This window comes from Rattus norvegicus, chromosome 1, assembly GCF_021556685.1.
Source record: "Rattus norvegicus strain SHRSP/BbbUtx chromosome 1, alternate assembly SHRSP_T2T, whole genome shotgun sequence".
Classification (NCBI taxonomy): Eukaryota; Metazoa; Chordata; class Mammalia; order Rodentia; family Muridae; genus Rattus; species Rattus norvegicus.
In genome coordinates, this window is record NC_141534.1 from 210,247,393 (window position 1) to 210,319,481 (window position 72,089).

The 72,089-nt window shown below is 44.5% G+C and overlaps 1 long non-coding RNA gene across 2 annotated transcripts; it reads left to right on the forward strand.

Moving 5' to 3' along the window:
• Positions 1–37,039: 37,039 nt before the first annotated feature.
• On the forward strand, positions 37,040–46,575 carry LOC147997010 (uncharacterized). Of its 2 annotated transcripts, none has more exons than XR_015652734.1 (3): positions 37,040–37,884; positions 43,002–43,117; positions 44,685–46,575. It is a non-coding gene; the product is annotated as an uncharacterized LOC147997010 (long non-coding RNA). The 2 variants fall into 2 exon arrangements; XR_015652735.1 differs by having other exon boundaries at positions 37,655–37,884; positions 42,877–43,117; positions 44,685–46,364.
• Positions 46,576–72,089: the final 25,514 nt, after the last annotated feature.

Consider the following 72,089-nt stretch of genomic DNA (forward strand, 5'->3'; position numbering starts at 1 on the left):
TCCTAATGTGTCATAGCTTAGGATTCTCTTCTGCATGGTGTTGTCTGTTCCTATAAATTACTTCTGCTTTCCCTATGGTTTTCCCAAACAGACTGACACATCTTCCAATGAATGCTGTTCCCCAGTAAACATCAATAAGTGTCCATAGAGGAGGTCCAGTCCCTTCCTTTGAGACATTGATAAGCATTGTTCCCAACCCATGACTAGCACTTCCTGGTGTTTATGTACCTGCCTCCTGAGTGACAGGCTCCCCTTGCCCACCTCAGCATACACACTTACCAGTCTATAACACTGGTGTTTTACTGGTCAAACCTGAAGCCTGTGCCTTGCCAGGTCACCTGGTCCTCTTCTTCACATGGGATAGGCCAGGACTTGGTTTCCTTGGGATGATTTGATTAATTTCCCCACCCTGTCTTTTCAACATTGCTTTGCGCTTTTTTGGAAAATATCATCTGGTGTAAGAATATTGTTTTACAATAAACTTTACCTGGGCATGGAAATGCATGTCTCTCATCCCAGCAGCTGGGCGTCAGAGGCAGACAGATCTCTGTGAGTGGTAAACTAGCTGTGTATTTATAGAGCATTGCAGGACGGCCCGGGTTACATTGTCACAGCACAGATGTTAATCTAGAGGGCAGATTCTGAATTCCCAGGTTCTTCCACTTTTCTAAAACAAGTTGTATAAAGCCTCTGGGTGGGTAAAGGAAAGTAGAGGAATCATTACTGGGGAAGATGCCATCTTGGAAGTGCCAAGAGAATGGCGGGTTAGTAGTGGACTGGACCACACCCTGACCAGGACTGCTTACCTATATTCATCTCCTGCTCCCTTTAAATCTGAATATCATGTCAGGACCCCAAAGAGGACTGGGTCTCCTGCTTCCCCTTTTAATGTGGCCCCTGTAGTGGCTATTCCTGGTTGTCAACTTGACCATATCTGGGATGAACTACAATCCAGAATTGGAAGGCTCACCTGGGATCCTGCTCTTGAGGTTGGGAGATACAAGTTTCTGACCTGCATCTTGTCATGGAGATCTCAAGGCATAGTGGTTGTGAATCCCAGGAGACTAAGACGAGGAGATCTCTGAGTTCAAGGGCATCTGGGACAAAGCAAGTCCCAGATCCAGGCATGGTGGTACACACCATTAATCTGGGTCACACCTTCTGCTGGAGACTTATGTAAGGACGTTGGAAGAGGGAAGATTCTCTTCTTTGCTAGTTTGCCTTGTGGAACTGAGAAACTATTAGATCCTTGGAGTTCCATTCACAGTTGACCATTGTTGGGGACTTGGACTACAGACTGTAAGCCATCAACAAATTCCCTTACTATATAGAGACCACCCATAAGTTCTGTGACTCTAAAGAACTTTAACTAATACAGAAGTTGGTAGCGGGAGTTGTTCTAGAGCAACAGAAGTATGAGGATGAATCTTTTAAGAATCTGGAGTTGGTTTAATAATTCACCAGCACCTTCAACTACTGAAACCTCTCCAGATACTCTCTCTCCTGGGAACTCTCTTTCTGTTGGGGACTTTCCTCCTGTGTTTGGTCGCCACGGCCTAGAGAAAAACAGTGTTCACCGTGCCTTTTCCAGAGTATTCATACCACCGGCACACTTGTTACTAGAATACAAAATGCTTCTTATAGCTTTTCCTTCACTCACCCACCACCCTACCCCCCACCTATTCCCACTGCCCACCACTCATCCCATCCCCCACCGCCTGCCACCTGCCCCACCATGGGCTTCAGGCTGCCAAGAGGAAGGTCCTCCCCACCTGCCCTGGGTCCTTGCCATGCGCACCACAGAACCACCCCTGCAGCAGTTCCTCCCCTGTGCACCCTTACTCGCACCCCCTCGAGCCTCTCCCTGGCTCTGCAGACTAGCCATTCCCAACCTTACCATATTCAGTGTCACAGGCTTAAACCCACCCCATCGTGTCTCACACATGGCACAGGTTTCTTGTTCCTTGTCTCTATTTGTAAAACCTGTCGAAGTTATTTAAGATTTTTCATTCCCATCCTGCCTTGACATATGATCCTTACTAATAATCTACTTCCTGAGGAACGCCAGCCAGTTTGGGAGCAGATGAGATCCATCGAGGAGACGGAACACATACAATTGGATCTGAGGCGGGACCTGACCAAGATCCCCGATGGAATTATAACTCCACAGGTGACATTTAACCCAGAGATAGATTCATAGCTTGCCTCCTGGCCAGTCTCCACGGGGCAGCCTTAAAACCAGTGAATTTTGAAAAACTGCAAGAGGTCATCCAGGAAAAACTGGAAAACCAATCCCAATTTTTAAAACGCCTCACAAAGGCTTTATTGCAGTACACTAGTCTGGACCCTGAAAACTCTGAAGGTAAGCAACTTCTGATGACCTACTTCTTTTCCCAGAGCTACCCCGACATAAAACACAGACTTAAAAAGCTAGAGAGGATGCCCCTATCTCCATAGGCAGAAGTTTTGGTGCTGGCTTTTAAAGTGAAAAGTGATGAAAAGGCTCACAGACCTAAGTACCATATGTTGGCAAAGGCTGTCCAACCAGCCTCAGCCACTGCCCCAGACTCCTGGTCTTCTAAGGCTAAGAGACCTCCAGGCTCCTGCTACAAATGTGGTTAACAAGGTCTTTGGATAAGGGCTGGCAGACATTTTGGGTGTTGAGATTATTCTCAGGATCCCGGTCCAAATACTTCAATACTTGCTCCCATGGGTAACTCATTGACTTCGAACTCAAGTTCTCTTAGCTATGAGGCACACACCAGAAGACAGCACAACCTTGGCCCAGCTAATGAACTTTCTCAGATGGAAAGCAGACTGGGTTCCTAGACCTCTAACTCCTCGCCCTTTGTTACAGAGTTTGAGTACATTACTCAGTCTCATAGCTTGACTTTCCATAATTGGTTAAATGCTTCATTTTTCTTCTTCTTGCTAAACTCACCACTATATGATCCAACTGTAATCTTTTTGTTCCTTCTTCTCCACAAAAAGCTCATCTTAAAGAATGTTCATGCTGTTAACTCATGTTATTATCTCTTTTGTAAGCTTATAAGGTACAGGAAACTCACTCAGACCTACCTTTCATGGACCAAATAGACTCCACCCAGATAAGTACATCTGCTGCTTATAAAGTTCCCACTTGGGGTTGGGGATTTAGCTCAGTGGTAGAGCGCTTGCCTAGGAAGCGCAAGGCCCTGGGTTCGGTCCCCAGCTCCGAAAAAAAGAACCAAATAAAATAAAATAAAATAAAATAAAATAAAATAAAATAAAGTTCCCACTTACTACCTATTCTAGAAATTCCTCTGGGTTTCAAGTGTACACCTTAAAGATTCCTCTGGGTTTCAAATGTACATCTTTTCTCCCAAACACACTTAATCTTATTCTCAACATCTATATTTCAGCATCTTGTCAAGGGCAGCTCCAGAAAAGTACCCCCAGATGTTCCAATTTCCTCTCACAGACACAGAAGCTTCTATTAGACCTGTTCCTTCTGACTTATCCTTAGATGGTTCCACAGTCCCTGGACAACACAAAAATAGCCAACTCTCCTAAGACTGGACAAATATCCCATGCCACCTTTCTAGGTCCCCTAGGACAAATTACCCCCAAACAAGTAGGAAGCATTCAAAGATCACAAAGACCCTATTCCTGCTCCAACATCACCTTTCTAGTTTTTTTTTTAATTAAACCAAAACAAGGGAATGTTAGCATTCTGTCTAAGCTTCACCCCCTCAGTTACTTGGCAACAGTCAGGTATACCTGACACTATAAAAGGGGCTGCTTGGCCCCTCCTCACTCTCTTGATCTTGTTTCCTCTTGCTCTCTTGCCCCCTTGTCCCTCCTCTCCACATTCCCCTCACCCCTTCTCTCCATGTGCTCATGGCCAGCCTCTACTCCTTCCCTCATCTATCTTTCTTTCTTTCTTTCTTTCTTTCTTTCTTTCTTTCTTTCTTTCTTTCTCTATCTCTCACCTACTACTCTTTTAACTCCCCATGCCATGAATAAACTCTATTCTATACTATAACTTTGTGTGGCTGGTCCCCCAGGGGACAGGGATGCCTCAGCATGGACCCACAGAGGCCCGCCCTTTCCACAGACCTCCATAGAACATATCCCCCCTCTCTATCTTTTAAAACACAACACTCACAGTCTGATAAACAAGCAGTGACTTTCTCTGAAGAATATGCCAGACAATACTGATGTTTCTCAAGGCCCACCAATAGTTTCTTCTAGACCAATAATCAGACTCAAGGCAAAAGAGGCCCCTAGAGGGGAGATAGAGAGTGTAGTCCATGACGAAATGTGTTATGCTACTAAGGAGCTTAACGAGTTTGCTAATTCATTCAAGCAGAAGTCTGGGGGAAATGCATGGGAATGGATTTTAAGGGTGTAGGATAATGGTGGAAGGAACATAAAGCTAGATCAGGCTGCGTGTATTGACATGGGCCCTCTGAGTGGAGATTCTAAGTTTAATATGGAAGCTCCCACAGTTAAAAAAGGTGTCAGAAGTTTGTTTGAATGGTTGGCTGAAGCATTTATCAAAAGATGGCCTACTGAAAAGGAATTGGAGATGCCTGATAGCCCTTGTTTTAGTGTTGTCCAAGGGAACATTTGAGGCACAGGGAAATTGTAATGCTAGAGTGGTTACCTTGTATAAAACTTAATCCTCCACAATGGGAAGGCCCAGAAGCTATGCCCTTCACAGATCCTATAAGACACAAACTGCTGAGAAGGGCACCAGCACATTTGGAGAGTTCTGTTCTTGCCCTTTCCCTTGTACCAGACCTTAGGGTTGGAGATGCTGCTGCTCAATTGGATGAAATAAATGCAATGGGTTCAATTGGGCCCCGAAGTAACAAGGACCAGGTGACAGCACTGAAACACCAGAGACAAAGTGATCGTATTTATTATAATGGACAGTGTACACAGAACAACATTTATAATGAGATAGTCTGTAATGGCCAGCACAGGAGAGGTGAAGTTTATAATGGCATGACTCGTTCAGACCTTCGGTACTGGCTAATCATTCATGGTGTTTCTAGGCATGAAATAGACAGGAAGATACCTGTTTGATCTGTTTAAGCAGAACATGTCTCAAACAAATAAAGGCTACACTGGATCATGGCAAAAGGTAATCTTAGCCAGTGAATCAATTTCCAGAATTGAGCCAGTTTGCAGACATAGAACCCCTTGAATGACGGGGTGGCCAGGTTCCCCTGAGGAAGGATCTTTATAAGACCCTAAAAGTTTTGCTGTTAGCCATTCTCTAGTTCTTCCCCAGAGGAACCTATGAGCTTTATCAAGGGTAACTGTACACTGAGGGAAAGGAAATAATCAGACTTTCCAGGGCTATTGGATACTAGTTCTGAATTGAAACTGATCCAAGGAGATCCCTGAAAATATTGTGGTCCTTTAATTAAAGTAGGGGAAGATGGAGGACAGGTGATTAATGGAGTTTTGACTGATGTCTGACTCACAGTAGGTCCATTTTTTTCCTGAACATACCCTGTGGTCATATCCCCAGTTCCAGAATGTATAATTGGGATAGATATACTTAGACATTGGCAGATTTCTCACATTGGTTCCATGACCTGTGGAGTTGGGGTTATTATGGTTGGAAAATCTAAACAGAAGCCTTTAGAGTTGCCTCTGCCAAAGAAAACAATGAATCAAAAACAGTATCGTATTCCTGGAGGAATTGCAGAAATTACTGCCACCATCAAGGACTTAAAAGATGCTAGGGTGGTGGTTCCCACCACATCTCCCTTTAACTCTCCTGTCTGGCCAGGGCAGAAGACAGATGGATCATGGAGAATGAGCGTTGACTATCAAAAATGAAATCAGGTAGTAACTCCAATTGCAGCTGCTGTTCCAGATGTAGTTTCATTACTTGAGCAAATTAACACATCTCCTAGTACCTGCTATGCAGCTATTGATCTAGCAAATGCCTTCTTCTCAGTACCTGTCTATAAGGCCCACCAGAGTCAATTTGCTTTCAGTTGGCAAGGCCAGCAGTATACCTTTACAGTTTTGCCTCAAGGATATATTAACTCTCCTGCCCTGTGTCATAACATAGTTAGAAGGGATCTTAATGGTTTGTCTCTTCCACTAAATATCACATGGGTGCACAATATTGATGACATTTTGCTGATTGGACCAAGTGAGCAGGATGTAGCAAACACTTTGGACTCATTGGTAACACATATGTGTATCAGAGGATAGGAAATAAATCCAACCAATATTCAAGGACCATCTACTTCAGTGAAAGTCTTATGAGTCCAGTGGTGTGGGGCATGCAGAGATATTCATTCTTAGGTGATAAATAAGTTATAGCACCTGGCCCCTCCCACAACCAAGAAACAAGCACAACACTTAGTGGGTCTATTTGGATTCTGGAGACAGCACATTCCTCACTTGTGTGTGTTACTCAGGCCAATTTATCAAGAGGTACAAAAAGCTTCTAACTTTGTATGGGGTCTTCAACAGGAGAAGGCTCTTGAATAGATGCTGTCTGCTGTATAGGCTGCTATCACTTGGACCATATGATCCAGCAGAACCAATTCTATTTGAGGTGTCAGTTGCAGATAAAGATGCTGTTTGGAGCCTCTGGAAGGTTCCTGTAGATGAATCACAGAAGAGATCTTTGGTATTTTGGAGCAAAGCTCTACCATCATCTGCAGACAACCACTCTCCCTTTGAAAACAGCTCTTGGCCTGCTATTGGGCCTTAGTGGAAACTGAATTTTTTTTTCTTTTCTTTTCTTTTTTTTTTTTTTCCGGAGCTGGGGACCGAACCCAGGGCCTTGCGCTTACTAGGCAAGCGCTCTTCCACTGAGCCAAATCCCCAACCCGAAACTGAATGTTTGACAATAGGATACTAAGTTAACATGCAACCTGAACTACCCATCATGAGGGTCATGTTATCAGACCCTCCTGTCAGATGTGCATGGCAGCAGTCTATTATACATGATTGGCCTGGGCAGGTCCTGAAGGCACATGCAAGTTACATGAAGAAGTTACTCAAAGGACAACAGTTTCTACTCCTGTTACAATGCCATCTGCTGCCAAGCATGCGCCTATAGCCTCATGGGGTGTTCCCTATGATCAGCTGACTGAAGAAGAGTAGGACCTGGTTTACTGATGGCTCTGCACGTTATGCCAGCACCACCCAGAACAGCTGCAGTCTTACAACCCCTTTCCAGGACAGCCCTGAGAGATACAGGTGAAGGGAAATCTTCACAGTGGGCAGAACTTAGGGTAGTACAGTTTGTTTGGAGGAAGAAATAGCCAGATGTGTGATTGTTCACTGACTCATGGGCTGTAGCCAATGGATTGGCTGGATGATCAGGGTCTTGGAAAGATCACGATAGGACAATTGGTGTGAAAGACATCTAGGGAAGAAGAATGTGGATAGATCTCTCCAAATGGGCAAAGTATGTAAAGATATTTGTGTCCATGTAAATGCTCAGCAAAGGTGACTTCAGCTGAGGAGGAGTTCAATGATCAAGTGGATAAGATGACCCATTCTGTAGATAGTCACCCTCTTTCCTCAGCCATCCCTGTCATTGCTCAATGGGCACATGAACAAAGCGGCCATGGTGGCCGAGATGGAGGTTAAGCTTGGGCTCAACAACATGGACTTCCACTTGCCAAGGCTCACCTGGAAAAAACTACTGTTGAATGCTAGATCTGCCAACAAAAGAAAACAACACTGAGCCCCAGATATGGCAACATTCCTCCAGGTAACCAGCAAAAGTTTTGTTCTTACTGGAGTAGATACTTATGCTGGTTATACATTTGCCTTTCTTGCTTGTAATGCTTCTACAAGAACCACCATCTGTCAACTTACCGAATGCCTTACCCATCATCTTGGTATTCTACATAGTACTGCTTCTTACCAAGGAACTCATTTCACAGCCAGAGATGTGCAACAGTGGGCCCACGATCATGGAATCCACTGGTCTTACCATGTCCCCATCATCCTGAAGCAGCTGGTCTGGTAGAAAGATGGAATGACCTTTTGAAGACACAGTCACAGCACCAACTATGTTGCAGCAGCATGGAGGAATGGAGCAGAGTTCTTCAGAAGGCAGTTTATGCTTTGAATCAGCATCTGATATATGCTACATTTTTTTCCCATAGCCAGGATCCATTGGGTCCAGGAATCCACTCCTAGTGAGCCACTAGGAAAGTTTTTGCTTCCTGTCCCCACAACTCTTCACTGCTGGCCTAGAAGTTTTGGTTGCACATGGCAGAGTGATCCTACCAGGAGCCACAACAAACATTCCATTGAACTGGAAGCTCAGATTTCCCCTGGTCATTTTGGGCTTCTAATGCCCTTAAACCAACAGTCTAAGAAAGGTTTAACAGTGTTAGGAGGGGGGATAGATTGAGATTACCATGAGGAAATTGGATTGCTTCTCCAAAATACAGGTTAGAAGAATTATGTTTGGAGTCCGGGAGATCACTTAGGGCATCTCTTAGTACTACCCTGTCCCGTGGATTAAAGTCAATGGGAAACTACAACAGCCTGCTCCAAGCAGGATGACAAAGGACACAGACTCATTAGAAATGAAGGTATGGGTCACTCCTCCAGGAAAAGAGCAAAGACCTGCTGAGAGGCTGCAGAGGGTAAAGGAAATACAGAATGGGTAGTAGAGGAAGGTAGTTATGAATACCACCAAAGGCCACATAACCAGTTGCAGAAGTGAGGATTGTAAATTAATATGAATGCTTCTGTTATATTTTATTAAGAACACATTTGTCTTTTTTTCCAATTTCTTTAACATCAATTTGTATTTAAATTAAGATACTAAAAGAATGTTCCCAAGGGACATTGGCCCATGGTAAATTTCCAAATGCATTTGCGATTATATGAGGAATAGTTATATGATGTTAGGCAGCATATTCATGAACTTCTTATTGTTTCATGTGGACATGAGATTATATTTGTGTCAAGCTGACAAGGGGTGGATTGTAGTGTCCATTCCTGGTTGTCAATGTGACTATATCTAGGATGAACTACAATCCAGAATCAGAGTGCTCACCTATGATCCAGAACTTGAGGCTGGGAGATACAAGTGCCTGACCTAAATCTTGGCATTGAGATCTTGAGGCATAGTGGCTATGAATCCCAGGAGACTAAGGCAAAGAGATCTCCGAGTTCAAGGTCATCTGGGACAAAGCAAGTCCCAGATCCAGGTGTGGTGGTACACACCTTTAATCTGGGCCACGCCTATGGCTGGAGGCCTACACAAGCACATTGTAAGAAGGAAGCCTCCCTTCTTCAAAGGAAGACTTTCTTCTTCCTTGCCTGCTTGCCTTTGGGACTGAGCAAGTCCTAGATCCTTGGACTTCCATTCACAGCTGCTAAGTATTGTTGGGGAGTTGGACAACAGACTGTAAGCCATCCACAAATTCCCTTACTATACAGAGACTACCCATAAGTTTTTTTGACTCTAGAGAACCCTGACTAATACACCACCCCAAATAAGTCTCTTTCCTTTGACTTTTGTTATTCCTTGTCAGTTTAACTGTTCTGTGCAGGAAGGGTGGTTGGGGCTAGTTTTTTAGAGCTGTCAGGGAACAAGCACAGGACCCTAAGGATTTCTTTAAGGACTTTGGTGGATACTTAGAAGACCTTCAGAGTAAGGTGACCAGGGTAGGAGGGAGGTTGAATGGTCCCACAGTGGGGCAGAATTACTTTACCTGAGAGACCATCCTCTCTTCTTCCCCCTCAGCCAGCATCAGTTTTTTTGACCTCTACAGGGTAAAGCAGAGAAGTTGTGGTGAGTTTTTTTGAGAGCATCAGCCTTTCTGGGCCCTTGGTGAGCTTAGCTGGGAAGCTACTGTGAGGAACAAGGACCCTCATTTCACAAGGAGAGCCCTGGGGACTCAGAGCAGCAAAAGTAGATGGAGAATTTTACCACTTTGCAAAGCTGATCTTCAGCCAAGAACAGGCGGCACCATGGACCTCCTGTATAGACAACATCACAACCCTCCTCTTCCTGTTAGCTGAGTAATCAGGATGGTACACACTTACCCATCAGCTGGTCTCATCTTTCCACTGCTTTGGTTTGTTTTTTTCTCAACCAACACCATGCTTGGATTCACTCCTGCATTTCATATTCTATTTAGTTTCAAGCTTCTCAGGTTCATGACTTTACAAGGATGCTTGGATTTTACTAAGTGTTTACTATTAATGATTTGTTAGTGAGAAACTTGAGTGGTAGAATGAGTAGCCGGGGTCCTGTTTTTTCTTTTGTTTTTCTTCATCTCTATTTGAACATAGAGGGGTGGGATAAAAATACGTTTGAATGACCTGTCAAATTCTTGGGCTATAGCAAGGATGCAGGAGAATGGATGCTCGCCAAAGCACCGAATGTAAATTTATTAAGGGAAAGTGACACAGAAGTTCCAAGAATAGGAGGCGCCCAGTAAGAGTTTCTGAGCCTTATTGTGGAGACTGGAGCAATCTACACTGAGAGCAGTCACTTTTGAGAGCATCACAGGCAGAACCAATGAGGAATGTATCCTACTTCATCTGGGCAGTCCAAGAATTATTCACTCAGTCAGTGGAGGGTCCATTAGCCTAGACCATGGTCCACCAGAGTTCTCAGTATTACCCTCTAGGAGGAGTCACCATGTGTCTCAGTCCCCAAATTTGTATTTAAGCTTTGATTTTAGACTCTGGAATTTCAATCCTCAGTAAATTTCTCTCTACCTAGTATATCTTGGGTTTAACAGAAGACCAGTAGCTCAACAGATACCGAAAGACAAAGACATTTGCACTTTCCCTAGCAAATGTTAGATACCCAGATACCCAAGCCAGAACTCTGAAAGACAAAGCCTTTCAACCAATGGAAATGTTCTAAATGGTTGGGAATGAACCCTCACAGGTCACCAGAGTTCCATACCTGCTGAAGCACAAGGTTCCAGCTGTAAGAACTCGGGAGAATCATACTGAGCCACTGGGGTGAGGCAGAGTAGTGGTACTGGGGAGAGCTCTGGCGTGGTTTGTGAACTGTGCAAATGTCAACCTTCTGCAGGCTCTCTGTTCCCCAGGCAACATCCACATACTCGTCCTTGAAGACTCAACCTGTGTCACACCAAACCAGGGCCAATTGTAACCGGCTCCTGAATCTCCAAGGTGACCCGGCATTGAGGCTCCGGCTCCTTGAGGTGTAGGTGTGTGTTTCTGAACTTATTTCACAATAAAATTCCTTTAGTATCATGTCTAACATAAATTTTGTGTGGTATGTGTGTGTATGTGTGTGTGTGTGTGTGTGTGTGTGTGTGTGTGTGTGTGTGCCCTTGTGCATGTGCATGCAGTATGTGTGTGACTATGTCTGCACAGTGTGAGTGTGGGAATTAGGGACAGTTTTAAAACTATATTAATTTATATGCCAATATTATCTGTTTTTATCCATTTCTTTAAAAGGGATTTTCTAAATACAGAAATATAATACTTCACCATAACATTTGAAATAAAATTAAGAGGTTCTTTTTTTTTTTTAAGGCTGCCTTTGAACTCATGAATCTCTTCAGCTTTTATTTTTTTCATCTTTATTAACTTGGGTATTTCTTATTTACATTTTGATTGTTATAAGTGGTTCTTTTCTATGGCTTTTATTTGTAGGAGAAGTAAACAAAAAGCCAGTCCAGTGTTTCAATTCTGGGTGGAACAGTTTGTCTCTGCTGCTTCCAAACAGAAACTGAGGCTGAGAAAGCAAATCTCACCACAGGACTATGAACAGATAACCTGTCCTGTACAGCGAGCATCTAAGAGAAGGAGAAGCATCTAAGACAGTTAAACGAGTGTACACATGGGAAAAAAACATGCTGATGAAATCATAAGAAGAAGGTTATGGTACACAAGTGTTTGAAGGCTACAGAGATTTTGTTAAAATTTTTTTTCCAAAACAAATGCTAACTTCCCTGCATCCTACACAGCATTGGGATTAGAAGCACGTGCCACAGTTCTGTCTGTTCCGTTGGCTTTGTTTTGTTTTTTTAAGATTTATTTATTTGGGCTGGAGAGACTGACTGCTCTTCCAGAGGTCCTGAGTTCAATTCCCAGCAACCACATGGTGGCTCTCAACCATCTATAATGAGATCTGGTGCCCTCTTCTGGCCTGCAGTCACATATGCAGGCAGAATGCTGTACATAAAATAAATAAATAAATCTTAAAAAAAGATTTATTTATTTATTATATATGAGTACAGTGCAACTGTCTTCGAACACACCAGAGGAGACCATTACCTCACATCACAGATGATTGTGAGCCACCATGTGGTTGCTGGGATTTGAACTCAGGACCTGTGGAAGAACAGTCAGTGCTCTTAATCACTGAGCCATCTCTCCAGCTCTTGTTTTGTTTCTTAAACAGCCTGTTTACTCTGTATCCCAGGCACCTTAGCATTCCCTGTATAGACCTGACAGTCCTTCAGCTCACAGAGATCTGCCCACCTCAGCACCAAGTTCTAGGGTTCAAGTTTTCTGCCACCATGCTTGACAAGCCTGGCATTTCAATTAGGTTCCTTAGGGAAAAGTCAGGTCCTCTTGCTTACCAGTCATACATGTTACCAACTCAGGAGTCTCCTTAGTTTCCCTTCCTCCTCCTACTCTTCCCTTCCCTTCACTTTCTTTCCCTTTCCCTTTCCCTACCCTATCTCCCCTCCCTCATCTCCTCTCCCCTCCCTCCAGTCTCCTTCCCTCTACTTCCCTACCCTTCCAGCATCAACCCTTCCCTTTATTCCCTACATTAACAAACCACACTGTAGAGAAAACCACACTCTTCTTCCAACTAACACCAGATGAGCTTGGACGTTCCAAGCTTGTGCTTTCTGCTGACCAAGGCTTCTTTTGGTATTAGAGCCTGGATGCAGACTTAGCTGCTTCTCCTCACACAGAAAGGGAGTGAGGGAGTGCAACAGCACAAGCAAGAAGAGAACTTTCAGCTGGAGGAACCTCTCACACTGCCACCGTGTGGCTTCTGGAGGAACAGCATAAAACTGCAGCCCCTGCCCAGACCCTGACCATGACATGTTTACACAACACATTACATTAAGTGTCACTGGGCTGCTGGGTTACAGCCTATGTCTACTATTAGGTAATATTCCAACAGGTGGGGATGTGGAGAGGAACTGAGCTCTGGGATCAAATCTTTTAAGAATGGTTCAATACATGGTGAATGTTTACAATGTATGGAGCAGATTGGAGCCCAGCAGACATTACAGCTGTGCCCAGGTTCCTGAACTCCAGAATCATTCCCTAGGTCAGACCTCTAAGGCCATGGCCACAGCTCCCTGGCTCTGCTTCAGCAAGAAACATAGCTTTAGGGGCAGTGTTCAGCCAGGCATGTTGGAGCACATGTGTAGTCACAGCAGTGGAGAGGCTGAGACAGGGAAGAGGGCTGCAGTATCCAGGCCAGGCTGAGTGACAGGGAGTGGGGTGTTGGGATCATGGATTTTCTTTTGAAAGAAAAAGGACTGCAAAGATAGCTCTGTGGGTAAATATGCTGGCATTCAACTCGAGTTTGAATCCAAGATGAAAGCCAAAAACCATATATGTAAGAATGGAAGTATGTATGTATGTATTATGTATGTATATGTACCTGTCAACATCAACATATTAATTAAAAATAATCTTAATGTAATATTAAGGAGCCTTGTTCAAAAATTGGACCTTTGTTCTGCCCAACCATACATCTGAGTTCCTGGCTCCTTTACCAAGCAGATCATGTGTTCCCAGTCCTCAGAGTGACACCAGTGTCCCTGCCCCCACCCCCTACTAGGTCCTAAACAGCAGGACCAGATCTTTACTTTTTGTGCTTTCCTTTCTTTACTTAGAACACTGGCTCCTCATGAAGGAAGGTCTTCAATGACTCATAGACCAGGTCCTGTGAAGGCTTTAGAGGACATGCTGTGTGCACAGCCCTCCTCTGCTCTTGACATGCCAGTTCTGTCTCCCTTACAGTCGGCTCTGTCCACCTGCTACCTGCTGTAATTCAGAAGACAAGGACCCATGAGCAGGGCTTGGTGAGGTGGACATGTGTGAGCTCCCAGAGATCTGCAGCTCACTCACTCACCAGGTGAGACTCTCAGAGTCTTAAAGGGAGTCTATAAAGGGGTGGGTCTGATCTAGTTTTCAGCTGTGACAGCTTCAGTTCCTCAGTTGGCCTGGCAGTGTGGTGTCCCTCTGACCAAATCTAGTAAGGCATGAATGGACAGGAATCCCAATGGAGGAAGGAACATGAAGAATGGGATGGGAGACAGGAGACCTAAGCTACCCTCAACACCACCATCAAGAAGGTGGAGTCCCACCCAGACCTGTAAGAAAATGAGGAACCATGGAGTGACAACAAAGGACAGGATGAATGACTGAGGCATGCTTGTATTGGTCCATGTGATGTGTTTATTGGTTTGTGACTTTCAACTTAACAGAAAACAGGGGTTGCTATTCCTTGGCATCCAACTGCAAGTCTGAATGCTCACCTTATTGCTGGAAGTGGGTGGGCCGTGGTGAAACACTGGAGATGACTGCAGAGCAGAATTTGTTAGCACCCAGTGGATGTGCAGATGGCCTCTGCTTGGGCTCTAAAATCCAGATTTGAGTTGAAGATGTGGGAAGCAGGAGTGCTAAGGAAGGAACATGCAGGATAATCAGGAACCTGGTGATAAAGTGAAGGCCAAGGTTGAGGAAGGTAGTTCAGAGGGGCAGAGTCAATTTGAGAGTCTTAGATCTTGCATTGCCAACACATGGGGTCATTGCAGCCAGCTTTAGCAGCCGGACTGACAGCAGGAAGACCCACATCCTGAAGAGCAGCAGGGCTTGCAGCAGCTGGACTGACAGCAGCAGGGCTTGCAGCAGCTGGACTGACAGCAGCAGGGTTTGCAGCAGCTGGACTGACAGCAGCAGGGCTTGCAGCAGCTGGACTGACAGCAGGAAGACCCACAACCTGAGGAACAGCAGGGTTTGCAGCAGCTGGACTGACAGCAGCAGGGCTTGCAGCAGCTGGACTGACAGCAGCTGGGCTTGCAGCCCCCACAGCTGGAGCAGGAACAGACTGGCACACAGCAGCACACAGGCTTGCAGCAGCTTGAACCACAGCCTCCACAGCTGGAGCCACAGCCTCCACAGCTGGAGCCACAGCCTCCACAACTGGAGCAGTTACAGACAGGAACACAACAGCACACAGGCTTGCAGCAGCTGGAGCCACAGCCCCCACAGCTGGAACCACAGCCCCCACAGCTGGAACAGGAGCAGGTGGGTACACAGCAGCACACTGGCTTACAGCAGCAAACAGGTTTGCAGCAGCTGGAGCCACAGCCCCCACAGCTGGAGCCACAGCCTCCTGAGCAGCCACAGCAGGTCATGGTTCTGGTGTTTGGTTGAAGATGGAGTAGGTCAGAGGAGCAGGTGGAGAGGAAGGTGTGCAGATGTGGAGCCTTCTGTTCCTCGGATCTTTATATCCCTGCCCAGGTCAGGTGTGAGGTCACATGGTCACTTCCTGGATCCTGAATGTGTCATAGCTTAGGATTCTCTTCTGCATGGTCTTGTGTCTTCCTATAAATTACTTGTTTTCCCTTTGGCTTTCACAAAAAGATTGCCATGTGACAGGAAATGCTGCCCTCAGTAAACAGTATCAAGTGTCCATCAGAAGATGTCCAGTCCCCTTCCTTTGAGATGTAAAGAGACCTTGGCAAGCCTTGTTCCCATCCCATGACTAGCTCTTCCTGGTATTTGCTTGCTTTCTGGGTTATCAGGCTCCACTTGCCCACCTCAGCAGTCCCTCTCCTCAGTCTATAAGTTGGTGGTTTCCTCCCCTGACCTGATCCCTGTGACTCACCAGGTCACCTGATCCTCCTCTTCACAGGGGATAGGCCAGGCCTGGGTTCCTACAAAAGTGATTTGAGAGAATTTACTTATTTTACCTTCTAAATATGATTTTGTTTTCTTGGAAAGTATCCTCTGGTGTGATTGTAGTGTTTTTTTTTTAATTTAGAGAATACTTTATTAGTTTTTGTAATCAAACCCACGTATATAAGACCTTACATATTTAATACAGTGTGTTACCCCTGTACAAATGGAAAAAACTTAAGTTCAACATTTCTAGACCAATATGGCTGTTAATTTCTGTACAGTGCCAACTCAACACAGTAAACGGGGATACTTTTTTCGAAAGTTGACAGCACAGGTAAAGTTTCAAAAAATTCAAATTATATATCTGTATATATATATTTATATTTATATAAAAAGACCAATAATAGCAGTGTGTTATGCATCAACAGCAGCAACAGCTTTTCCAGGTTCTGCAGTCATCTGAACAAAACTGTAGAGACATCCAGCACACTCCATTAAAAAAAAAAAAGTAAAAAAACAAAACCCAAGAAAACAGCACAGTTCTGTTACTCTTGTGGTACCTGGCACCATTTTTTTTTAAATTAGCTTCTCAATCATCATCTGGAAAGAAAACATTCTGAGCAACATCATTAAAAACAGCTCTGATAAAGCACGGTCACTACTACGTATCATAAAGCAGGTACAAGCTATTTTACATCCACAGAGGTATGATACAGTACTGTCCTACATCTATAATACTAGAGGATACAATTTAAAAGGCATTATTTGAGACTTGATTCTACTTTTCCAGCAGAGGGCCCAAAGGATGGTGTGACACAGCTTTGTAAAGAAACATACTCTAGACAGGATTTCCTTTCACTAGTGGCACACTTCTAAGGATTCATTCTCTCCATGAATGTCAGCTAAAACCGTTATTAAAAAAATGAAATATCCCTAAAACAAAACCGTATAACCACCGGATTCACATGAAGATGACCTAGTGGAGACAAGCTGGACCTCACCTTACCAACAAGCTATCAAATCTGTTATGTTTAAACAGTGAGACCTCCAAGGAAGGAGATGCCAAGTAGTGCTTCAAAGCTTCGGACCACAATCAAACACAGCATCCTTTTCAACAGAAGCAGAAGCTCATCTGAATATGCTCATGGATGCTGACATCAACATTTAATCATCTCCTCACTCATCCAGGAAGAGGGGGAGATCAGTTACTACTGTACTTTATTGTGTTCAACCAAATCACCATGTTACAAAAATAGCAAGCTGCCATAATAAAAAATAAGGCTCTTCTATCCAGCACCAGATAGCATCATTTTACTTTCAAGCCTAGAAATTGCACACTTGTATATAAACCAATCGAAGATGAGGATTGAGAGTTCATCTTGGTGGATTTTTCCTTTGATGAATATGAAGTGTCCTTCCTTATCTTTTTTGATGACTTTTAATTGAAAATTGATTTTATTTGATATTAGAATGGCTACTCCAGCTTGCTTCTTCTGACCATTTGCTTGGAAAGTTGTTTTCCAGCCTTTCACTCTGAGGTAGTGTCTGTCTTTGTCTCTGAGGTGTGGTTCCTGTAGGCAGCAGAATGCAGGGTCCTCATTGCGTATCCAGTTTGTTAATCTATGTCTTTTTATTGGGGAGTTGAGGCCATTGATGTTGAGAGATATTAAGGAATAGTGATTATTGCTTCCTGTTATATTCATATTTGGATGTGAGGTTATGTTTGTGTGCTTTCATTCTCTTTGTTTTGTTGCCAAGACGATTAGTTTCTTGCTTCTTCTAGGGTATAGCTTGCCTCCTTATGTTGGGCTTTACCCTTTATTATCCTTTGTAGTGCTGGATTTGTAGAAAGATATTGTGTAAATTTGGTTTTGTCATGGAATATCTTGGTTTCTCCATCTATGTTAATTGAGAGTTTTGCAGGATACAGTAACCTGGGCTGGCATTTGTGTTCTCTTAGGGTCTGTATGACATCTGTCCAGGATCTTCTGGCCTTCATAGTTTCTGGCGAAAAGTCTGGTGTGATTCTGATAGGTCTGCCTTTATATGTTACTTGACCTTTTTCCCTTACTGCTTTTAATATTCTTTCTTTATTTTGTGCATTTGGTGTTTTGACAATTATGTGACGGGAGGTGTTTCTTTTCTGGTCCAATCTATTTGGAGTTCTGTAGGCTTCTTGTATGCCTATGGGTATCTCTTTTTTTAGGTTAGGGAAGTTTTCTTCTATGATTTTGTTGAAGATATTTACTGGTCCTTTGAGCTGGGAGTCTTCACTCTCTTCTATACCTATTATCCTTAGGTTTGATCTTCTCATTGAGTCCTGGATTTCCTGTATGTTTTGGACCAGTAGCTTTTTCTGCTTTACATTATCTTTGACAGTTGAGTCAATGATTTCTATGGAATCTTCTGCTCCTGAGATTCTCTCTTCCATCTCTTGTATTCTGTTGGTGAAGCTTGTATCTACAGCTCCTTGTCTTTTCTTTTGATTTTCTATGTCCAGGGTTGTTTCCATGTGTTCTTTCTTGATTGCTTCTATTTCCATTTTTAATTCCTTCAACTGTTTGATTGTGTTTTCCTGGAATTCTTTCAGGGATTTTTGCGATTCCTCTCTGTAGGCTTCTACTTGTTCTCTAAGGGAGTTCTTTATGTCTTTCTTGAAGTCCTCCAGCATCATGATCAAATATGATTTTGAAACTAGATCTTGCTTTTCTGGTGTGTTTGGATATTCCGTGTTTGCTTTGGTGGGAGAATTGGGCTCTGATGATGCCATGTAGTCTTGGTTTCTGTTGCTTGGGTTCCTGCGCTTGCCTCTCGCCATCAGATTATCTCTAGTGTTACTTTGTTCTGCTATTTCTGACAGTGGCTAGACTGTCCTATAAGCCTGTGTGTCAGGAGTGCTGTAGACCTGTTTTCCTGTTTTCTTTCAGCCAGTTATGGGGACAGAGTGTTCTGCTTTCGGGCGTGTAGTTTTTCCTCTCTACAGGTCTTCAGCTGTTCCTATGGGCCTGTGTCTTGAGTTCACCAGGCAGGTTTCTTGCAGGGGAAAAGTAGGACCCTACCTGTGGTTCCAAGGCTCAAGTTTGCTCGTGGGGTACTGCCCAAGTCCTCTCCGCGGCGGCAGCAACTGGGAAGATCTGCGCCACTCTTTCCGGGAGCCTCCGTGCACCAGGGTTCCAGATGACGTTTGGTGTTTTCCTCTGGCGTCTGGATGTGCACAGAGTGCAGTCTCTTCTGGTTTTCCAGGCGTGTCTGCCTCTCTGAAGGTTTAGCTCTCCCTCCCACGGGATTTGGGTGCAGAGAACTGTTTATCCGGTCTGTTTCCATCAGGTTCCGGCGGTGTCTCAGGCGCAGGGATCCTGCCGCTCCTGGGCCCTCCCCTACGGGAACCCAGAGGCCTTATACAGTTGCCTCTTGGGCCAGGGATGTGGGCAGGGGTGGGCAGTGTTGGTGGTCTCCTCCGCTCTGCAGCCTCAGGAGTGCCCACCTGATCAGGCGATGAGGTCTCTCTCCCACGGGGTTTGGGAGCAGAGAGCTGCTGCGGGCCGGGATCCGCGGGTCGATTGTAGTGTTTTAAAACAAACTTAGCTGTGTGTGGACATGCAAGTCTTTAAACCTAGCAGCTGAGAGTCAGAGGCAGACAGATCTCTGTGATTTATTTATTTATTTATTTATTTATTAACTTGAGTATTTCTTATTTACACTTCGAATGTTTTTCCCTTTCCCGGTTTCCGGGCAAACATCCCCCTAATCCCTCCCCCTCCCCTTCTTTATGGGTGTGCCCCTCCCCACCCTCCCCCCATTACTGCCCTCCCCGCAACAGTCTAGTTCACTGGGGGTTCAGTCTTAGCAGGATCAAGGGCTTCCCCTTCCACTGGTGCTCTTACTAGGCTATTCATCGCTACCTCTGAGGTCAGAGTCCAGGGTCAGTCCATGTATAGTCTTTAGGTAGTGGATTAGTCCCTAGAAGCTCTGGTTGCTTGACATTGTTGTTCATATGGGGTCTCGAGCCCCTTCAAGCTCTTCCAGTCCTTTCTCTGATTCCTTCAATGGGGGTCCTGTTCTCAGTTCAGTGGTTTGCTGCTGGCATTCGCCTCTGTATTTGCTGTATTCAGGCTGTGTCTCTCAGGAGCGATCTACATCCGGCTCCTGTCGGCCTGCACTTCTTTGTTTCATCCATCTTGTCTAATTGGGTGGCTGTATATGTATGGGCCATATGTGGGGCAGGATCTGAATGGGCGTTCCTTCAGCCTCTGTTCTAAACTTTGCCTCCCTATTCCCTCCCAAGGGTATTCTTGTTCCCCTTTTAAAGAAGGAGTGAAGCATTCACATTTTGGTCATCCTTCTTGATTTTCGTGTGTTCTGTGCATCTTGGGTAATTTGAGCATTTGGGCTAATATCCACTTATCAATGAGTGCTTACCATGTGTGTTTTTCTGTGATTGGGTTACCTCACTCAGGATGATATTTTCCAGTTCCATCCATTTGCCTATGAATTTCATAAAGTCATTGTTTTCGATAGCTGAGTAATATTCCATTGTGTAGATGTACCACATTTTCTGTATCCATTCCTCTGTTGAAGGGCATCTGGGTTCTTTCCAGCTTCTGGCTATTATAAATAAGGCTGCTATGAACATAGTGGAGCACGTATCTTTTTTATATGTTGGGACATCTTTTGGGTATATACCCAAGAGAGGTATAGCTGGGTCCTCAGGTAGTTCAATGTCCAATTTTCTGAGGAACCTCCAGACTGATTTCCAGAATGGTTGTACCAGTCTGCAATCCCACCAACAATGGAGGAGTGTTCCTCTTTCTCCGCATCCTCGCCAGCATTTGCTGTCACCTGAGTTTTTGATCTTAGCCATTCTGACTGGTGTGAGGTGAAATCTCAGGGTTGTTTTGATTTGCATTTCCTTTATGACTAAAGATGTTGAACATTTCTTTAGGTGCTTCTCAGCCATTTGGTATTCCTCAGCTGTGAATTCTTTGTTTAGCTCTGAACCCCATTTTTAATAGGGTTATTTGTCTCCCTGCGGTCTTTGTATATTTTGGACATAAGCCCTCTATCTGTTGTAGGATTGGTAAAGATCTTTTCCCAATCTGTTGGTTGCCGTTTTGTCCTAACCACAGTGTCCTTTGCCTTACAGAAGCTTTGCAGTTTTATGAGATCCCATTTGTCGATTCTTGATCTTAGAGCATAAGCCATTGGTGTTTTGTTCAGGAAATGTTCTCCAGTGCCCATGTGTTCGAGATGCTTCCCCACTTTTTCTTCTATTAGTTTGAGTGTCTCTGGTTTGATGTGGAGGTCCTTGATCCACTTGGACTTAAGCTTTGTACAGGGGGATAAGCATGGATCAATCTTCATTCTTCTACATTTTGACCTCCAGTTGAACCAGCACCATTTGCTGAAAATGCTATCTTTTTTCCATTGAATGGTTTTGGCTCCTTTGTCAAAAATCAAGTGACCATAGGTGTGTGGGTTTATTTCTGGGTCTTCAATTCTATTCCATTGGTCTATCTGTCTGTCTCTGTACCAATACCATGCAGTTTTTATCACTATTGCTCTGTAATACTGCTTGAGTTCAGGGATAGTGATTCCCCCTGAAGTCCTTTTATTGTTGAGGATACTTTTAGCTATCCTGGGTTTTTTGTTATTCCAGATGAATTTGCAAATTGTTCTGTCTAACCCTTTGAAGAATTGGATTGGTATTTTGATGGGGATTGCATTGAATCTGTAGATCGCTTTTAGTAAAATGGCCATTTTTAGTATATTAATCCTGCCAATTCATGAGCATGGGAGATCTTTCCATCTTTTGAGGTCTTCTTCAATTTCTTTCTTCAGAGACTTGAAGTTCTTATTGTACAGATCTTTTACTTGCTTGGTTAAAGTCATACCAAGGTATTTTATATTATTTGGGACTATTATGAAGGGTGTTGTTTCCCTAATTTCTTTCTCGGCTTGTTTCTCTTTTGTATAGAGGAAGGCAACTGATTTATTTGAGTTAATTTTATACCCAGCCACTTTGCTGAAGTTGTTTATCAGCTTTAGTAGTTCTCTGGTGGAACTTTTGGGATCACTTAAATATACTATCATATCATCTGCAAATAGTGATATTTTGACTTCTTTTTCCAATCTGTATCCCCTTGATCTCCTTTTGTTGTCTGATTGTTCTGGGCTAGAACTTCAAGAACTATATTGAATAAGTAGGGAGAGAGTGGGCAGCCTTGTCTAGTCCCTGACTTTAGTAGGATTGCTTCAACTTTCTCTCCATTTAGTTTAATGTTAGCGACTAGTTTGCTGTATATGGCTTTTACTATGTTTAGGTATGGGCCTTGAATTCCTATTCCTTCCAGGACTTTTATCATGAAGGGGTGTTGAATTTTGTCAAATGCTTTCTCAGCATCTAATGAGATGATCATGTGGTTTTGTTCTTTCAATTTGTTTATATAATGGATCACGTTGATGGTTTTCCGTATATTAAACCATCCCTGCATGCCTGGGATGAAGCCTACTTGATCACGGTGGATGATTGTTTTGATGTGCTCTTGGATTCGGTTTGCCAGAATTTTATTGAGTATTTTTGCGTCGATATTCATAAGGGAAATTGGTCTGAAGTTCTCTTTCTTTGTTGGGTCTTTGTGTGGTTTAGGTATAAGAGTAATTGTGGCTTCATAGAAGGAATTCGGTAGTGCTCCATGTGTTTCAATTTTGTGGAATCGTTTGGATAGTATTGGTATGAGGTCTTCTATGAAGGTCTGATAGAATTCTGCACTAAACCCGTCTGGACCTGGGCTCTTTTCGGTTGGGAGACCTTTAATGACTGCCTCTATTTCCTTAGGAGTTATGGGGTTGTTTAACTGGTTTATCTGTTCCTGATTTAACTTTGGTACCTGGTATCTGTCTAGGAAATTGTCCATTTCCTGCAGATTTTCACGTTTTGTTGAATATAGGCTTTTGTAGTAGGATCTGATGATTTTTTGAATTTCCTCTGATTCTGTTGTTATGTCTCCCTTTTCATTTCTGATTTTGTTAATTTGGACACACTCTCTGTGTCCTCTCATTAGTCTGGCTAAGGGTTTATCTATCTTGTTGATTTTCTCAAAGAACCAACTTTTGGTTCTGTTGATTCTTTCTATGGTCCGTTTTGTTTCTACTTGGTTGATTTCAGCTCTGAGTTTGATTATTTCCTGCCTTCTACTCCTCCTGGGTGTATTTGCTTCTTTTTCTTCTAGAGCTTTTAGGTGTGTTGTCAAGCTGGTGACATATGCTCTCTCCTGTTTCTTTCTGCAGGCACTCAGAGCTCTGAGTTTTCCTCTTAGCACAGCTTTCATTGTGTTCCATAAGTTTTGGTATGTTGTACCTTCATTTTCATTAAATTCTAAGAAGTCTTTAATTTCTTTATTTCTTCTTTGACCAGGTTATCGTTGAGTAGAGCATTGTTCACCTTCCATGTATATGTGGGCATTCTTCCCTTATTGTTATTGAAGACCAGCTTTAGCCCGTGGTGGTCTGATAGGACGCATGGAATTATTTCTATATTTCTGTATCTGTTGAGGCCTGTTTTTTGACCAATTATATGGTCAATTTTGGAGAAAGTACCATGAGGAGCTGAGAAGAAGGTATATCCTTTTGCTTTAGGATAGAATGTTCTATAAATATCTGTTAAGTCCATTTGGTTCATGTCTTCTCTTCGTCTGTCTATGTCTCTGTTTAATTTCTGTTTCCATGATCTGTCCATTGATGAGAGTGGGGTGTTGAAATCTCCTCTATTATTGTGTGAAGTGCAATGTGTGTTTTGAGCTTTAGTAAGTTTTCTTTTATGTATGTAGGAGCCTATGTATTTGGAGCATAGATACTTAGGATTGAGAGTTCATTTTGGTGGATTTTTCCTTTGATGATTATGAAGTGTCCTTCCTTATCTTTTTTGATGACTTTTAGTTGAAAATTGATTTTATTTGATATTAGAATGGCTACTCCAGCTTTCTTCTTCCGATCATTTGCTTGGAAAGTTGTTTTCCAGCCTTTCACTCTGAGGTAGTGTCTGTCTTTGTCTCTGAGGTGTGGTTCCTGTAGGCAGCAGAATGCAGGGTCCTCATTGCGTATCCAGTTTGTTAATCTATGTCTTTTTATTGGGGAGTTGAGATCATTGATGTTGAGAGATATTAAGGAATAGTGATTATTGCTTCCTGTTATATTCATATTTGGATGTGAGGTTATGTTTGTGTGCTTTTCTTCTCTTTGTTTTGTTGCCAAGACGATTAGGTTCTTGCTTTTTCTAGGGTGTAGCTTGCCTCCTTATGTTGAGCTTTACCATTTATTATCCTTTGTAGCGCTGGGTTTGTAGAAAGATATTGTGTAAATTTGGTTTTGTCATGGAATATCTTGGTTTCTCCATCTATGTTAATTGAGAGTTTTGCAGGATACAGTAACCTGGGCTGGCATTTGTGTTCTCTCAGGGTCTGTATGACATCTGTCCAGGATCTTCTGGCTTTCATAGTCTCTGGAGATAAGTCTGATGTGATTCTGATGGGCCTGCCTTTATATGTTACTTGACCTTTTTCCCTTACTGCTTTTAATATTCTTTCTTTATTTTGTGCATTTGGTGTTTTGACTATTATGTGATGGGAGGAATTTCTCTTCTGGTCCAATCTATTTGGAGTTCTGTAAGCTTCTTGTATGCTTATGGGCATCTCTTTCTTTAGATTAGGAAAGTTTTCTTCTATGATTTTGTTGAAGATATTCACTGGTCCTTTGAGCTGGGAGTCTTCACTCTCTTCTATACCTATTATCCTTAGGTTTGATCTTCTCATTGAGTCCTGGATTTCCTGTATGTTTTGGACCAGTAGCTTTTTCCGTTTTACATTATCTTTTGACAGTTGTGTCTATGATTTCTATGGAATCTTCTGCTCCTGAGATTCTCTCTTCTACCTCTTGTATTCTGTTGGTAATGTTTGTATCGACGGCTCCTTGTCTCTTCCTTTGGTTTTCTGTATCCAGGGTTGTTTCCATGTGTTCTTTCTTGATTGCTTCTATTTCCATTTTTAATTCCTTCCACTGTTTGATTGTGTTTTCCTGGAATTCTTTCAGGGATTATTGTGATTCCTCTCTATAGGCTTCAACTTGTTTATTTATATTTTCCTGCGTTTCTCTAAGGGAGTTCTTCATGTCTTTCTTGAAGTCCTCCAGCATCATGATCAAATATAATTTTAAATCTAGATCTTGCTTTTCTGGTGTGTTTGGATATTCAGTGTTTGCTTTGGTGAGAGAATTGGGCTCCGATGATGCCATATAGTCTTGGTTTCTGTTGCTTGCGTTCCTGCGCTTGTCTTTCGCCATCAGATTATCTGTGGTGTTACTTTGTTCTGCTATTTCTGACAGTGGCTAGACTGTCCTATAGGCCTGTGTTTCAGGAGTGCTGTAGACCTGTTTTCCTGTTTTCTTTCAGCCAGTTATGGAAACAGAGTGTTCTGCTTTTGGGCGTGTAGTTTTTCCTGTCTACAGGTCTTCAGCTGTTCCTGTGGACCTGTGTCCTGAGTTCACCAGGCAGGTCACTTGGAGCAGAAAAGTTGGTCTTACCTGTGGTCCCAAGGCTCAAGTTTGCTCGTGGGATGTTGCTTACGAGCTCTCCGTGAGGGCAGCAACCAGGAGGACCTTCGCTGCCTTTCCCGGGAGCCCCTGTGTACCAGGGTCCCAGATGGCGTTTGGTGTTTTCCTCTGGAGTCAGAAATGTGGGCAGAGTGTAGTCTCTTCTGGCTTCCCATGCATGTCTGCGTCTCTGAAGGTTTAGCTCTCCCTCCCACGGGATTAGGGTGCAGAGAACTGTTGATCCAGCCCCTTCAGGTTCTGGCGGTGTCTCTTATTTGCTTCCCCCTTTCAATGTGGCCCCCTGAAATGGTTATTCCTGGTTGTCATCTTGATTACAACTGGAATGAACTACAATCCAGAATTGGAAGGATCACCTGTAATCCTGATTTTGAGGGTGGGACATACAAGTTTCTGATGTGAATCTTACCTTCCTCACCAAACCCCACTGCTTAGTTACATTTTTATGGGTGTACCTCTCACCCATTCCTTTCTGATAGTGCCAACATGCCTGGTCTCCTTATTGGGAGGGGATCTTCTAGCTAAGTTGGGAGCCTCTATTTGCTTTGCTCCACCCATTCACCTAAACTCAAGCTCGTCAGCAGCCCCTCTGCTCCTTCTAGCCAGCCAACCTGTTAACAGGGACATGCCACTTCCTTTACCAGCTTCTCAGGTAGACCCCAGAGTCTGGGAGGTCCAGAACTTCTCTATTGCTAAACAAAAATTCTTTGCAAATAAGCTCTGGAAACTGCTTTCTCTATCCCTCTTTTTGGCTTGGCAAACTGTTTTAAGACCTCCAGGACATGTTCTGTAGGAATGCTAGGCTTTCTAGACTGCAATAGAAACACAGCCATTGTACCTCATCTCTGTCACAAGGCCCTGCAGTCCAAAACATGTTAGTTCTTTATGTCATTCAGGTATGTCATCGCCTACCTGCCAGCTGGTCAGGAGTTTACATGTTGATACTCCTTTTCCCTGAACTAGGATTAATCCAGGGAAATGAGCCCCTGCAAACCCCAGTTGGCAAGGAGGACCCAAGATTTCCAAAGTAGGGCCTAGCCAGTCTTTATGGGATAAAGGGGCCTCCTAGCTGACATACAAGATGAGACCTTGACCCTTGGGCGAGTATTCACTCAAAAGTGACTCCCCATCCCCTCCCCCTTCCGGGCTTTTGCAGCTGTCTAAAGAAACTCCCAGGCCTGGGAAGAGAAGCTTTCTGGTGAGTCCTGGACTCACCTTATGCCCTCTAGAGGGTCTGCGTGATGACTTAGACATCTAGCCTGGCAGACATTTTGGGTGTTGAGGTTATTCTCAGGATGCCGATAAAAGTAATTCAATACCTGCCCCCATGGGTAACTCATTGACTTCGAACTCAAGTTCTCTTAGCTATGAGGCACACACCAGATGACAGCTCAACTCTCAATCCAGCTAATAAACTTTCTCAGATGGAAAGCAGACTGGGTTCCTAGATCTCTAACTCCTCGCCCTTTGTTACAGAGTTTTAGGACATTACTCAGTCTCATAGCTTGACTTTCCATAATTGGTTAAATGCTTCATATTTCTTCTTCTTGCTAAACTCACCACTATATGACCCAACTGTAATCTTTTTGTTCCTTCTGCTTCAAAAAAGCTTATCTTAAAGAATGTTCATGTTGTTAACTCATGTTATTATCTCTTTTGTAAACTTATAAGGTACAGGAACTCACTCAGACCTACCTGTCGTGGACCAAATAGACTCCACCCAGATAAGTACATCTGCCACTTACAAAGTTCCCATTTATTTCCCATTCCGGGATTCCTCTGGGTTTCAAATGTGCATCTAAGAATAATTTTTTTCTCTAAAACGCACTTAATCTTATTCTGAACCTATTATATTTTGTGTGTGTGTGTGTGTGTGTGTGTGTGTGTGTGTATGTGTTTTTCTATGTCTTGTCGTGAACAGGCACCTACTACACCCAGAACAGCTCCAGAGAAGTGAACCCCAGATGTTCCAATCTCCTCTCACAGACACAGACGCTTCCATTAGACCTGTTCCTTCTGACCTATCCTTAGATGGTTCCACAGTCTCTGGACAACAAGGAAATAGCGACCTCCCCTAAGAATGGACAAATATCCAATACCCACTTCTCTAGGTTCCCTAGTGACAAATTACCCCAAAACAAGTATGAAGCATTCAGAGATCACAAAACCCAATTCCTGCTCCAACATCACTTTCCTAATTTTTCTTTTTTAATTAAACTAAAACAGGGGAATGTTAGCATTCTGTCTAAGCTCCACCCCCTCAGTTACTTGGCAACAGCCAGGTATACCTGACACTATAAAAGGGGCTGATTTCCTCTTCCTCATTCTCTTGATCTTGTTCTCTCTTGCTCTCTTGCCCCCTTGTCCCTTCTCTCCATATTCTGCTCCCCACTTCTCTCCTTGTGCTCATGGCCAGCCTCTACTTCTCCCCTTCTCTCTCTCTCTCTCTCTCCCCTACTTAAGTCCCCTCCCCCATGCCATGAATAAACTCTATTCTATATTATACCATTGTGTGGCTGGTCCCCTAGGGGACAGGGACACCTCAACATGGACCCACTGAGGCATGCCCTTTCCCCAGACCTCCATAGAACATATCCCCCTTCTCTATCTTTTAAGACATAACACTCAGAGTCTGATAAGACTGTAGAGAGGTAAACAAAATTCTAGCTCAGTGTTTCAATTCTGGGTGGAACAGTTTGTCTCTGCTGCTTCCAAATGGAAACTGAGGCTGAGAAAGCAAATCTCATCACAGGACTATGAACAGATAACCAGTCCTGTACAGCGAGCATCTAAGAGAAGGAGAAACATCTAAGACAGTTAAATGAGTGTACACATGGGGAAAACATGCTGATAAAATCATAAAATGAAGGGTATATTAGACAATTTTTGAAGGTTATAGAGATTTTGTTAAAATTTTTCATCTAAAACAAATTCTACCTTCCCAGCATCCTACACCGCATTGGGATTAGAAGAACGTATCACAGACCTGACTGTTTTGCTTTGTTTGTTTTTAAGATTCATTTATTTATTATATATAAGTACACTGTAGCTGTCTTCAGACACACCAGAGAAGACCATCAGCTCTCATTACAGATGGTTGTGAGCTACCATGTGTTTGCTGGGATTTCAACTCAGGACTTCTGGAAGAGCAGTCAGTGCTCTTAACCACTGAGCCATCTCTCAAGTCCTTGTTCTGTTTACTAGTGGCCTGTTTACTCTGTATCCCAGGCACCTTAGCATTCCCGATATAGACCTGACAGTCCTTCAGCTCACAGAGATCTGCCCACCTCAGCACCAAGTGATAGGGATCAAGGCCTCTGGTGCCATGCTTGGCAATTCCTGGCTTTTTAAATGAGGTTCTTTAGGAAAAGTCAGGTCCCCTTGCTTACTATTTTTTTTTTAATTATTAACTTGAGTATTTCTTATATACATTTCGAGTGTTATACCCTTTCCCGGTTTCCGGGCAAACATCCCCCTAATCCTTCCCCCTCCCCTTCTTTATGGGTGTTCCCCTCCCCATCCTCCCCCCATTGCCGCCCTCCCCCCAAAAATCTAGTTCACTGGGGGTTCAGTCTTAGCAGGACCCAGGGCTTCCCCTTCCACTGGTGCTCTTACTAGGATATTCATTGCTACCTATGAGGTCAGAGTCCAGGGTCAGTCTTTAGGTAGTGGCTTAGTCCCTGGAAGCTCTGGTTGGTTGGCATTGTTGTTCATATGGGGTCTCGAGCCCCTTCAAGCTCTTCCAGTTCTTTCTCTGATTCCTTCAACGGGGGTCCTGTTCTCAGTTCAGTGTTTTGCTGCTGGCATTCGCCTCTGTATTTGCTGTATTCTGGCTGTGTCTCTCAGGAGCGATCTACAGCCGGCTCCTGTCGGCCTGCACTTCTTTGCTTCATCCATCTTGTCTAATTGGATGGCTGTATATGTATGGGCCACATGTGGGGCAGGCTCTGAATGGGTGTTCCTTCTGTGTCTGTTTTAATCTTTGCCTCTCTATTCCCTGCCAAGGGTATTCTTGTTCCCCTTTTAAAGAAGGAGTGAAGCATTCACATTTTGATCATCCGTCTTGAGTTTCATTTGTTCTATGCTTCTAGGGTAATTAAAGCATTTGGGCTAATAGCCACTTATCAATGAGTGCATACCATGTGTGTTTTTCTGTGATTGGGTTACCTCACTCAGGATGATATTTTCCAGTTCCAACCATTTGCCAACTCAGGATTCTCCTTAGTTTCCCATCCTTCCCTTTCCTTCCCTCCCCTCCCCTCTCCTCCCCTCCCCTCCCCTTCTCTTCCTTTCCTTTTCTTTCCCTTCCTTTCCCTTCTTTTACCCCATCTCTACTCCCACTTCTCCTCTCCCCTCCCTCCCTTCTGCTCCCCTCCACTTTCCTTCCCTCCCCTCATCTCCCCTACCCATCTCCTTATTCCCTACATTAACAAACCAAACTGTAGAGAAAATTACACCCTTCTTCCACCTACCACCAATGAGCTTGGATGCTCCAACCTTGTGCTTCCTGCTGGCCAAAGCTTTCTTTGGTATTTTGGCACTGTGTGCAGACTTAACTGCTATTCCTCACACAGGAAGGGCTTGAGGGAGTGAAACAGCACAGGCAGCAGGAGAACCTTCAGCTGGAGAAACCTCTCACACTGCCACCGTGTGGCTTCTGGTGGAACAGCATAAGACTGGTTCCCCCTGATCAGACTCTGGCCATAATCCTAGACATATTTACACAAAACTGCATTAAGTGTCACTGGGCAGCTGGGATACAGTCTATGTCTACTATTGGGAAATAATCCAACTGGTCGAGAATGTGCCTTAGTAGACAGAAATACTCACTATGTGGAGTGGAACTGAGCTTTAGGATCAAATCTTTAAGAATGTTTCAGTACATGGTGAATGTTTACAATTTATTGAGCAGATTGGAGCCCAGCAGACATTTGAGCTGAGCCCTGGTTCGAGAACTGCAGAATCAGTCTCTAGATCAGACCTCTAAAGCCATGGGCACAGTGCCCTGGCTCTGCTTGAGCCAGAAACATAGCTTTGGAAGGCAGTGTTCAGTCAGGCATGTTGGAACACATGTGTAGTCACAGCACTGGACAGGCTGAGACAGGGAAGAGAGCTGCCATATCCAGGCCAGGCAGAGCGACAGGGGCAGGATGTGGGTGTCATGGATTTTCTTTTGAAAGAAAAAGGATTGGGAAGATGGCTCAGTGGGTAAATGTGCTTGCACTCAACTCAAATTTGAGCCCCCGAATCCAAATGAAAGCAGAAAACCATCCTCTGAATCCTGTATGTAAAAACGCATGTATGTATGTGTCATGCCAACATCAACAAATGATATTACGTTCAACTAATTTAAGGAATATAATATACCTGTCATATTGAGGAGCCTAATTCAAAAGTTGGACCTTTTCTCTCCCCAACCATACACCTGAGTTCCTAGCTCCCTTACCAAGCAGATCATGTGTGCCCAGTCCTCAGAGTAGCACCACTGTCCCTGCCCCCCCCCCCAGCCCCTACAAGGTCCTAAACAGCAGGACCAGGTCTTTACTTTTGTGCTTTCCTTTGCTTACTTAGGTCACTGGCTCCTCATGAAGGTCTTCAATGTCTCATAGTCCAGGGCCGGTGAGGGCTTTAGAGGACATATGAAAGGTAGAACTTTTAAGGTTGACCCCCTAGACAAAAGTTTAGAGCAGAAGAAACAGGTCGGGCCCTGGAACTGCAATTACACCAGCCGGTTTGGCAACTCTCTCCCAGGGACTAACTGACCATAAAATTAGATTTAAATCTTAAAGAACAATCTTGAGAAACAGGAAGCTTCCCCTTGTGATTTTTCACTGGTATTTTCGACATTTTCCAATGACGACCTCCCTACCCCCTTGGGTTGTGGTTTCTTCCTTTAAATACCTCTTCTCCAAGCCACTTGGGGTGGAACACCTCTGCCACCTGGGATACGAGTCTCAACCCCAGTGCACTGGTTCCTATCAATAAACCTCGTGTTTTTACAGCAAGGATGGTCTTACATGTGTTCTTGGGGGGTGGCATCATCCTGAGACTTGAGTGAGGGTCTCCCCGCTCTGGGGGTCTTCCACATGCAGGGTGCACAGCCCTCCTCTGCTCTTGACATGCAAGTTCTGTCTCCCTTACAGGCAGCTCCATCCACCTGTCACCTGCTGGAAGTGACAGAGAAAGAACCCATGAACAGGGCCTGATGAGGTGGACATGTATGAGCTCCCAGAGATCCACAGCTCACTCACTCACCAGGTGAGAACATCAGAGTCTTAAAGGGAGTCTCCAGAGGGGTGGGTCTGATGCAGCCTGGAGCTGTCACTGCTTCAGGACCTCAGTTGGCCTGGCAGAGTGGTGTCCCGATGACCAAATTTAGTGAGGCACGAATAGAGAAGAATCCCTAGAGAGGGAGGAGTCAGGAGGGAGATGAGAGGCAGGGACCTTAGGTGCTCTGAGAAACACTATCAGGCTGGTGGAGCCCCATCCAGACCTGCAAGAAAATGAGGAACCATGGAGTGACAGCCAGGGACAGGATGAATGACTGAGACATGCTTGTATTGGTCCATGTGATGTGTTTATTGGTTTGTGACTTTCAACTTAGGGGAAAGCAGAGGTTGTTATTCCTTGGCGTCCAAGTCCAAGTAAGTCTGAATGCTCACCTGACTGCTGGAGGTGGGTGGGCCATAGCGAGACACTAGAGATCGTATGACTGCAGAGCATATTTGTTAGCACACAGTGGATGAGCAGATGGCCTCTTCTTGGGCTCTAAAATCCAGATTTGAGTTGAAGCTGTGGGAAGCAGGAGTGCTAAGGGAAGGAACATGCAGGATAATCAGGAACCTGGGGATGAAGTGAGGCCACAGGAGCAGAAGGTAGTTCAGAGGGATGGGGTCAAGTTGAGAGTCTTAGATCTTGTATTAGAAACACATGGGGGCATTGCAGTCAGCTTCAGCAGCCAGACTGACAGCAGGAAGACCCACAGCCTGAAGAGCAGCAGGGTTTGCAACAGCTTGACTGACAGCAGCAGGGCTTGCAGCAGCTGGACTGACAGCAGCTGGGCTTGCAGCAGCTGGACTGACAGCAGCTGGGCTTGCAGCAGCTGGACTGACAGCAGCTGGGCTTGCAGCAGCTGGACTGACAGCAGCTGGGCTTACAGTCCCCACACCCGGAACAGGAACAGACAGGCACACAGCAGCACACAGGTTTGCAACAGCTTGAGCCACAGCCCCCACAGCTGGAGCCACAACCTCCACAGCTGGAGCCACAGCCCCCACAGCTGGAGCCACAGCCTCCACAGCTGGAGCCACAGCCTCCACAGCTGGAGCAGTTACAGACAGGAACACAACAGCACACTGGCTTGCAGCAACATACAGGCTTGCAGCAGCTAGAGCCACAGCCCCCACAACTGGAGCCACAGCCCCCACAGCTGGAGCCACAGCCCCCACAGCTGGAGCAGGAACAGGTGGGTACACAGCAGCATACTGGCTTACAGCAGCAAACAGGTTTGCAGCAGCTGGAGCCACAGCCTCCTGAACAGCCACAGCAGGTCATGGTTCTGGTGTTTGGTTGAGGATGGAGTAGGTCAGAGGAGAAGGTGGAAAGGAAGGTGTGCAGATGTGGAGCCTTCTGTTCCTCGGGTCTTTATATCCCTGCCCAGGTCAGGTGTGAGGTCACATGGTCACTTCCTGGATCCTAATGTGTCATAGCTTAGGATTCTCTTCTGCATGGTCTTGTCTGTTCCTATACATTACTTCTGCTTTCCCTATAGCTTTCCCAAACAGACTGACACATCTTCCAAAAAATGCTGTTCCTCAGTAAACATCAACAAGTGTCCATCAGAGGAGGTCCAGTCCCTTCCTTTGAGCTATAAGGAGACATTGATAAGCATTGTTCCCATCCCATGACTATCACTTCCTGGTGTTTATGCACCTGCCTCCTGGGTGTCAGGCTCCACTTGCCCACCTCAGCACTCCCTCTCATCAGTCTATAACACTGGTGGTTTCTTCCTCTGACCTGAGCCCTGTGGCTCTTTCTGTGATCCTCTTCTTCACAGGGGTTAAACCAGGACTGGTTTTTCACAAAGGTGATTTGATAGAATTTCCCCATCCAGTCTTCTCAACATGGCTCTGTTTTCTTAGCCCATATCATCTGGTGTAAGTGTAGTGTTTTAAAACAAATTTTAGCTGTGTGTAGACATGCATGTCTTTAATCCCAGCAGCTGGGAGTCAGAGGCAGACAGATCTCTGTGAGTTCTAAACTAGCTGTGTATTTATAGTGCATTACAGGTGACCCAGGTTACATTGTCACTGCACAGATGTAAATCTATAGGGCAGGTTTTGAATTCCCAGGATCTTCTTCTTTTTTACAATGAGTTGTAGGTGAAGGACCCTAGTTCTTACTGAAGCATAAGAGCTATTTAGGAGGCTTGGCCTGGTAGAAAGTAGATAGGTTATGAGGACCCTCATGACTTTCGCCAGCTTTACACCCAATGCCTCAGGTCAAGATTAGGCCAAGTACCAGCTTCCCACCTCAGGTCAAGGCTAGGCCAAGTTCCATTCTCCACCCACAGTCCTTGGGAGGAGCAGGGACATTCTTGAAAAATCGGCAGAATGTACTGACATAGTCGCCTGACCCTCTGGTCCCAGATAGAGCTTGAACTGTAAACTTGCTGATGTAACCTGTACCTCTGAAAGTATAAAAATAGTTTGTCACAGCCATTTGGGGTTGCCTTCTCATTACTCACCACCAGGGGCTGATTGAAGGTCGACCCCAACTTGCTAGAAAATAAAGCTCTTGCATTTGCATCGAACTCTGTTCTTGTGCCTCACTTGGGGGGTCTCCAGGTAGTTAAGACTCACTTCGAGCCTTACATAAGCACCCCTCAGACAGCTATGGAAAAGAAGAGCATTTAGTCAGGGGGAAGCTACTATTCTAGAGAGTGTAAGACAATTATGGCTCCTGTGGTAGTTTGAATGTACATGGCTCAGGGAGTTGTGCTGTAAGTGGATGTGGCCTTGAAGAAGGAGGTATCTGACTATGGTAGTGTGTTGTTGTAAAAATATAAAAATAAAAAAGCATATAGTTGTCTTTTACCCCACTAGGTCCGCACCGAGGTGCCCCAAGATATCTGATAGATATCTGATAGATATCTTGGCGGAATCACATCCCAACTCCGCAGCAGCCCATTGTCTCCTGCTGCAGCACACTTTCCTACACTCAAACCCTCACATAAAAAAAATCACACAACACAATAATCTTAGATCCAATTGATAAGATATAATTGCCCACTTAAACGTACAAAGCCCAGCACCATCCATCCCTTGAGAACATTAATAACAACCTGTAAATACACAGAGTGAGATCTTTTTTTTTTTTTTAAGATTTATTCATTTATTATATATAAGTACATTGTAGCTGTTTTCAGATACACCAGAAGAGGTCATCAGATCTCTTTACAGATGGTTGTGAGCCACCATGTGGTTGCTGGGATTTGAACTCAGGACCTCTGGAAGAGCAGTCGGGGCTCTTAACCACTGAGCCATCTCTCCAGCCCACAGAGTGAGATCTTAACGTCACCTGCCATATTGTCCTACCACGGCTTCTCTCTTTCTCCTCCTTTTTGTTCTAGTCTCCTCCTCTTTCTTCAAGCTTCTCTCTCACCCATCCTTCCTTCTCTAATGACTGGCCTCCTTCCATCTTCACCTGCACCTCACCTGTGTTTTAAAATTCAACGGGGAGAAGTTTCTGTTGAAGTCACCTGATTCCTGAGTGACTAGGCAGCTGTCCTTGGGGCAGTGGAATTAGCATCAAAATACAGATAACTCTAGGGCAAACCACAACAGTAGTGAGCTTTGAAGCTCTGCCCAGTGTGGAAAAGTCACTCTTTCCCTGGCTGTAATAGGATCAAGATGCAGCCCTCTCAGCTCCTTCCCCAGCACCATGCCTGCCTGCACACAGCCATGCTTCCTGCCATGATGATCATGGACTGGACCTCTGAGACTGTAAGCCAGCCCCAGTTAAATATTTAGAGTTACTAGAGTTGCCTCAGCCATTGTGTCTGGGCACACTTGTAAACCCTTAGCTAAGACAGAAGTGGGTGCCAGTTGGGGGTCTGGCTGTAACTGGCCTGGCCATGTTGTTGTTTGGAAGATTTGAAGACTGTGGATTGGAAAGCTATGGAATGATTCCCTTGGGGTTCAGTGGACCACCCTAGTTTGAATATGAAACACACTGTTCCTGAGGTGATTTGAACTGTACAGACCTTGCCCAAAATGTTTCAGTGATGAGCATTAGTATTTCGCCTAGAGATAGTATTTGTGATATTTTTGGTGAAGGTCATGCCTGCTTTTTGCCCTTGTTGAAAGTTTGCCTGAGACCAATGTGAAGAGATTCGGACTAATTGCATTGATCAGAAAAGCCTAATTTAGATTTTATCCTTTGATTCATTCCTATGAGTGTTTGATCAAGCAGAGCAAGTTTAGAGAGGAAACATAGAAAATATATATTTCAAGTATTAAATGGCACCAGAAAGTACAATGATGCTAAATCCTGTAAATCCCACCCTGCTAAGTTTATTGTTTACTTAGTTATGATTTTCATTTGGACTTTGATTCTGAAATGAACTACAATACACAAAAGGAATCCAGAGAGTTTGATCTGGATTTTTTTTATCTGAATCTTAAGGAAAGTGGCCATGAAAAGCTTAGGCTCAGGCATGGTACTACTACAAGTCTTAAATCCCTGACACACAGGCAAGCAGATCTCAAATTTCAAAGCCAACCTGGTTCAGAACAAGTTCTAGGTGAAGAAAAGCTAAGTCCAGGCATGGTAGTATACACCTTTAATCCCAGCATTCAGGAGACACAGCCATGAAGATCTCTGAGCTCAAGGACAGTCTACAGAGCAAGTTCCAGAAGCCCAGCTTAGGCAGGGAAGGAGTTGGAATAGGGAAAGCTGGTGATGATGTCATAGAACAGTGGGGCCATGTTCCACCTCCATCAAACAACAGAACTTGGTAGCTTTGGCCATGTGGCTCTGGCTTTAGAGTCAAGAATAGAATGGACTACTGGGGCAATTATTGTTGGTTATCTGGAGCTAAAAACTCAGTGGTGATTAAGTAGAGACCAGCATAAATCACGGAGTTGAAATCTTCTGGGAAGTATTTTCTGAGAATAGAAGCAAGCTGTGTTTCAGAGACAGCAAAGATTGTACCTCCTGTTTCAACTGGACTTGGTAATGCATAAGAATCATGGAGTTATTACTGGTTTGAAGGCATGAAGTGGTCAAAGATATCAGCTGAGGCTTCTCACTGTGAGAGGACACAGAAGGCCATTAGTGAAGGGGCAGCCTCACCTGCAGTTGATGGCCCAATAACTGAAGGTGTCATGCAAAGAAGTTGAGGTTTGGTATCATGAAGGGAGCCTATGAGAGGCTATATGTGCAGCCTACTTGCAGTGGAAGACTCCAGCTAATTAGAGATGCCAGCTAATTAGAGATGTTCTTGGGATGATCACCAAGAATAGCAGTGAAGTGGAATCAACCAGATCCTAGCATGCTACAGAGGGCTGAGCTGGAAAAATGATGCAAGCCCTTTGGAGGATCCCAGAAGATCATGTGTTGATCCCAGACATCAGAACAAGGAGTTGTAAAGTTGAAGTTGCCTTGGATACCCCAAGATGTTAGAAATGTCAGAGCCATTGGATACCTGTCAAGGAAAGCTGCTAACAGGGACTAGAACCAGCCCAAGAGAATGAAGTTTGTTGCTGCTGATTGCCAGATCGGCCAATGTGAGGTCCAAACTGAACCCCTTCCCAGACCCCTTGTATGAGACTCATGGAGGTAGTGATTGATACAAAAGCAAGAGGAGCTTTATTGCCCCAATGCACTGGGGTTGACACCCTTCAGAGAGAGATGACCCTGAGCAGACAATAACAGGGATTTATATACCTTTGATAGAGCAGATTTTGAATAATAAGGCAGAATTTGAACAATGGTAACTAGGCAGGGTACTATTGGTGGGGCAAAGTGACCTCAAACTGACTCTCGGTCAGTGGACCATTCCGGGACTTTCCAATGGGATTATTTGGGGAGTTCCAGGTGGCTTTGTTCAACAGTTTGGCTTGGGACTTTTCCAGGAACTAACCTAGCTCTACTCCTTCTGGAAAGGAGGGGGTCTTTCGGGGCTCAAAGGTTTGTGGTGAAATTTTCCTACTTGCCTCAAATTGACCCAACTCTGGCACTTTGACCAACAGCAGTCAACAAGGGTGAAAGTAGTTGGAGCTCTGAAGGGCGCTTTGACATAGGACATGGAGACATGGAGTTTAGGATTTTGCCCAGCTAGTTTTCTGTCTTGCTTTGGTCCAATATGCTCACCATGACATTTTGGAATATTAATGTACATCTTGCATTATTTTGGAGGTAAGTGATGTGCATTTTCATTTTGATTTAATAAGTCTCTTAAGAAGAAATTACCATTTAGAAATTGAATGACTATCAGAAGAGACTTTGAAGTTTGGACTTTTAACATTGTAGAGAGTGTTGTAGACTATGGGGCTTTTGAATTTGGATTAATGTACTTTGCATTATGCTATACATAGGTAAAGCCCCATAGACTCAGAAGTTTGAACAAGCCTATGGGGGCCAGGGAGTGAAATGTAGTGGTTTGAATATACTTGGTCCCAAAGGAGTGGTACTGTTAGGGGTGTGGCTTTGATAGAGGAAATGTGTGACTGTGTTAGTCTACTCCTGGCTGCACTTAGGTCAAGAACAGAATGCTCAACTCTTTCTACAGCACCGTGTCTGCCTGGACAATGCCATGTTTCCTGTCATTTTATTAATGGACTGAACCTTTGAAACTGTAAGCAAGCCCCAAGTGAATGTTGTCCCTTAGAAGAGTTCCCTTGGTCATGGTGTTTCTTCATGGCAATGAAACCGTAACTGAGACAGGTTGGAAATGGGCAAGACCACATCTTGACCAGGACTTCATAGCATGTATATCTCTCAATCGCTTTAAATTTAAACATCATGGAAGGACCTCCAAAGAGGACTGGGTCTCTTGGTACCTCTTTGCAATGTGGCAACCACGAAATACACTTTTCTCTGATTTTTGTTATTACTTGCCTGTTTAACTGCCCTATGCAGGACGGGTGATTGAGCCTTGCAAGTTAGAGATGCTAAGAGTCAGGCTCAGGACCTTGAGTATTTCACTAAGTACTTTAGTGGACACTTAGTAGACCCTGTGAGTAAGGTTTCCAGAGTAGATGGGACATTGAGTGGTCCCACACTGAGGGAGAATTACATTACCTGACAGAATGTCCTTATCTTCCCCCTTCAGCCAGCATCAGTTATTTTGACTTCTACAGGGTAAAGCAGAGACGTCGTTGTGAGGTAGTTGAGAGCATTAGCCTTTCTAGGCCCTTGGTGAGCTTAGCTGGTAATCTAGTGTGAGGAACAAGGACTCCCTTCACAAGGAGAGCCCTGGAGTCTCAGAGCAGCAAAAGTAGATGGAGTATTTTACCACTTTGCAAAGCTGATCTTCAGCCAAGAACAGGTGGCACCATGGATGAATACAGAGCACATCTTATAACCTTCCTGCATGGGACCAACTCTCCCCTCCCCCTCCTTTTTAGCTGAGTAATCAGGAGGGTACACTCTTACCCATCAGCTGGTCTCATTTTTCTGCTGCTGTGGTTTGTCTTTTTCTCAACAAAAACCGTGCATGGATTCATTCCTGCATTTTATATCCCGTTTAATTCAAGTTATCAGGTTAACCACATTACAGGGGGAGCTTTGTGTTAGTAATTGTCCACTATAAATGTCTAGTTTGGTTGGGTATGAGTTGGGGTGGGGGTTGGGTATCAGGATGCACCCAACCAGCGACTAACGGGACCAGTTGAGGTTTTTTTGTGAGTTTTTTAATTTTGATTTCTGTTTGTTTCTTTGTTTGTTTCTGTTCATTTGTACTTGCGTCTAGACTGACTCAAGACATGTTTGAGTGAACTCTCAGATTTTATTTCTCAAAGCAAGGGTGCAGGAGAACTAGTGGTTGATAAAGCACTTTATGTAAATTTATTAAGGGAAAGTGAGAAAAAAATCCCCAGGAGTGGGAGTGGCCTAATAAGCTTTTCTGAGCCTTATTGTGGAGACTGGAGCAATCGACAGCGAGATGGACCATTTCTGAGAACATCACAGACTGAATGTATCCTTGCCAAGTACGCTTCCTCTGACCAGTACAAGAGTTTCTGAGTCACTCAGTGGAATGTCATTAGCCTATGCCACGCTGCACTGCCGTTCTCAACCTTACTCTCTAAGAGGAGTCACCATGTGTCTCAGGCTCCAAGGGTGTATTTGGGTTTTGCTTTGGTCTCTGGAATTTCTACCCCCAGTAAACTTCTCTCTAGTGTTTACCTTGGGCTCAAGAGAACACACGTACTTCAACAGATATCCAAAGACCAAGAGATTGGAATCTTCCCTGGCAAATAGCAGATACCCCCCAAAAAATGAAGCCAGAACTCTGAAAGATAAAGCCTTTCACCAAATGGCAGTGGCCAAAGTGGCAGGCAATGAATCCTCACAGGTCAATAGAGTCCATACCCACAGAAGCTCGGGGTTCCAGGTGATTTAACTCGGTAGAAACATACTGAACCACTGGCATTGAGGAAGCAATAGTGCTCTTGGAGAGAGCTATGCTGTGATTTGAGAACTGTGCAAACAGCAAGCTTCTTCAGGCTCTGCGTTCTCCAGGCAACATTCAAATATTAGTCCTCGAAGACTTAATGTGTGTTAAACCAAACTGGGGCAAAATGTGACCTGCTTCCTGAATCCCTAAAGTGACTCAGCGGTGAACCCCTGGCTCCTTCAGTTGTATGTGTGTTTCTGAACTTATGTCACAATGAAATTCTTTAGAATCATGTCGAACATAAAGTGCATGCGTGTGTGTGTGTGTGTGTGTGTGTGTGTGTGTGTGTGTGTGTGCTTCGAGCCTGCTTGCAGTGTGTGTGTGACTATGGCTGCACATGTGTGGGGGTGTGTGGAAGTGGGATTTAGGGACAGTTTTTGAACTATATTAATTTATAGGCCAATGCTGTCTCTTTATTATCCATTTGTTTAGACATGACTTGCTAAACACAGGAATATAATACTTCACTATAACATCTGAAGTGAAAAAGGTTGAGTGATTCTTCTGTAGGGCTTTGTCTGTGGGAGAATGGAGCAAAATGCCAGCCCAGTGTTTCAATTCTGGGTGGAACAGTTTGTCTCTGCTGCTTCCAAACAGAAACTGAGGCTGAGAAAGCGAATCTCACCACAGGACTGTGAACAGATAACCTGTCCTGTACAGAGAGCATCTTAGAGAAGGAGAAGCATCTAAGACAGTTAAATGAGTGTACACATGGGGAAACCATGCTGATGAAGGTTATGGTACACAAGTTTTTGAAGGCTACAGATACTTTGTTAATATTTTTCTTCCAAAACAAATGCTACCTATGCAGCATCTGGTCCAGCATCTGACCCAGCATCTGACTCAGGATCCTACCCAGCATTGGGATTGGAAGCCCCACAGTCCAGACACTTCTGTTTAGCTTTGTTTGTTTGTTTACTTACTTATTTATTTATTTATTTATTTATTTATTTATTTATTTATTATAAAAATGTGGCTGCTGGGCTTTGAACTCAGAACCCCTGGAAGAACAGTCAGTTCTCTTAACCACCGACCCATCTCTCCAGCTCTTGTTTTGTTCCTTAATCAGCCTGTTTACTCTGTATCCCAGGCACCTTAGCATTCCCTGTATAGACCCAGCAGTCCTTCAGCTCACAGAGATTTGCCCACCTCAGTTCTAGGATCAATGCTTCTGCCGCCATGCTCGGCAACACCTGGGATTTCAGTTATGTTCTCTAGGGAACAGTCAGGTCCTCTTGCTTACCAGTCATACATGTTACCAACTCAGAAGTTTCCTTAGTTTTCCCTCCCTTCCCTTCTTTTCCCTTCCCTTCCCTTCCCTTCCCTTCTTTTCCCTTCCCTTCCCTTCTTTTCCCTTCCCTTCTTTTCCCTTCCCTTCCCTTCTTTTCCCTTCCCTTCCCTTCCCTTCCCTTCCCTTCCCTTCCCTTCCCTTCCCTTCCCTTCCCTTCCCTTCCCTTCCCTTCCTTTCCCTGCCCTGCTCTGCCCTGCCCTGCCCTGCCCTTTGCTTCCTTTCCCTTCTCTTATCCCATCTCCATTTTCTCCTCTTATCTCCCCTCCCTACCCTCTGCTCCCCCCACCCCATCTCCCCTTGCCTTCCTTTTATTCCCTGCATTAACAAACCAGACTGTAGAGAAAACCACACTCTTCTTCCAGCTACCACCAGACGAGCTTGGATGCTCCAAGCTTGTGCTTCCTGCTGACCAAGGCTTTCTTTGGTATTAGAGCCTGGATGCAGACTTAGCTGCTGCTCCTCACACAGAAAGGGAGTGAGGGAGTGCAACAGCACAAGCATCAAGAGAACCTTCAGCTGGAGGAACCTCTCACACTGCCACCGTGTGGCTTCTGGAGGAACAGCATAAAACTGCTTCCCCCTGCTCAGACCCTGGCCATAATCCTAGACATATTTACACAAAATTTCATTAAGTGTTACCGGGCACCTGGGATACAGCCTATGTCTACTATTGGGTAATAACCCAACAGGTCGAGAATGTGCCTTAGTAGACAGAAATAGTCACTATGTGGAGAGAATCTGAGCTCTGAGATCAAATCTTTTATGAATGTTTCAGTATATGGTGAATGTTTACAATGTATTGAGCAGATTGGAACCCTGCAGACATTAGAGCTGAGCCCAGGTTCCAGAACTGCAGAATCAGTCCTTAGGTCAGACCTCTAAGGCACAGTGCCCTGGCTCTGGTTCAGCCAGAAACATAGCTTTAGAGGCAGTGTTCAGCCAGGCATATTAGAGCACACGAGTAGTCACAGCACTGGAGAGGCTGAGACAGGGAAGAGAGCTGCTGTATCCAGGCTAGGCTGAGTGACAGGGTGCTGGGGTCATGGATTTCCTTTTAAAAGAAACAGACCTGCAAAGATAGCACAGTTGGTAAATGTGCTTGCACTCAACTCTGGTTTGAGTCCCTAAATCCAAGATGAAAGCAGAAAACCATCTCCTGAAACATATATGTAAGTATGTATGTGTATGTATATGTACATGTGAATATCAACAAATGATATTAAGTTCAATTAATTTAAGAAATATATTCTAACTGCCATACTCAGGAATCTGATAAGAATTGGACCTTTGCTCTGCCCAACCATACACCTGAGTTCCTGGCTCCCTTACCAAGCAGATCATGTGTTCCCAGTCCTCAGAGTAGCACCACTGTCCCTGCTTCCCCCACTAGGTCCTGATCATCAGGACCAGGTCTTTACTTTTTGTGCTTTCCTTTGCATAGAACACTGGCTCCTCATGAAGGAAGGTCTTCAATGTCTCTAGTCCACGTCCTGTGAAGGCTTTAGAGGACATGCTGGGTGCAAGCCCACCTCTGCTCTTGACATGCCAGTTCTGTCTCCCTTACAGTCGGCTCTGTCCACCTGCCACCTGCTGGAAACTACAAGAAAAGGACCCATGAGCAGGGCCTGGTGACGATGGACATGTGTGAGCTCCCAGAGATCCGCAGTTCACTCACTCACCAGGTGAGACTCTCAGAGTCTTAAAGGGAGTCTACAGAGGGGTGGGTCTGATCTAGTCTGGAGCTGTGACAGCTTCAGGGCCTCAGTTGGTCTGGCAGTGTGGTGTCCCTGGGACCTAACCTAGTAAGGTATGAATAGAGAGGAATCCCAATGGAGGGAGGAGCCAGGAAGAAGGAGATGGGAGGCAGGAGACCTTAGCTGCCACAGCACCACCATCAGGCTGGTGGAGTCCCACCCAGACCTGCAAGAAAATGAGGAACCATGGAGTGACAGCCAGGGACAGGATGAATGACTGAGACATGCTTGTATTGGTCCATGTGATGTGTTTATTGGTTTGTGACTTTCAACTTAAGGGAAAGGGGAAAGCAGAGGTTGTTATTCCTTGGTGTCTAAGTCCAAGTAAGACTGAATGCTCACCTTATTGCTGGAGGTGGGTGGGCTGCGGTGAGGCACTAGAGATAGTATGTATGACTGCAGAGCATATTCGTTGGCACATGGTGGATGAGCAGATGGCCTCTTCTTGGGCACAAAAATCCAGATATGAGTTGAAGCTGTGGGAAGCAGGAGTGCTGAGGGAAGGAACATGCAGGATAATCAGGAACCTGGGGATGAAGTGAAGGCGATAGCCAAGGAAGGTAGTTCCAAGGGATGGGGTCGAGTTGAGAGTCTTAGATCTTGCAATGGCAACACATGGGGGCATTGCAGCTGGACTTCAGCAGCCAGACTGACAGCAGCAGGGTTTGCAGCAGCTTGACTGACAGCAGCAGGGTTTGCAGCAGCTTGACTGACAGCAGCAGGGCTTACAGCAGCTGGACTGACAGCAGCAGGGTTTGCAGCAGCTAGACTGACAGCAGCTGGACTGACAGCAGCTGGGCTTGCAGCCCCCACAGCTGGAGCAGGAACAGACAGGCACACAGCAGCACACAGGTTTGCAACAGCTTGAGCCACAGCCCCCACAGCTGGAGCCACAGCCCCCACAGCTGGAGCCACAGCCTCCACAGCTGGAGCCACAGCCCCCACAGCTGGAGCCACAGCCTCCACAGCTGGAGCAGTTACAGACAGGAACACAACAGCACACTGGCTTGCAGCAACATACAGGCTTGCAGCAGCTGGAGCCACAGCCTCCACAGCTGGACCCACAGCCCCCACAGCTGGAGCCACAGCCCCCACAGCTGGAGCCACAGCCTCCACAGTTGGAACAGGAACAGGTGGGTACACAGCAGCACACTGGCTTACAGCAGCAAACAGGTTTGCAGCAGCTGGAGCCACAGCCCCCACAGCTGGAGCCACAGCCCCCACAGCTGGAGCCACAGCCTCCTGAGCAGCCACAGCAGGTCATGGTTCTGGTGTTTGGTTGAGGATGGAGTAGATCAGAGGAGAAGGTAGAGAGGAAGGTGTGCAGATGTGGAGCCTTCTGTTCCTCGGGTCTTTATATCCCTGCCCAGGTCAGGTGTGAGGTCACATGGTCACTTCCTGGATCCTGAATGTGTCATAGCTTAGGATTCTCTTCTGCATGGTGTTGTCTGTTCCTATAAATTACTTCTGTTTTCCCTATTCCTTTCCCTAACAGGCTGCCATGTGGCAGGAAATGTTGCCCCTCAGTAAACATCAATAAGTGTCCATCAGAAGATGCCCAGTCCCCTTCCTTTGAGCTATAAGGAGGCATTGATAAGCATTGTTCCCATCCCATGACTGGTGTTTGTGTGTCTGCCTCCTGGGTTTCAGGCTCTACTTGCCGAGCTCAGCACTCACTCTCATCAGTCTATAACATCGGTGTTTTCCTGGTCAAACCCGCACCCTGTGACTTGCCTGGTCGCCTGGTCCTCTTCTTCACATGGGATATGCTAGGACTTGGTTTCCTTGGGATGATTTGATTAATTTTCCCACCCTGTCTTTTCAACATTGCTTTGCTTTTTTTTTTTTTAAAATATCATCTGGTGTAAGAACAGTGTTTTACAATAAACTTTACCTGGGCATGGAAATGCATGTCTCTCATCCCAGCAGCTGGGCGTCAGAGGCAGACAGATCTCTGTGAGTGGTAAACTAGCTGTGTATTTATAGAGCATTGCAGGACGGCCCAGGGTTACATTGTCACAGCACAGATGTTAATCTAGAGGGCAGATTCTGAATTCCCAGGTTCTTCCACTTTTTTACAACAAGTTGTATAAAGCCTCTGGGTGGGTAAAGGAAAGTAGAGGAATCATTACTGGGGAAGATGCCATCTTGGAAGTGCCAAGAGAATGGCGGGTTAGTAGTGGACTGGACCACACCCTGACCAGGACTGCTTACCTATATTCATCTCCTGCTCCCTTTAAATCTGAATATCATGTCAGGACCCCAAAGAGGACTGGGTCTCCTGCTTCCCCTTTTAATGTGGCCCCTGTAGTGGCTATTCCTGGTTGTCAACTTGACCATATCTGGGATGAACTACAATCCAGAATTGGAGGGCTCACCTGGGATCCTGATCTTGAGGTTGGGAGATACAAGTTTCTGACCTGGATCTTGTCACGGAGATCTTGAGGTGTAGTGGTTGTGAATCCCAGGAGACTAAGACAAGGAGATCTCTGAGTTCAAGGGCATCTGGAATAAAGCAAGTCCCTGATCCAGTCCTGGTTGTACACATCTTTATCTGGGCAACACCTTCTGCTGGAGACCTATGTAAGGACATTGGAAGAAGGAAAACTCTCTTCTTCACCTGCTTGCCTTGTGGAACTGAGCAACTACTAGGTCCTTGGAGTTCCATTCACAGTTGACTATTGTTGGGGAGTTGGACTACAGACTGTAAGGCATCCCTTACAAATAGAGACTATATAGTCTTACTATATAGAGACTACTCATAAGTTTTGTGACTCTAGAGAACACTGACTAATACAGAAGTTGGTAGCGGGAGTTGTTCTAGAGCAACAGAAGTATGAGGATGAATCTTTGAAGAAGCTGGAGTTGGTTTAATAATTCACCAGCACCTTCAACTACTGAAACCTTTCCAGATAATCTCTCTCCTTGGAACTTGGAGAATATTGAAGACCTGTGGTGGAAACTATATTTCAAACTTAAAGAAGCTAATGTTGGGCTGGAGAGATGACTCAGTGGTGACTAACTGCTCTTCCAGAGGTCCTGAGTTCAATTCCCAGCAACCACATGGTGGCTCACAACCATCTGTAATGAGGTCTAATGCCCTCTTCTGGTGTGTCTGAAGACAGCTACAGTGTACTCACATACATTAAAAAAAAAAAAAAAAGAATCCTTTTTCAAAAGGAGCTAATGTCTTTGATTATCTTGATCCATCAATTGTAACTGGTGATAAACTAAGAGATGTGGTGCACAAAACTTTCTACAAGTTGGAGCAAAATTGAAAAACTGGCTTGTCGCTCTTAGTATGTCTGGAACAATTGCTGAAAGAAAAGATTGAGTTGTATGATGAAATCCAACAGCTCCAGATGCAAGTAAACAATCTAAAGATTTCTAAGTGTGTCCTTGCAGAGAATCTTCTCTCCAACAGCCATAGAGCTCGAGTTTCAGACAATTAAACCGAAGTCTCTGTTATAAGTTTGGCTGAATTACAGCAAAAATTCAGGTCTCAGCCTCAGAGGGTGTCAGCAGTCAAAGTAAGGGCATTTATTGGCAAAGAATGGGATCCTATAACTTGGGATGGGGATGACTGGGAGGACCCTGTTGAAGCTAAGAGTTTTGAATCTTCAGGTTCTCAAGGGTTTAGCCCACCTGAGGAACTAGTTACCTCAGCCTCACCCCTTGAAATAATGTTGTTTTTACAAGAGGAAATTAATCCCTCTATGTTAGCATTCTGTCTAAGTTACTGGACAGTTACCTGGCACAGCCAGGTATACCTGACACTGTAAAGGGAGCTGCTCACCCCCTCCTCACTCTCTTGCTCTTCTTGTCTCTTGCTCTTACTCTCCCCTTTTTGTCCCTTCTCTCCACATTCCCTTCCCCCTTCTTTCCATGTGTTCATGGCCAACCTCTACTCCTCCCCTCCTCTTCCTCTCTACGTGTTTTCCCCCCCCTCTCCCTTCCCCCATCTCTCTCTGTCTCTCTGTCTGCCTCTCTCTGTCTCTCTCTCTCTCTCTCTCTCTCTCTCTCTCTCTCTCTCTCTCCCCCCACTACCCTCTTAACTCCCCTCCCCCATGCCCTGCATTATCTCTATTCTATACTATACCATTGTGTCTGGTCCCTCAGGGGGAAAGGATGCTTGAGCATGGACCCACTGAGGCATCCCCTTTCACCAGTCCCCCATAAAACATAATCCCCCCTCTATCTTTTAAAGCACAACACTCAGAGTCTGATAAACCAGCAGTGAATTTCTGAAGAAAACGACAGACAAGACAATACCGATGTTCCTCAAGGCCCACCAATAATTTCTTCTAGACCTATAACCAGACTCAAGGCAAAACAGGCCCCTAGAGGGGAGGTAGAAAGTGTAGTCCATGAGGAAATGCGCTACATTACTAAGGAGCTTAATGAGTTTGCTAATTCATTCAAGCAGAAGTCTGAGGAATATGTGTGGGAATGGATTTTTTAAGGGTGTGGGATAATAGTGGAAGGAACATAAAGCTAGATCAGGCTGAGTTTATTGACATGGGCCCTCTGAGTGGAGATTCTAGGTTTAATATTGAAGGTCCCGCAGTTAGAAAAGGTGTTAGAAGTTTGTTTGAATGGTCGGCTGAAGGGTTTATCAAAAGATGGCCTACTGAAAAGGAATTGGAGATGCCTGATAGCCCTTGGCTTAGTGTTGATGAGGGATTTTAAGTCTCAGGCAATCTGCAATGTTAGAGTGGATACCTTGTATAAAACCTAATCCTCCACAATGGGAAGGCCCAGAAGCTATGCCCTTCACAGATCCTGAAAGACACAAACTGCTGAGAGTGACCAGCACATTTGAAGAGTTTTGTTCTTGCCCTTTCCCTTGTACCAGACCTTAGGATTGGAGATGCTGCTGCTCAGTTGGATGGATTAAAGCAGTGGGTTCAATCGGATGTTGAGGTAACAAGGACCAGGTGGCAGAAATGAATTACCAGAGACAAGGTGATCGTAGTTATTATATTGGGCAGCGTAGACAAAATGTTTATAATGACATAGCCCATAATGGCTGGCACAGGAGAGGTGAAATTTATAATGGGATGACTTGGTCAGACCTTTGATACTGGATATTCAGTCATGGTGTTTCCAGGCATGAAATAGATAGGAAGCCTACTGCATATCTGTATGATCTGTATGAGCAGAAAAACTCTCAAACAAATGAAAGAAAGGCTACATTAGATCTTGGCAAAAGGCAATCTCAGTCAGTGAATCAATTTCCAGACTTGAGCCAGTTTGCAGACACAGAACCCCTTGAATGAAAGGGTGGCCAGGTTCCCCTGAGAAAGGATCTTAATAAGACACCTAAAAGTTTTGCTGGTAGCCTTTCTCCAGTTCTTCGCTAGAGAAACGTACTGCCTTTTCCAAGGGTAACTGTACACTGGGAGAAAGGGTCTTTCCAGGGTCAATTGGATACTAGTTCTGAATTGACGCTGATCCAAGGAGATCCCCAAAAATATTGTGGCCCTCCAGTTAAACTAGGGGATTATGGAGGACAGGTGATTAATGGAGTTTTGACTTATGTCTGACTCATAGTGGGTCCAGTAGGTCCCGAATATACACTATGAGTATATCTCCAGTTCCAGAATGTACAATTGGGATAGATATACTTAGAAATTGGCAGAATCCTCATATTGGTTCACTGACCTGTAAGGTGAGGGTTATTATGTTTGGAAAATCTAAACAGAAGCCTTTAGAGTTGCCTCTGCCAAAGAAAATAATGAATCAAAAACAGTATCGTATAACTGGAGGAATTGCAGAAATTACTGCCACCATCAAGGACTTAAAAGATGCAGGGGTGGTGGTTCCCACCACATCTCCCTTTAACTCTATCTGGCCAGGGCAGAAGACAGATGGATCATGGAGAATGACAGTTGACTATCCGAAACTAAATCAGGTAGTAACTCCCATTGCAGCTGCTGTTCCAGATGTAGCTTCATTACTTGAGCAAATTAACACATCTCCTGGTACCTGCTATGCAACTATTGATCTAGCAAGTTCCTTCTCAGTACCCGTCTATAAGGCTCACCAGAGTTAATTCTCTTTCAATTGGCAAGGCCAGCAGTATACCTTTACAGTTTTGCCTCAAGGATGTATTAATTCTCCTGCCCTGTGTCATAACTTAGTTAGAGGGGATCTTGATCCTTTGCCTCCCCCACAAAATATCACAATGGTGCACTATATTGATGACATTACGCTGATTGGACCAAGTGAGCAGGAAGCAGCAAACACTTTGGACTCATTGGTAACATATATGTGTATCAGAGAATGGGAAATAAATCCAACCAAAATTCAAGGACCATCTACCTCAGTGAAAGTCTTAGGAGTGCAGTGGTGTGGGGCATGCAGAGATATTCATTCTTAGGTGAAAAATAAGTTATTGCACCTGGCCCCTCCCACTACCAAAAAACAAGCACAACACTTAGTGGGTCTATTTGGATTCTGGAGACAGCACAGTCCTCACTTGGGTGTGTTACTCAGGTCAATTTACAAGAGACACAGAAAGCTGCTAGCTTTGTGTGGGGCCTGGAGCGGGAGGAGGCTCTTCAACAGGTCCAGGCCGCTCTGCAGACTGCTCTACCACTTGGATCCAGCAGACCTGATGGTACTTGAGGTGCTGGTGGCAGATAGAGATGCTGTTTGGAGCCTCTGGAAGGCCCCTGTAGGTGAATCACAGAAGAGACATTTGGGGTTTTTGGAGCAAAGCTCTACCATTTGCAGACAACCACTCTCCCTTTGAAAACAGCTCTTGGCCTGATATTGTGCCTTCATGGAAACTTAATGTTTGACAATAGGACACCAAGTTACCATGAAACCTGAACTGCCCATCATGACCTGAGTGTTATCAGACCCTCCAAGTCATAAAATAAGACGTGCACAGCAGCAGTCTATTATCAATGGAAGTGCTATATACATGGTTGGGTCTGAGCAGGTCCTGAAGGCACAAGCAAGTTACATGAAGAAGTTACTCAAATGCCTATGGTTTCTACTCCTGTTACAATGCCATCTGCTGCCAAGCATGCGCCAATAACCTCATGGGGTGTTCCCTGTGATCAGTTGACTGAGAAGACTAGGGCCTGGTTTAATGACGGCTCTGCACATTATGCCCGCACCACCCAGACGTGGACAGCTGCAGCATTACAACCCCTTTCCAGGACAACCCTGAGAGATACGGGTGAAAGAAAATCTTCACAGTGGGCAGGACTTTGAGCAATACAATTTGTTTGGAAGGAGAAATAGCCAGATGTGTGATTGTTCACTGACTCATGGGCTATAGAAAATGGATTGGCTGGATGGTCAGGGACCTGGAAAGATCATGTTTGGACAATTGGTGAGAAAGACATCTAGGGAAGAAGAATGTGGATAGATCTCTCCAAATGGGCAAAGGATGTGAAGGTATTTGTGTCCCATATAAATGCTCAGGAAAGGTGACTTCAGATGAGGAGGAGTTCAATAATCAATTGGATAAGATGACCCGTTCTATTGACACTCAGCCTCTTTCCCCATCCACCTCTATCATTGCTCAAAGGGCACATAAACAAAGCGGCCATGGTAGCCAAGATGGGGGTTATGCTTGGGCTCAACAACAGGGACTTTTACTCACCAAGGCTGACCTGGCTACAGCTGCTGCTAAATAACAGAGCTGCCAACAGCAGAGACCAACACTGAGCCCCAGATATAGCAACATTCCTTGAGGTGACCAGCCAGTCACCTGGGAGCAGGTTGACTACATTTGACCACTTACTCCATGGAAAAGACAAAGTTTTGTTCTTTCTGAAGTAGATACTTTTTCTTGTTATGGGTTTGCCATTCCTGCACGTAATGCTTCTGCCTAAACCACCATCTGTTAACTTACAGAATGCCTTATCCATCATCATGGTACTCCACACAGTATTGCTTCTGACCAAGGAACTCATTTCACAGCCAGAGAAGTGTGACAGTGGGCCCATGATCATGGAATCCACTGGTCTTACCATGTCCCCGTCATCCTGAAGCAGCTGGTCTGGTAGAAAGATGGAATGGCATTTTGAAGACACAGTCACAGTGCAAATTCGGTTGCAGCAGCATGAAGGGCTGTGGCAGAGTTCTTCAGAAGGCAGGATATGCTTTGAATCAGCATCTGATATATGCTACAGTTTCTCCCCTAGCCAGGATCCATGGGTCCAGGAATCCATTCCTAGTGAGCCTCTTGGAAAGTTTTTACTTCCTGTCCCCACAACTCTTACGTTCTGCTGGTCTAGAAGTTTTGGTTCTAGAGGGGTTCTAGGGGGTTCAAGCATTCCGTTGAACTGGAAACTCAGACTTCCCCTGGTTGTTTTAGGCTTCTAATGCCCTTAAACCAATAGGCTGAGAAAGGAATAAGTGTTAGGAGGATTGATAGGTCCAGAATACCATGGGGAAATTGGATTGCCTCTCCACAATGGAGGTTAAGAAGGATTATGACTGGAGTGCAGGAGATCGCTTAGGGTGTCTCTTAGTACTACCATGCGCTGTGAATTAAATTCAATGGGAAACTACAACAGCCTAATCCAAGCAGGATGACAAAGGACACAGACCCATCAGGAATGAAGGTATGGGTGACTCCTTCAGGAAAAGAGCCAAGACCAAGACCTGCTGAGGTGCTTGCAAGGGTAAAGGAAATACAGAATGGGCAGTAGAGGAAGGTAGTTAACTAAGGCCACATACCAGTTGCAGAAACAAGGATTATAAAATAATATGAATGCTTCTGTTTTATTTTGTTAAGAACACATTTATATTTCTTCCAATTTCTTTAACATCAATTGTGTTTAAGTTTTGATACTAAAAGAATGTTTCCAGGGACATTGGCCTATGGTAAATTTCCAAATGCATTTGCGATTATATGAGGAATAGTTATTTCATGTTAGGCGGCATATTCATGAACTTCTTATTGTTTCATGTGGACATGAGATTTTATTTGTGTCAAGTTGACAAGGGGTGGATTGTAGTGGCTATTCCTGGTTGTCAACTTGACTGTATCTGTGATGAACTACAATCCAGAATTGGAAGGCTCACCTGTGATCCAGATCTTGAGGTTCGGAGATACAAATTTCTGACCTGGATCTTGGCATAGAGATCTTGATGCATAGTGGTTATGAATCCAAAGAGACTAAGGCAAGGAGGTCTCTGAGTTCAAGGGCATCTGGGACAACACAAGGTCCAGATCCAGGTGTAGTGGTACACACCTTTAATCTGTGGAGGAGGCCCACACAAGCACATTGTAGAAGGGAAGACTTTCTCTTCCACTGCTTGTCTTGTGGGACTTAGCAGCTCCTAGATCCTTAGACTTCCATTAGACAACCATATCCATGGTTGGGGAGCTGGACTACAGACTGTAATTCATCAACAAGTTTCCTTACTATATAGAGACTACCCATAAATTTTGTGACTCTAGAAAACCGTGACTAATACAGCACCCCAAATAAGTCTCTTTTCTTTGATTTTTGTTATTACTTGTCAGTATAACTGTCCTGAACATGAAGTGGAAGAGTCTACCTTGTTAGAGCTGTCAAGGCCCACACTTATGACTCTGAATTTCACAAAGGATTTGGTGGACAGTCAGGAGACTCTCAGGGCAAGGAGACCAGAGTAGGAGGGAGGTTAAGTGGTCCCACACTGGGGCAGAGTTACCCTACCTGACAGACTGTCTTCATCTTCCCCCTTCAACCAGCATCACTTATTTTGACCTCTACAGGGTAAAGCAGAGATGTGAGTTTTTTGAGAGCATCAGCCTTTCTGGGCCCTTGGTGAGCTTAGCTGGGAAGCTACTGTGAGGAACAAGGACCCTCACTTCACAAGGAGAGCCCTGGAGGCTCAGAGCAGCAAAAGTGAGATCAAGCATTTTACCACTTTGCAAAGCTGGTCCTTAGCCCAGAACAGGTAACACCAGGTACACACCATATCTTATAATCCTCCTGCATGGAAACAACTACCCCCTCCCCTTCCATTTCAGTAATCAGGAGGGTACACTCTTACCCATCAGCTGGTGTCATCTTTCTGCTGCTCTGGTTTGTCTTTTTCTCAACAAACACAGTGCATGGATTCATTTCTTCATTTTATATCCTATTTAGTTTCAAGCTTATCCGGTTCATGATCTTTCAGGGCAGGCTGGGTTTTTAGTAAGTGTCTAATATTAATGACTACTTTGGTTGCATGTTAGGGAGAGACTTGGGTGGTAAAATGAGTAACCAAGGTCCTGGTTTTTGGTTTTGTTTTGTTTTGTTTTTTAATCTTCATTTGTGTTGTTGTAAAAATATAAAAAAATAAAAATGCTGTCTTTTATCCCAATCTAGGTCTGGAACTGTAGTGCCCCAAGATGTATGGTAGATATCTTGACAGAAGCACACATCCCAACTCTGTGGCAGCCCAGACCAGCCACCCCACACTCCCTTACACTTAAATCACTACATCAAAGAACACACAACATAATAACCTTTGACCCAATTGATAAGATATAATTACCCACCTAAACATACAAAGCCCAGTACACATTCATTCCTTAAGAAGATTAATAACAACTTGTAAATACAGAGTGGAATCTTAACTTCAGCCTCCATTTTCTCTCCTCCGTGGCTCTATCTCTGTCCTCCTGTCTCTTCTCCTTCCGTTCCAGTCTCCTCCTCTTCTTTCAAACTTTTCTCCCGCCCATCCTTCCTTCTCGTCCAATGACAGGCCTCCTTCTATCCTGTACCTGCCCTTACCTATATTTTACAAATTAAATGGGGAGAAGGTTCTGGTGAAGTCACCTGAGTCCTGACTGGGTGACTAGGCAGCTGTCCTTGGGGCAGTGGAATTAGCATCAAAACACAGATAACTCCAGGGCAAACCACAGCATTTCCCCCTTTTTATCCAGTTAAAAAGCCCTTTCGTTTATATATAAATCGAGTCCAATTATTACCATTCTATAATTTATAAAACGTACGATAACAATTAACACCCAGTCCATCGATTTGTTAATTAACTAAAGCACCTTGTCATCTATCCTAAAAGACTCTAATTCTATGCCTGACTTATATCTTGGTTTGAGATCGTATGCCATCTGAAAAAACACCCTTTCAATTTATTATCTTTCTCAATGCTAAACAGCTTGGGGTGTCTATGAGACTACTAGTCTTCAACCACATCAGAAATCTGAGAATGACCAAATATCTATACACATAGGAAGCCTAACACGGCTTCCAGAACTGAGAGGTTGTAGAGACAATCTCCACTAGCACAGTCCTCTGTTAGCAACATGTGAACACAAGTCTTCAGCCTTCTGACCCAAAATCAACTGACAAGACTGTTGAAATGCAGATTTTGAAGGGCTGATCACCTGTCTTGGCAGGGTTATCAGTCAACTATTCTGCATAATTGTCCTTTTCTGGACAGTATTAGTCTGCAGATGAAACAGGCAGTTTTGTCCAGTGACTGCCTAGCCACAAAGTATTGCCTCACCTGGAGGTAGAGATGTTCACATTCTTCATTTAATCCGCCGAAGGGGAACTGTTAGGAGCAGATGTGTCTCAACAAGATAAGTAACTTTAATCTCAAATTTTGTGGATTTCTGACATTTTTGAAAAACATCTATCTATATAAGGTAATTTGGACTGTTGTCTTTGTATCTTAAATATTATCTTGAAAGTACTCACTCGTATGTTTAGGTGGGCAATTATATCTTATCAATTGGGTCAAAGGTTATTATGTTGTGTGTTCTTTGATGTAGTGATTTAAGTGTAAGGGAGTGTGGGGTGGCTGGTCTGGGCTGCCACAGAGTTGGGATGTGTGCTTCTGTCAAGATATCTACCATATATCTTGGGGCACTACAGTTCTGGACCTAGAGTGGGATAAAAGACAGCATTTTTATTTTTTATATTTTTGCAACAACAGATGGCGAACCAGTGTTATGGGCAAGAATCCACTAGTAATCCTAAGAGTTGAGAGAAAGTTTTATTTTCTAAGTAAGAGGAGGCCAGCACCATGTTGAGTCACATGATGTCTCAAGCGTGGGAACTTTAAACAAACAAAAGCAAACTGGGCTGGCAGGCTGTAGGTCCCCTGCTGTGTGATAAGTGATGGCAGACCATAGAGTTAGAGATTAAAAGCTACTTTTAAAAGGAAGTTGATTAGAAAGTCTTTCAGGATACTCATATTCCTTTTAATGTGGGCTCCACAGGAATTTTGGGTTGAAATCCTAGTTAGACAAGCTCCTTCTTAATGACAGGTTTATTAAAAGGTGATTAAGTTTATTTTTAGAAAGAAGAGAGTAAAGAGATTACCCGAATCGCGTGGGGATTTTCATCTTTGTTTTGGAACTTAGGGAAAAATTAGTCACTGACTCCAAGTAGAGTATTGTGATATTTACAAGTTATTAAGGTTAAGTAAAAATCTGTGGCTCTGGGTAGAGAGCTTAACAGATGGATATATTTTGGGCTGAAGTCCTGGTTTGATACGTTGCTTATTGGTATTAGAATTGATAGAAGGTTTTTAGTTTGTTTTATGAATTACCCTGCTAAAGGCCATATGGCTCGTTGATGCCAGCTAGCGAGGGTTTGTGGTTACTTTTGATATTTACCACAACAGCAAGCTCAGATTCTCTTAACGTGGGCTCCACAGGAATTTGGAGTTCATTTCCTGATATCATAGAGTACAAAAGCCTACCAGGCTCATTGTTTAGCTTACTTCCTTTTTTAAAAAATTGTTTAATCTTCATATGTGACTTTGAGTTTTATGGTTAAATTATTACTCTGGGAGAGAGTGCAAGATACAAGGTTTTCTAATTACAGACTAAGGAACACAGTGTTTTGGGAGAAAGATTTTGTCTTTGTGTTTTTAAAAAGTGTGATTAAACTCTGGAAACCTCACAGAGTCATACTGATCAGATTTGATAGAGGTAGACCGCCTGAAAAAATTGACTCAGGAGAATCAAACAAAAAGATATCTCGATTCTAAACTTTTGCCTTGAGAGTTGTATTTTACAGAGTGTGCCTCCTTGGATTCCTGGTCTCAAGGACTTTCAGCTGGGTCCAGTCAGGACACATCTGCTACAGCATTTGCTTCTTCCTTCCTACCCCCTACCCCCAAGAAATCTCAACACCCATGCACAGCTTGAAGAAGTTATGGAGGAGACATCACCCCAATTCCCTGGATTTGGGGGGTCTGAAAGAGGTTATTCTAAAGTTGTTTTTATGAGGAATTTAAAGTTGGTTGTAATTTAACAGGGAGAAATTAGCTAGATTGAGTTGTACAGTCATAATCTCATTTAGTAACTAAGCTAAAATCATATCTTTGCTTTGGTATGGAATTTATTTGTCAAAAAAGTTTAAAAGCACAAGGTTTAGAGCCATTCCTTCTATTGATGTCATTACAAACTTCTGAGTTGATTACACATGTGAGTTAAGGGCCAAATAGCAAATTCATGGCTCTGACTTTGTGAGAGAACTTTCAAGATATCAAGATATAAAGACAACAGTCCAGATTGTCTTATATAGATGGATGATTTTCAAAAATGTCAGAAGTCCACAAAATTTGAGATTAAAGTTACTTATCTTTTGTTGAGACATATCTGCTTGCTCCTAACAATTTCCCTTTGGTGGATTTAATGAAGAATGTGAACATCTCTACCTCCAGATGAGGCAATACTTTGTGGCTAGGCAGTCACTGGACAAAACTGCCTGTTTCATCTGCAGACTAATACTGTCCAGAAAAGGACAATTATGCAGAATAGTTGACTGATAACCCTGCCAAGACAGGTGATCAGCCCTTCAAAATCTGCATTTCAACAGTCTTGTCAGTTGATTTTGGGTCAGAAGGCTGAAGACTTGTGTTCACATGTTGCTAACAGAGGACTGTGCTAGTGGAGATTGTCTCTACAACCTCTCAGTTCTGGAAGCCGTGTTAGGCTTCCTATGTGTATAAATATTTGGTCATTCTCAGATTTCTGACGTGGTCGAAGACTGATTATAGTCTCATAGCCTATCAGGCTGTTTAACTCTGAAAATACATATTTTATTGGATAGTTATCAGATATTATACAAGTTAGCTAAGATATAATATAGATTTTAAGCCTTTCTTGAGCTAGAATAGATAACTAAATATTCTGTTTAACTGATATAGTGTTGGACTGGGTGTTAGATATATTTTATGCTTTTAATTACAAAATGAAAATACTTGTACTCAGCTTATATTTGAGAGAAAAGGTTTTTTTAATTAGACAGAAAGGGTGAAATGTGGGATGATGTCACAGGTGAGGCAGGTACAAGATAGAAGGAGGCCTATCATTGGACGAGAAGGAAGGATGGGCAGGAGAAAAGTTTGAAGGAAGAGGAGGAGACTGGAATGGAAAGGAGAGAGAGAGACAGGAGAGAGAGGGAGAGAAGCTGTGGCAGGACAATATGGCAGGTGACGTTAAGATTCCACACTGTACCTTTACAGGTTGTGATAAATGTTCTTAAAGGATGGATGTATATTAAGTGTTGTATGTTTAGGTGGGCAATTATATCTTATTAATTGGGCCAAAGGTTATTGTGTTGTGTGTTCCTTCGTGTAGCGATTTAAGCGTAAGAAAGTGTGCAGCAGTAGGTCTGGGCTGCCACAGAGTTGGGATGTGTGTTTCTGGCGTGGAAACCTGCCTTGGGAACTAGATAGGTAGAGAGATTGCTGCCAGGCTCAGAGAGAGGCCTTCGGCAGTGTGATATGCGAGGGAGCAGAGCAGGTGAGACGCTTTGCTGATTGAGATTAAGATATCTAGCAGATATCTTGGGCACTGTGGTGCCGGACCTAAAGTGGGCAAAAAGGCAGCATTTTTATTTTTTATATATTTACAACAACACCATTTGGACATAGAGGGTCAGTATAATGAATGATATGTTTGAATGACCTATCAGATATTGGATCTATAGCAAGGATGCAGGGGAACTGATGTTCGCCAAAGCACTGAATGCAAATTTATTAAGAGAAAGTCAGAAAGAACTCCCAAGACTGGAGGGGGGGTCCAGTAAGCTTTTCTGAACCTTGTGATAGAGACCAGAGTGTGGGGACCCTTGTGGGCCCCCTTCAGTGTTTGCCCCCTGCTGAGCCTTGCTGATGCAGGTGGAAGCTTTTGTTCTTAACAAATTGGCACTTGGGCAGTAACACCTGGGCCATAACATCCTTTAGTCAATTACATTTTTTGTTTCTGCTTTTCTCCTGAGGGTGTAAACTTGTTCTTCCACTGTGCTTCCTGGAATTTTCCACTCTGTGGACTTGGGGTATATATTCTGTGAACCTCAGTAAAGCTTTGGCATTCTCATAACACGAATGACCTGAGTATGTGTCTTTTTCTTAAATCCCAAAGGCCTACACCTGGAGGAATGTACTTTGACATGGGTCATTTTTGAGAGTATGACAGGATGAATCAATAAGGATGATGCACTTGGAACATATGCTTCCACTGGCCAGTTGAAAAATTACTGGCTCAGTCAGTGGAGGGTCCATTAGGCTAGGCCTTGATTCACCAGAGTTCTTAGCCTTACTCTCTTGGAGGAGTCACCACGTTTCTCAATCTCCAAACTTGTATTTAGGCTTTGTTTTGGACTCTGGAATTTCAATCCTCCACAAATTTCTTTCTACATAGTATATCTTGGGCCTAACAGAACACGAGTAGCTCAACAGATACCCAAAGACAATGACATTTGAACCTCCATAGCAGATGGCAGGTACCCAAATACCCTGGCCAGAACTCTGAAAGACAAAGCCTTTCAACCAATGGAAATGTTCTAAATGGTTGGGAATGAACCCTCACAGGTCACCAGAGTTCCATACCTGCTGAAGCACAAGGTTCCAGCTGTAAGAACTCGGGAGAATCATACTGAGCCACTGGGGTGAGGCAGAGTAGTGGTATTGGGGAGAGCTCTGGTGTGGTTTGTGAACTGTGCAAATGTCAAGATTCTGCAGGCTCTCTGTTCCTCAGGCAACATTCACATACTCGTCCTTGAAGACTTAACCTGTGTTACACCAAACTAGGGCCAATTGTAACCGCCTCCTGAGTCCCCAAGGTGACCTGGCATTGAGTTGTAGGTGTGTGTTTCTGAACTTATTTCACAATAAAATTCCTTTAGTATCATGTCTAACATGAATTTTGTATGGTGTGTGTGTGTGTGTGTGTGCATATGCAAATGAGCACACGCACATACCCATGTAGGCATGCCTAGTGTGGGTGTGACTATGTCTGCACATATGTGGGTGTGTGTGAATGTGGGAATTAGGGACAGTTTTGAACTATATTAAATTATAGGCCAATATTGTCTCTTTTTTGTTTTTTTTTAAGATTTATTTATTTATTATAGATGAGTACACTGTAGGTGTCTTCAGACACACCAGAAGAGGGCATCAGATTCCATTACAGATGGTTGTGAGCCACCATGTGATTGCTGGGATTTGAACTCAGGACCTCTGGAAGAGCAGTCAGTGCTCTTAACCGCTGAGCCATCTCTCCAGCCCATCTTTTCTAACTATTTTTTAGACATGACTTGCCAAATACAAGAATATAATAGTTCACTATAACATTTGAAATAAAAAAGATTAAATGGTTCTTCTATAGGGCTTCATCTATAGGAGAAATAAATAAAATGCCACCTCGGGGTTTCAATTCTGGGTGGAACAGTTTGGCTCTGCTGCTTCCAAATGGAAACTGAGGCTGAGAAAGCCAATCTCACCACAGGACTATGAACAGATAACCTGTCCTGTACAGCGAGCATCTTAGAGAAGGAGAAGCAGCTAAGACAGTTAAGTGAGTGTACACAGGGGGAGAAAATAAACATGCTGATAAAATAATAAGATGAAGGGTACATTACACAATTTTTTGAAGGCTACAGAGATTTTGTTAAAATTTTTTCTTCCCAAAAAAGTGCTACCTTCCCTGCATCCTACACAGCATTGGGATTAGAAGCACGTGCCACAGTCCTGAGTACTCCTCTTTGCTTTTTTTTTTTTTAAGATTCATTTATTTATTATATATAAGTATACTGTAACTATCTTCAGACACACCAGACCGGAGGAGACCATCAGCTCTCATTACAGATGGTTGTGAGCCACCATGTGGTTGCTGGGCTTTGAACTCAGAACCCCTGGAAGAACAGTCAGTTCTCTTAACCACCGAGCCATCTCTCCAGCTCTTGTTTTGTTCCTTAATCAGCCTGTTTACTCTGTATCCCAGGCACCTTAGCATTCCCTGTGTAGACCTGGCAGTCCTTCAGCTCACAGTGATCTGCCCACCTCAGCACCAAGTGCTAGGGTTCAAGAACTCTGCCACCAGGCTTAACAACTCCTGGCATTTCAATTAGGTCCCTTAGGGAAGAGTCAGTTCCTCTTGCTTACCAGTCATACATGTTACCAACTCACGGGTCTCCTTGGTTTTCCCTCCTTTCCCTTGTCTTCCCATTTCTTCCCTTCCCTTCCCTTTGCTTCATTTCCCTTCTCTTACCCTATTTGCTTTCCCACTTCTCCTCTCCCCTCCCTCCTTTCTACTTCCCCCCACTCCATTCCCCTCACTCTATTTCCCCTTCCCTTCCCTTTATTCCCAACATAAACAAACCAAACTGTAGAGAAAATTACACTTTTCTCCCAGCTTACACCAGCTGAGCTTGGATGCTCCAACCTTGGGCTTCCTGCTGGCCAAGGCTTTCTTTGTCATTTTGATACTCAGACTTGTCTGCTTCTCCTCACACAGAAAGGGACTGAGGGAGTGAAATAGCACAGGCAGCAAGAGAACTTTCAGCTGCAGGAACCTCTCACACTGCCACCATGTGGCTTCTGGAGGAACAGCATACACCGCTTCCCCCTGCTCAGACCCTGGCCATCATCCTAGACATTTTTACACAAAATTGCATTAAGAGTCACTCGGCACCGGGACACAGCCTATGTGTACTATTGGGTAATAATCCAACAGGTCGAGAATGTGCCTTAGTAGACAGAAATGCTCACTATGTGGAGAGGATCTGAGCCCTGGGATCAAATCTTTTAAGAATGTTTCAGTACATGGTGAATGTTCACAATGTATTAAGCAGATTATTGGATCCTGACAGACATTATAGCTGAGCCCAAGTTCCAGAACTGCAGAATCACTCCTTAGGTCAGACCTCTAAGGCCATGGCCACAGTGCCCTGGCTCTGCCTCAGCCAGAAACATAGCTTTGGAAGGCAGTGTTCAGCAAGGCATGTTGGAGTTCACGTGTAGTCACAGCCCTGGAAAGGGTGAGACAGGGAAGAAAGCTGCAATCTCCAGGCAAGGCTCAGTGACAGGACTGTGAGTGTCATGGATTTTCTTTTGAAAGAAATAGGACTGGGAAGATGGCTCAGTGGGTTGTGCTTACACGCAACTCAAATTTAAATCCCTGAATCCAAGATGAAAGCAGAAAACCATCTCCTGAATCATGTATGTAAGAATGTATGTATGTATGTATGTATGTATGTATGTATGTATGTATGTATGTGTCATGTCAACAACAACACACAGTATTAAGTTCAATTAATTTAGGAAATATAATGTAACGGTCTTATTGAGGAGCTTAATTAAAGAATTGGACCTTTGCTCTCCCCAATCATACATCTGAGTTCCTGGCTCCCTTACCAAGCAGATCATGTGTTCAGAGTGACACCAGAGTCCCTGCCACCCCTACAACAGCCTGAACAGCAGGACCAGGTCTTTACTTTTTGTGTTTTCCTTGCTTGGGACACTGGCTCCTCATAAAGGAAGGCCTTCAATGTCTCTAGTCCAGGGTCATTGAGGGCTTTAGAGGACATGCTGGGTGCACAGCGCTCCTCTGCTCTTGACATGCCAGTTCTGTCTTCCTTACAGTCGGGTCTGTCCACCTGCTACCTGCTGTAATCTACAAGAAAAGGACCCACGAGCAGGACTTGGTGAGGTGGACATGTGTGAGCTCCCAGAGATCTGCAGCTCACTCCCTTACCAAGTGAGAACATCAGAGTCTTAAAGGGAGTCTACAGAGGGCTGGGTCTGATGTTGCCTGGAGCTGTCACAGCTTCAGGGCCTCAGTTGGTCTGGCAGTGTGGTGTCCCTCTGACCAAATCTAGTAAGGCACGAATAGAGAAGAATCCCATAGAGGGAGGAGCCAGGAAGAAGTGGATGGGAGGAAGAAGATATTAGATGGCCCCAGCACCACCACAAAGCTGGGGTACTCCCACCCAGACCTGCAAGAAAATGAGGAACCATGGAGTGACAGCGAGGGACAGGATGAATGACTGAGACATGCTTGTATTGGTCCATGTGATGTGTTTATTGGTTTGTGACTTTCAACTTAAGGGAAAGCAGAGGTTGCTCTTCCTTGGCATCCAAGTCCAAGTGGGCTGTAGCGAGACACTAGAGATAACTGCAGAGCAGAATTTGTTAGCACCCAGTGGATGAGCAGATGGCCTCTGCTTGGGCTCTAAAATCCAGATTAGTGTTGAAGCTGTGGGAAGCAGGAGTGCTGAGGGAAGGAACATGCAGGATAATCAGGAACCTGGGGATAAAGTGAAGGCGATAGCCAAGGAAGGTAGTTCAGAGGGGCGGGGTCAAATTGAGAGTCTTAGATCTTGCATTGCCAACACATGGGGTCATTGCAACCAGCTTCAGCAGCCGGACTGACAGCAGGAAGACCCACATCCTGAAGAGCAGCAGGGCTTGCAGCAGCTGGACTGACAGCAGGAAGACCCACATCCTGAAGAGCAGCAGGGTTTGCAGCAGCTGGACTGACAGCAGCAGGGCTTGCAGCAGCTGGACTGACAGCAGCAGGGCTTGCAGCAGCTGGACTGACAGCAGGAAGACCCACATCCTGAAGAGCAGCAGGGCTTGCAGCAGCTGGACTGACAGCAGCAGGGCTTGCAGCAGCTGGACTGACAGCAGCAGGGCTTGCAGCAGCTGGACTGACAGCAGGAAGACCCACATCCTGAAGAGCAGCAGGGTTTGCAGCAGCTGGACTGACAGCAGCAGGGCTTGCAGCAGCTGGACTGACAGCAGCTGGGCTTGCAGCCCCCACAACTGGAGCAGGAACAGACAGGCACACAGCAGCACACGGGCTTGCAACAGCTGGAGCCACAGCCCCCACAGCTGGAGCCACAGCCTCCACAGCTGGAGCCACAACCCCCACAGCTGGAGCCACAACCTCCACAGCTGGAGCCACAGCCCCCACAGCTGGAGCCACAGCCTCCACAGCTGGAGCAGTTACAGACAGGAACACAACAGCACACAGGCTTGCAACAGCTGGACCCACAGCCCCCACAGCTGGAGCAGGAACAGGTGGGTACACAGCAGCATACTGGCTTACAGAGGCAAACAGGTTTGCAGCAGCTGGAGCCACAGCCACCACAGCTGGAGCCACAGCCTCCTGAGCAGCCACAGCCGGTCATGGTTCTGGTGTTTGGTTGAGGATGGAGTAGGTCAGAGGAGAAGGTGGAGAGGAAGGTGTGCAGATGTGGAGCCTTCTGTTCCTCGGGTCTTTATATCCCTGCCCAGGTCAGGTGTGAGGTCACATGGTCACTTCCTGGATCCTGAATGTGTCATAGCTTAGGATTCTGCATGATGTTGCCTGTTCCTATACATTACTTCTGTTTTCCCTATGCCTTTCCCAAACAGACTGCCATGTGGCATGAAATGCTGCCCTCAGTAAACAGTAACCAGTGTCCATCAGAAGATGTCCAGTCCCCTTCCTTTGAGGTGTAAAGAGACCTTGGCAAGCCTTGTTCCCATCCCATAAGTAGCACTTCCTGGTGTTTGTGTGTTTGCCTCCTGGGCGTCAGGCTCCACTTGCCCACCTCAGCACTCCCTCTCCTCAGTCTATAAGTTGGTGGTTTTTCTCTTCTGACCTGATCCCTGTGACTCATCAGATCACCGGATCCTCTTCTTCACAGGGGATAGACCAGGTCTGGGTTCCCACAAGGGTGATTTGATAAAATCTCCCCATGCTGTCTTCTCAATATGGCTTTGTTTTCTTGGAAAGTATCATCGGGTGTAAGTGTAGTGTTTTAAGACAAACTTTAGCTGGGTGTGGACAGGCATGTCTTTAATCCCAGCAGCTGGGAGTCAGAGGCAGACAGATCTCTGTCAGTTTTAAGGGAGTTGGGTTTTGTAGGGCATTACAGCTGGGCCCCAGTTACATTGTGACAGCATAGATATAAATCTAGAGGGCAGGCTATGATTTCCTGGCTTCTTCTACACTGTTACAATGTGTTGTAGGCAGCCTTCAGAGAGCTATGGGAAAGGAGAGGATTCAGTCAGGGGGAAGCTACTCTTCTAGAGAAGGCAAGACAATGATGGCTCCTGTGGTAGTTTGAATATACGTGGCCCAGTGATTTGTGCTGTAAGTGGGTGTGGCCTTGTTGAAGGAAGTGTCTGATTGTGGCAGTGAACTTTGAAGCTCTGCCCAGTGTGGAAAAGTCACTCTTCCCCTGGCTGTAATAGGATCAAGATACAGACCTCTCAGCTCCTTTCACAACCCCATGCCTGCCTGCACACTGCCATGCTTCCTGCCATGATGATCATGGACTGGACCTCTGAGACTGTAAGCCAGCCCCAATTAAATGTTGTCCCTTATTAGAGCTGCTCAGTCATTGTGTCAGGGCACACTCATAAACTCTTAGCTAAGACAGAGGTGGGTGCCAGGTTGGGGTCTTGCTGTAACAGGATTGGCCATGTTGTCTGGAGGATTTGAGGACTGTGGATTGGAAAGCTATGCAGTGCTTCCTGTGGGACTCAATGGACCAACCTAGTTTGAATATGAAACACACTGTTCCTGAGGTGATTTGAACTGTGCACACCGTGCCCAAGAAGTTTCACTGAAGAACATTAGTATTTTGCCTAGAGATAGTATTTGTGATATTTTGGTGAAGATCATGGCTGCTTTTTGCCCGTGTAGAAAGAGTCTGCCCGAGAGCAATGGGAGGAGATTCAGATTAATTGCATTGACCAGAATAGCCTAGTTTAGATTTTATCCTTTGATTCACTCTCATTAGGAGTGTTTGATCATACACAGAAAGTTTAGAGAGGAAACATAAAAAAATATATATTTCAAGTAATAGCACCAGAAAATACAATGATGCTAAATCTGGTGTTGGAGGAGGTGGGCAGATTAAGGGAGTGGTGACCTGGGGAAAGATCTCACCCAGCTAAGCTTATTGTTCACCTAGTTATGGTTTTCATTTGGACTTTGAAACTGAAATGAACTTCAGTAAAGAAAAGAAAGTCATCTCGTTTGATCTGGATTTTTTTTTTTTTTTTTTAAATCTGGATCTTGAGAAAAAGTGGCCATGAAAAGCTTAGGCCTAGGCACGGAACTACAAGTCTTAAATCCCCAACATGGAGGCAAGCAGATCTCTCAATTCAAGGCAAGCCTGGTTCAGAGCAAGTTCTGGGTGAAGAAAAGTCCAGGCCTCCTGGTATATACCTTTAATCACAGCATTCAGAAGACACTGCCATGAAGATCTCAAAGAGTTCAAAGTCAGTCTACAGAACAAGCTCAAGAACAACCCAGCTTAGGCAGTGAAGAAGTTGGAATAGGGAAAGCTGGTGATGATGTCATAGAATAATGGGACCATGTTCTACCTCCAGCAAGCAGCAGAGCTTGGCAACTTCGGCCATGTGACTCTCGCCTTAGAGTCAAGAATAGAAGGGACTACTGGGGCAATTGTTCCTGGTTATCTGGAGCTACAAACTTAGTGGTGATTAAGAAGAGACAAGCATAAATCACTGAGGTGAAATCTTCTTGGGAGTATTTTCTAAGGACAGAAGGAGTTTGTGTTTCAGAGATAGCCAAGATTATACCTCCTGCTTCGACTGGACTTGGTAATGCATAAGAATCACACAGGTAGTGCTGGTTTTGAAGGCATGAAGTGGCCAATGATAGCAGCTGAAGCTTGTCACTGTGAGAGGACATGGAAGGCCATTAGTGAAGGGGCAGCCTCAGTTGCAGTTGATGGCCCAATAACTGAAGGTGTCATGCAAAGTATTTGAGGTTTGGCACTGTGAAGGGAGCCTATGAGAAGCTATATGTAAAGCCTACTTGCAGTGGAAGACTCCAGAAAATTAGAGATGCCAGTATCATTGAATAATCATCAAGAACAGTGGTCAAGTGGAATCAACCAGAGCCTAGAGTACTACAGAGGACAGAGCTGGAGAAATGACCCGAGCCCTTTGGAGGAGCCCAGAAGATCATGAGTTGATTCGAGACAATAGAACAAGGAGCTGTAAAGTTGAAGTTGCCTTGGATAACCCAAGACATTAGAGATGTCAGAGCCATTGGATATGTGATGATGGAAGCTGCTAACAGGGAGTAGCACCAGCCCAGGAATAATAATATTCTGGTTGCTGCTGATGCCAACAACAGTCAACAAGGATAAAAGGACTTGGAGATCTGAAGAGCACTTTGACATTGGACATGCAGACATGGAGTTTGGAGGTTTCCCAGCTGGTTTTCCGTCTTGCTTTGGTCCAGTTTTCCTCACCATGATATTTTAGAATGGTAATGTGTGTCTTGCATAATTTCGGAGGTAATTTATGTGTATTTTCATTTTGATTCTTTAAGAGATCAACATTTAGAGATTGAATGAATATCAGAAAATACTTTGCAGTTTGGACTTTAAACACTGTAGAGAGTGTTGTAAACTATGGTGCTTTTGAAGTTGGACTAAATGCATTTTGCATTATGCTACGCCTAGGAATGGCCCCCCATAGACTCATGTGTTTGAATAAACCTATGGGGGCCAGGGAGAGGAACGTGGTTATTTAAATATGCTTGGTCCATAAGGAGTTGTACTGATAGGAGTGTGGCCTTTTTGGAGGAAGTGTGTGACTGTGTGGCCTTTGAAGCTCCACCCAGTATAGATAAGTCAGTCTAGTCCTGGCTGCACTTAGGTCAAGAAGCCGAATGCTCAACTCTTTCTACAGCACCATGTGTGCCTGGACAATGCCATGTTTCCTGTCGTGATATTAATGGACTGAACCTTTAAACTCTAAGCAAGCCCCAAGTGAATGTTGTCCCTTAGAAGAGTTGCCTTGGTCATTGTGTCTCTTCAAGGAATGAAACCTTACCTGAGACAGGTTGGAAATGGGCAAGACAACATCTTGACCAGGACTTCCTATCCATGTATACATCTCAATCTCTTTAAATTTGAACATCATTTAATGACCCCAAAGTGGACTGGGTCTCTTGGTTCCTCTTTCCAATGTGGTGATCACAAAATATGCTTTTCTCTGATTTTTGTTATTACTTGTATGTTTAACTGTCCTGTGCAGGAAGGGTGGTTGAGCCTAACTTGTTAGAGATGCCAAGAACCAGGCTTAGGACCTTGAGTACCTCACTAAGGCCTTTGGTTGAAACTTAGGAGACCCTCAAAGTAAAGTTTCCAAGGTAGGAGGGAGATTGGCTGGTACCCTCGATCTACACTAAGGCAGAATGACATTACCTGACAGACTGTCCCCATCTTCCCCCTTCAGCCAGCATCAGTTATTTTGACCTCTACAGGGGAAAGCAGAGTTCGTTGTGAGTTTTTTGAGAGCATTAACCTTTCTAGGCCCTTGGTGAGCTTCGCTGGAAAGCTAGTGTGAGGAATAAGGACCCTCACTACAAGGAGAGCCCTGGAGGCTCAGCAGCGAAAGTGAGATCAAGCATTTTACCACTTTGCAAAGCTGATCCTCAGCCCAGAACAGGTGGCACCCTGGATGAATACAGATCACATCTTATAACTCTCCTCCATGGCGACAACCACCCCCCTTCCTTTTTAGTTGAGTAATCACTCTTACCTATCAGCTGGTCTCATCTTTCTGCTGCCCTTGTTTGGTTTTTTTCTCAACAAAAACTGTGCATGGATTCGTTCCTGCATTTCCTATCCTGTTTCAGTCAAGCTTATCAGGTTCATGACCTTGCAGGGCATGCTTGGTCGTTAGTCATTGTCTGCTATTAATTCCTAGTTTGGTTGCATATTCGTGAGAGATTTGGGTGATAGAATGAGTAGCAGGTGTCTCATTTTTTTAATTTGTTTTTTCTTCATTGAATTTGTACATAGGCTGTTGCGGTCAAATTAAAATTATACTTTCTTTGAACCTACACTAGATCTGGCACCGTAGTGCCCCATGACATCTGTTTGATATTTTCATCTCAGTCAGCAAAGCCTCTCACCCGCTTAGCTCCATCCCATATCATACTGCGGATGGGGGCTCTCTGAGCCTGGCAAAAATCTCTCTACCTGTCCAGTTCTCAAGGAAGGTTGCCACCATGCCAGACATACACATCCCAATTCCGTGGTGGCCCAGTGTCTTCAGCCACCACACACTCTCTTGAATTCAATTAAATCACCACATGAAAGAACATACAACATAATAATAACCTCTGGTCCAATTGATAAGATATAATTGCCCACTTAAATAAGATAGCATTTGCTCATCTAGACATACAAAGCCCTGTACATACCCATCCCTTAAGAATAATCATAACAACCTGTAGATGTGCAGAGAGGAATCTTAACATCTGCTGCCATGTTCTCTCGGCTGCCCTCCTCTCTCCTCCAGTCTCCTCCTCCTCCTCCTCTCTAAAAATTTTCTCCCGCCCATCCTTCCTTCTCGTCCAATGACAGGCCTCATTCTATCTTGTACCTGCCTTCGCCTGCATAATGACATCATCCTAAAATAGACAGATGGCCTAAAGGCATGTTTGAATGGATGTTTAGATTTTATTTCCTATTGCAAGGATGCAGGAGAATTGATGGTCCCCAAAGTGTAAATGTGTTAAGGGAAAGTGAGAAAGAATTCCCAAGAGTGGAGGGGGGGGGTCCCCAGCAAGCATTTCTGATCCTTATTGTGGAGATTGAAGAGCAATGTACATTGAGAGGGGCCGTTTTTGAGAGCTTTGCAGGCTGAAGCAATAAGGAATGTACACGTGTCATATACGCTTCCTCTGACCAGTCCAAGGGTTCTGGCTTAGTCAGTGGATGGTCCATTAGCCTAGGCCATGATCCACCACAGATCTCACCCTCGGTGTGTAGGAGTTACCATGTGTCTCAGTCTTTATAGGTGTGTTTGGGTTTTGTTTTGGACTCTTAGAAATTTTGACCCTCAGTAAATTTCTCTCTAGATCGTGTTCCTTGGGCTCAACTGAAACAATAACCCAATGGCTCGATTGATACGAAAAGACCAAGACATTTCATCTTTCCCTAGCAGAAGGCAGTTACCCACAAAAACTAACCCAGGACTCTGAAAGACAATGCCTTTCACCAAATGGCAGTGGCCAAGATGGTGAGGTAAGAATCCTAAGAGGTTAATAGAGTCCCACTCCCACTGCAAGGTCCAATTTGAACAAACTTGGGAGAAACGTACTGAGCCCCTGGGGAGACACAGGAGAGAGGTATTGGGGTGAGCTCTGCTGTGTTTGTGAACTGCACAAATATGAAGATTCTCTGGGGAGCCCAGGCTTCCCACAAAACATCCAAAATACCAGTCCTTGCTGTCCGCAAGGCTTCCTGCCTCAGTCTGCTAACCATGGCCTAGTCATGGGAGCTTCTAGCGTCCATGCAATCTTATCTAGGCCTAGAACGTTTTGAGCCTCTGAGAATTACAGCCGAATAAACTCACTCTTTCTACCTCTTTCCAACCTGGCTGGCTGGTCCACTCAGCTGTTCTGACTCAAAACTTCTCTCCACACTGACCGATTCAAACAGGTTCCTTTCAGCCTCTGAGTGAACTGTTTTCCTTGGACACCTACTATGTGGCAATACACTGGACTCCTCTGGCTCCTTCTAATGGTCTGGCTTGCTCTGTCTTCAACTGTGTCTAGCTTGTTCTCTCTCTGCAACCTGTCTCCGTACAACTGTCCCCTCCATCTCCGTGACTCTCTCTCTTGTCACCGCTTTCCTCTCTCTTCTCATGACAGTCGGGCATATCCTGTTTGCCAAATCTTTCACTGATTCATCACTGTGTGCCTCTCCATTCGACATCACGTTCAAACCTGGCTGCTTCCTCCTACAAACTATCTTTACATTCATTGTTTGAGATTATAGCGTTTTACGAAGGGTGTGTCTGTATTCCACCCAGAGGGTTAAGGGTGTGTGCTAAGGCTGAGCCATGCCATAACCAGAAACCGGTTTTTCCATTAATGGCACAGCAGTTAAGAGCACTGACTGCTCTTCCAGAGGTCCTGAGTTCAAATCCCAGCAACCACATGCTGGCTCACAACCATCTGTAATGGGATCTGATGCCCTCTTCTGGTGTGTCTGAAGACAGCTACAGTGTACTCATATATAATAAGTGAATAAATCTTTAAAAAAAAAACACACAATCTTGGGGTTCACATAGTGATCAAATATCCTGCAACAACTTACCATGTGTTAACAAACTGAGGCAAAATGTAACCTGCACCCAGAATCCCCAGTATGTTCCAGCAGTGAACCTCTGGTGTGTGTGTGTGTGTGTGTGTGTGTGTGTGTGTGTGTGTGTGTGTGTGAATATGGGCAATTTTAGGAACAGTTTTTGAATTTTTTTTTTTTGGTTCTTTTTTTCGGAGCTGGGGACCGAACCCAGGGCCTTGCGCTTCCTAGGTAAGCGCTCTACCACTGAGCTAAATCCCCAACCCCCAGTTTTTGAATTTTTAAAATTTGTATATGCTTATTTTTTCTTCATTTCTTTGAAAGTAGCTACCTAACTGGGAATTTAATAGTTAACCATAACATTTGAGTTAAGACAGTTTATAGGGCAAACCTAAATAAAATGCCGGCTAACTGAAACGTTGATTTTAAATTTCATTCTGGGTGGAAGAGTTTGGCTCTGCTGCTTCCAATGTAAACTGAGGCTGAGAAAAAAAAATCTCATCACAGGATTTAGAAGAGAAAACCAATCCTATAGAGCAAGCACCTTAGAGGAACAAGAAGCATCTAAAATTGATAACAGAAAGTGCAGTTTGTATAAAAACTATGCTGACTGCACCATAAGTTCTATTACAAAATTTTGTGTAGGCTAGAGTTTGCTAAGAATTTTCTTCTGAAATAAATTCTACCTACTCATCACCCTACCCAGCACTGGGATTAGAAGCATAGCCCCCCTAGTCCTGACTGGCTGTTGTTGTTGTTGTTGTTGCTGCTGCTGTTGTTGTTGTTGTTTTTAATAGGTTGTTATTCTGTATCTCAGGCACCTTGGAACTTTGTATCTAGAACATGCTGACCTCCAGCTCACAGAGATCTGCCCACCTCTGCTTTACGTGCTAGTGTTCAAGGCTTTTGCCACCATGCTGGGCAACTCCTGGCATTTCAATTAGGTTCTGTAGCAAAAAGTCAGGGCCTCTTGCTTACCAGGCAAACATTTTACCAACTGAACAATCCCTTCCTCTTCCCTCCCTTCCTTTCCTTTCCCCTCCCCTCCCTCCTCTTCCCTTCCCTTTATTCCTAACATTAACAAACCACACTGTAGAGAAAATCACACTCTTCTTCCAGCTACCACCAGACGAGCTTGGATGCTCCAACCTTGTACTTCCTGCTGGCCAAGGCTTTCTGTTATTTTGGCACTGCATCCAGATGTAGCTGATTCTTCTCAAACAAGACAGGTTGTGAGGGAGTGGAACAGGACTGGGCAGCAAGAGAACCTTCAGTGAGAGGGACCTCTCACACTGCCACCATGTGGCTTCTGGAGGAACAGCATGGAGCACCTCCCACCCACCCCCCACCCCACCCCCACATCTTGGGCAGGAATCTAGACTTATTTACACAAAATGGCATTAAGTGTCAATGGACAGCTGGGATACAGCTTATGCCTACTACTGTGCAATAATCTGAAAGCCCTAGAATGTGCCTTTATAGACAGAAATACCCACTATGTGGGATAGAACTGACCTCTGGAATCAAGTCTTCTGACATAATTTTAGCCCATGCTCAAA